Source organism: Sus scrofa, chromosome 1 (genome assembly GCF_000003025.6).
Source record: "Sus scrofa isolate TJ Tabasco breed Duroc chromosome 1, Sscrofa11.1, whole genome shotgun sequence".
NCBI classification, from domain to species: Eukaryota; Metazoa; Chordata; class Mammalia; order Artiodactyla; family Suidae; genus Sus; species Sus scrofa.
The window spans coordinates 231318207-231390295 of record NC_010443.5 but is presented as its reverse complement, the minus strand read 5'-3'; positions in this window follow the sequence as shown (position 1 = coordinate 231390295).

Below are 72089 nucleotides of genomic sequence, written 5' to 3'. Positions count from 1 at the left end.
GTAATGGATAGAAATCCATTTTCAATCATTTTTTCAGTTTATTACTCATCTGATTATATCATTGTTTTGTCCACACTACTATTTTTGCAGCATATGTTTACATTATTAAGATGAAGTTTAATTCATTTGTCTCTGTAAATTAGGCCCCAAGCAATAAATAAACCACTGTAGTTATTTTGGCAGAGAACTTAATAAAAGAAATTGGTTCAAGGGGTATAAGAAGAGTAAAAGGGAAAAGGAGGAGTTCCCATCGTGGTGCAGAGGAAACAAATCCAACTAGGAAACATGAGGTTGTGGGTTCAATCCCTGGCCTCCCTCAGTGGGTTAAGGATCTGATGTCGCCATGAGCTGTGGTGTAGTTTGCAGACATTGCTCGGATCTGGCGTTGCTGCGGTGTAAGCTGTCAGCAATAGCTCTGATTAGACCCCCAGTCTGGGAACCTCCATATGCCATAGGTGCGGCCTTAGAAAAAGAAAAAAAGGGAAAAAAAGGAACACTGTGATCTCAGATAGTAACTTCAGCAAAGCATCTTCCCTCTTGGGTCCAAGGATCAAAGGAAGGAAGAGAGGCATAACAGACCAAGACACCTGGGGAAGCTGGGGACCTGGGACACTGGCCTCTGAGGAGATGGCCTGCATGTTCCTAAGGTGGCACCTGAGGAGGGGGTGCCACTGGCTGGCAGTGCTGCCAACATGATGCTGAGGGGTGTGACCATGCTGGTTTGGGAGTGTGGAAAGAAATGATTCCAGTGAACCAGTGGCTACTGGTACCCACTGGAGTGAAAGCAGAAAAACCAAGAAACAGATTGGAAGGAACAAGTTCTCACCCTCTGCTCCTGCCTTTCCAGCTGGCAGAGCCTAACAGGGTGCAGAGTGACCAAGGCAGAAATGTGTGTGGGGGGGGAAATCCCCACATCCCAGAGCAGAATGTAGCGTGAGGCCAGAAACAATAGCATAATACTCAGTAGTGTCTCTGCAGAAATAGTTTTAAACCACTTGCTCATTTTGTAAGGGTTATTTTACTTCAAATGAGGTAACATAATTCAGAGCATCACACAACCAGGCTACATAGTTTGCATGATGTCACAATGTATTAGAAGTAAAAGGCCTATGAGCAGCACAGAATACATCCCTGGGCAGGAAACTCCCACCTGATATGTATGACATGTGACCATCCAACAAAGAGGCCAAGAAAGGAGGAGCCAATGCAAGTCTGGATAATGGCTATAAGCAAAGATGAATGAACTTAAATATAGGTATAAATTGAAGTTCTAATTCTTTTTTACCACACACATTGGATGGTCATGTAAAAATGACTGCCCTTCCTACTGGAAAACATTGGTCTAGGCCAGGGCTGGAAAACAAATGGCCCATGACCCAAATCTTATCAGCTGACTGTTTTTTTAAATAAAGTTTTATTAGAACACAACCCTGCCTATTCATTTGCACATTGACTATGACTGCTTTCACACTACAACAGCAAACTTGAGTAGCTGCTCTGGAGACCATATGTCCTACAAAGCCCAAAATATTTGCTCTTTGGCCTTTTGCTGAGTAAGTCTGTTGATCCTTGGTCTAAACAGCAATGTCCAACAGAATGTCCGGAACGATGCAAATATTCTGTATCTGCACTTTCTATTGTGGGAGTTACCAGTCACATGTGGCTACTGAGAACATAAAATGTAGCTAGCACAACTGAGCAACTAAATATTTGATTTTTTTGCCTTTTTTTTTAGGGGGGTGGGGACACACCACCTGCAGCATATGGAGGTTCCCAGTCCAGGGGTCTAATCAGAGCTATAGCTGCTGGCCTACATTACAGCCACAGCAATGCCAGATCCGAGCAGCATGTGCAACCTACACCACAGCTCACAGCAACGCCAGATCCTTAACCCACTGAACGAGGCCAGGGATCGAACCCGAAACTTCATGGTTCCTAGTCAGATTCATTTCTGCTGCACCACAACGGGAACTCCTAAATATTTAATTTTGATTTTAACATCCACATGTGATGAGTGGCTACTGCATTGGAGACCCAAGAACAATAAACAGAAATAGGAAAAATGCCTCCTCTTACGCCATCTAGAACTGATCTTTTTACTCTTCCTCAGTCTTGGAAGAGGTATGTTGGAGTATGCTAGCATTTCTGCACCCCTGAGGTAGACTTTCCACATATACTTCACTATCTAGTTCTTGTCTCCTTTCTAGCACAGGGAAGATTATGCAAAGTTAAGGGTAGCCACCTGCCTGGTCCTGGAAAATGAAATGTGAGCAGAAATGATGCCAGGCCAACATACGTATGTGCAAGGGCTCAACCCTCCAGTTCAGGTAAATCTCCACATGCTGTGTTACGAAGCTGCCATCAGAAGGCAGTGGTGGTACCTTTCTCCACCTGAGCCTCTGACTGACAACTGTACAGAGGAAGTTACTTTTCCACTCCCAATGGACTTGTAGCTTGAAGGTTTAGGAATTTCTTTCTCTTGAAGAACTGACATTTGGTGGTTATTTTTCACCCCAGTAATAACCCAGCCCCAACACAATGCCCTAATATAGCATTCAAATGGCCTCAGAAAACCCTCCCTGCCCTCCTTGCCTAAAGTCAGCCAAATAAAGCGAGAGCTGTATTACACGGCCAGGAAAGCAAGGCTGCAGAGAGGATGTTCCATGAGCTCTCAGTTTATAAATAGTGAGTTCTTGGAGCTCTGTGCCATTGTGATTTGGAGCTGGCCTGTCACCTGATGCAATAGGTGACTTTTAATGGCCTATTCTTCCTCTTCCAGGTCCCTGCTTCCTTTGTGCTGGTGTACAAAGGGAGGGTTAGCTTTGGAGTCAGGCAGATCTAAATTGGAGTCCTGACTTCCACTGAGCAGCTACATGACTCTGGATGAATCGCTTGGTTTCCTTCAGCCTCGATATCCACTTGTTTGAAATGTTGCATAATTATAGCACATTTTCCTGATTGTCACAAGCATTGGCAATAATTTATGTCTGTTCCTGTCCCTCTCACCCCTGAAAACATTCCACGTGCTCTCCAGGCACTGCCCCTTTGCCTCTGCTCCTCCTTTCACCAAGATTCCCTCTGCATTCCATGGCACCCTTTCTCACGAAGAAGTCCTCCTTATTCAGCAACACTTTTTCTTGCCATATTAGTTGACCATAATGCCTCTGTCTTCTGAACTCTGTCTCTCAACCCTTGGTAGCTTCTACTCATCAACCAAAATCCAACTCAATGTCACCTTCTCAATGAAAATGTCCCCATCTGAGGCAATGTTCACCCTTCTCCTCCTCCCACCCCATCCCTGCTCTGAGTCCCACTGTACCCAGCATGGCTTCCAGGATCACATCAGCCACAACTGCACTGTGGTTTGCATTCACTCTCTCAACAGCTCATTCATGGCAGAGCTGTAGCTTTCTCATTCTCATCTCTATATCCTTGATCTTAGTCTGCTCTGTACTCATAGAATTCCTGGCATATAGGAGGCCATCAATAATCATAAGTAGGGAGTTCCCATCATGGCTCAGTAGTTAACGAATCCAACTAAGAACCATGAGGTTTTGAGTTCGATCCCTGGCCTCGCTCAGTGGGTTAAGGATCTGGCATTGCCGTGAGCTGTGGTGTAGATTGCAGATATGGCTCAGATCACGCGTTGCTGTGGCTCTGGCGTAGGCCAGTGGCTACAGCTCCGATTCGACCCCTAGCCTGGGAACCTCCATATGCCTCAGAAGCTGCCCAAGAAATGGCAAAAAGACAAAAAAATAAAATTAAATTAATTTTAAAAATAATCATAAGTAGCAAGGGGGTGGGGGAATGGGGAAGAAGAAAAAAAGAGGGAGAAGGGGAAAGGAGGAGAAAAAGAAGGAGAAAGAGAAAAAGGAAAAGTTAGGCTGCTCTAACTTCCATCAAACAGAAAAAAAGCTGGAAGTACAGTTTCCCCTTCCAAGAAAAGAGTGGCTTCCTTTTAAAGCATTAGTTCATAGTCTTTCTCACTGAGTCATGTAGGATTCTTAAATGATCTTTTAAGTTGACAGGTAATCTATAAAAGGAAAGAGTTCATTGCAGGTTGATGAAACGGAGGCAGCTTCTTTTCTTCCTCTTCACTCTCATGCACACATTTTCATAAGTATTTATATTTCATCAATCAGTTACCTATAAAAGGCAATCCAAGAGGTGAAAAAGAATATATTTGGTTACCCACATTACTAATGCCACTGAAGAAGGAAGTGGCAGAGATCTAATAGCTGAGGCCCAGCCCTAGTGGAAAGCTTTCATAAAAAGCATGTCAGACCTTCTTTATTACATCCATACTCTCTCTTTGGGGGAAAAAATGGTCCTAGCAACACACTATAATAAAACATTCAAAATTTTTTTTAAATAGAAAAAAAAACCCTTTGACATGTAGCTTAAAAATGGAAGGAGAATCTTATAAGCATTTTGGAGGGGCACAAAAGGTTGTAGCCAGAAATCTTCAATTTCTCCTTGCTGCTGTCCCAGATATGCTGCCAGTCCAACTCCATGGCAGGTACAAGGGGAAGGTTATTTCTCCCAGTAAAGGACATGGGAGTAAGGACAAGGAAGGGGAAGAAACTAATATTGGTTATGAAACTCCAGGAAAATCAGTGCTGAATTATTTATTGTCTAAGTTTAAATGTTCCCTCGCTGTTTTTAGTTGTCAGGAAGTCTAAAAAGAAAATCATAAAATTTCCTCCTTCCAGCCAAGAGGAGTGCCTCTCTGAAAAAGTGGCCCTGGGAGGTGAAGCCCCAGAAGTCTCCACGGTATGGCACAGAGCTCAGGTTTATTTGGGGTGGAAGTTTAGATAAGAAGTATTTCCAGGTGGGCAAAAAAGTCAGCACTACCCAATTGCTCTAGGACAAGAAGGGCCAACAGAAAATGATCTGTCATCCGCTGCAGTCCTTCCATGATTTTTCAGAGGCCAGATGTCTCTCAGTTTGGAAGATGGTCAGCAATTGTGTGCTGTCAACAACACTCTTTCCATTTGAAATAAAGAAAGAGACCAAAGTTCAAGAGACAGAGGTCAAACTGAGCCCATTCAGCATCTCCAGAAGATTTCTATTTCTTTAAGCAATTACACAGATTGGGTCTCAGCCTAACCCAGTGATGTTTTCCTGAACTACTGAAGGTTATTGTGTGCTGATGGGTGGGATTTGGCACAGTGAGGGGAGAGAGAAGCCAAATCCTGGTGACCATAATGCATTGACTCAGGGGCCCAAGAGAGAGAGACTGTGACCCCACTCATCAGGGAACAACTGGATGGATGGTCAAACAGAACACAGCATGGCAGGTTTTCACCTCCAAGAAATCAGCTGCTGTCATTCTTGGAAGGCTTAAGAATATTATTCTGGAAGTTCCATGTGCAAGCCCTGTGCCTGCTACAGTGAGATCCTCAGACACCATGAGGTATGCTAGAGAATCATGGGGGCAATTATTCTAATATTCCAGTACTCTCCACAGGGAGGACAAATTGTTGCATGAAAGTAAAATCAAGTGTGCAGTCACCTGAAGGTTAAAAAAAATTGGTTAGGGAAGTTCCCATCATGGCTCAGTGGAAACAAACCCAACCAAGAACCATGAGGGTGCGGGTTTGATCCCTGGCCTCACTCAGCGGGTCAAGGATCCGGCATTGCCATGAGCTGTGGTGTAGGTTGAAGATGCGGCTCGGATGTGGTATGGCTGTGGCATAGGCAGGCAACTAGAGCTCTGATTAGACCCCTAGCCTGGGTACCTCCATATGATACAGGTGCAGCCCTAAAAAGACAAAAAGACCAAAATTCAACTCCTCTCTCCCAAAATACAGTTAAGATATAGAGTTGAAATCTGATAACATTTTGCTATCTTCTAGCCGCTGTGCTCTGGCCTTACGATTCGGATAACCACCTATTCTGATTGAGCTGGCACAGTTGGGTTTCTGTCTATTGTCCCAACATAATTATTAACAGCCTCCTCTTTCATTCTCCAAAGTGACCTAGTTTGGACAATTATATGGTCATACTACTTTTCAAGGGTTTTGGGCTTTGTTACTTCTTATTTGAAAGCAGGGGAGTTTCTCTGTAAATAGAAAAAGCCCAATATAATTCTATATGTTGTACAAAAGCACAAAGAGGTTTAGCCTCACAACTGGACAGCAGAACAATGCATCACATGACACTGGGCTTACACTAATAAAATTATCTCCAGCGCCTTTACCAGCGAAATATCTCCCTTTAGCTCTCTCAGGTCACGTGGTGCTTTTTAATTTGACATAATTGATGTGATCTTGGAATACCAACCTCAGACTTACAGTAAGAAGAGAGAAATGCTGCTGACAAAGCTCACATCTGCAGTGTGTGCGTGTTAACGGCAAGTGTTGTTTTTCCCTCCACTTAAGTCTTCCTTTGAACATCTTCCATGTTTCATGTTATGCCTTCAAAATTGCTCAAGACAGCTGGGCCTGTTGCCTGTTTCGTGTTAATTAATTTTTGTATTTAGGCCTCTGCTGTTATTACCACTTGTTCACTGGTGACTGGCATTATCATAATATTTGTTTATCTCTCTTAATAAGCTAAATCCTAAGATTCTGAAGTGCCACCAACACAGCAGTATAGAGCTTCTGAAGGAAATGAAAAGAGAATATTAGAAAATCACCATAGGAAATTGTGTTCCCAAAAACTACTTATGGGAATAGATTCCCGGGATAGAATTGAAAGAAAAGAGGACATGTTCCAATGAGGCACTTCCTTGACTTGGAAATTGGCAAGTGAGGGTCAGGGAGTTCAATGAAGGTCAAGTAACGGGATGCTGGGCCACTGGTCTATAGGGGAAACTTGGCTTTTGGAGATGGCCTGAGAAAGGACCAAGTACAGATGCACTGGATTCTCTGACAACAATCCAGCACTCAGGAGCAACGAGATCCCACAACACCTCCCCTGGGTGACAGGACCATGTCATGGAGACAGCCTAAGAAGGAGATGCACTCCAGAGTGAGCCCTCCAACCCTTTCTCCCCAGTGGCCACTTCCACCAGACTGTCATCACAGCATCTTGCTCAACCTTGTGCACATGAGGTCCTCTCTCCTAGGACGTGTCATCCTAAAAATTCCCACTGTAGACAGGAGTAATGATAGACTCAAATGATTATCTACTCAATAAAAAAAGAAATGTGTTTGCAATAAAAAGCTTGTTTTTCATACTTTGAATGCCAAAGAAGTACCATCCTGCTTCAAGATCTAGTCTTTTCCTTGCGCAAGATACCCTTGAATTAGGAGAAGGGGAAAATGTAGGATCCACTGGCATAATGTGAGCCAACCCAGAAAACAACCCATGAATCATATAAAAACATAAAAACATCAATCTCGGCTCTAAAAAGGTACTGGTGGTGAAAACCTCCTGATTTATCATTTACCATTCCTTCATCTACAAGCAGGTCATCTGCTTTATATGTGCCTTGATGGGAGAGACATCAGGATGCATGGGAGGTATGTTAGACCTTATAGGAGTCCTTTTTGGACATAATATTTGCATATTAAATACTAATTAGTTTTTAGTATGGTTTTAGTATGTTTTCTGAGGTTGATTTTATTCTAAAAAAGAGAACACGGCCGACAAGAGGGTTGTCACTCATGGAAAAATCTTCATTTTTTTCATTTCTATAGAGACTTGTAACTTTCACCTTTTAAAGAATTTACAGATTTTTGATTCTTTTACAGTACTGAAAAGCTTCATCCACACATGTCATTTCTTCCAGAATAATCATTTTTTTCCTCTTTCTAGGCACTTTTATAAATAGGCAATCACACAGACTTCATAGGTACTATTATAAATTGAGAAAATAAAGCCAGATCAGTTAACTTCTCTGAGAGCAACGTGAATTTGAATCTAGAGTCAAACTCTTAACTACAGCACCAATTGCAGTAGCCAGGGAAGGGCTGTATCCATCAGAAAGAGGTTACATCAAAGTCCAACATACCAGAAGCAACTGATACGTAAGAGCAGCACCAAATGCAAGTAGATTCAATTAAGCAAACATTTATTAAGCACTTGCCTACAATGCCAGACATTGTGCCATGTGTCAGTATCAACAGAAAACAGACTTATTAGACCAGAGGTATTTGGGGGAGGAGAGACTAAATATATTTCAGAAAGGGAGGAGAACGATGGGAGCCATCCTGGCAGGTCAGAGAGGGACCGGTACAAAGGAGAACTAGAGACATTTAGTATTTTGTTAAAAACCTATTTTTCCATGGTTTATCCCTTTGCTTTGGGCTACAGCATACTTAGCACAAGTTGATCAGTACTAATAATATAGGGGAGACAAAGTTCGGAATTTCCATCTAACTCACAAGTAATTAAAGGTACTGATAAAAATACAATGTGCTTGAGAGTTCCTGCTTGTTGTGGCTCAGCTGGTTAAGAAACTGATGAGTATCCATGAGAATGCAAATTCAATCCCTGGCCTCGCTCAATGGGTTAATGATCCAGTGTTGCTACAAGCTGCAGCATAGGTCATAGATATGGCTTAGACTTGGCATTGCTGTGGCTGTGGTAGAGGCCTGCAGCTGCAGCTGCAGCTGATTTGACCCCTAGGCTGGGAGCTTCCATATGGCTGCAGGTGCAGCCTTAAAAATAAAATTAAAAGAAAAATACAACGTGATCCATATCTGAATTGATATCCACTGCCTCCCTAGCCTCTCACAAGGCTCTGCTTCCTTTTCAGGGGTTCTGAAGAGAGATGTTTCCCTGTTAGCCTTTTCAGTCAAGTTTCATAGACATTTATCAACTCTGGAGTTTCCAAGTCTAGATGTCTGTCATTTAACCTTCATCCTCCTTGAATTTCCATCCTGATAGGCTTGGATTAAACCACAGACTGATAAATGAGCACTGCTTTGGCAACACAAAAGAGCAGTCATTAAGGAACCTCTGAAAGTATGAATCAAAGCCAGGGATCTTCTGGGATCCCCCCCACCCCACCCCTGCCTCTTGTTCATGGATTGCCTGTAGTGATACGTTTTTATTATTTGTATTTATTTCCTTTTTTCCCCCTTCAGTTTCCAAACGGTTTTCATCATCATTTCCTGCTGGTTTCTCTAAAAGAATAAAACTTCGTCCTAACAGCAGACAGCTCTGTGTTTATGGCACTAATGTGGCTAGCAAAAGCATTTTATCAATTTGAATGTAATCCAGGACCAGGAAACAGGGGAGGAAAAGGTTAAGTAACAAGGCCCCTGATGTGAATAGCATGTTTCACTCATAAAGACTTAGGATAATTAGAGAGGCATTTTTTTCCCCCTAAGGCAACTGTTTTGCTAAACTGGAGCTTGTAAAAGGGGGCATTCCTTCTGTTTATTTAGCTTTAGTTTTCTGATTCTTAAAGCACCATCTACAACACATGGTGTTTGGTTTTCTTTTTGGTTCAGGAACCTACACACTATCTTAATCCTTCTCTGAATGTTTTTCTTTTTTTTTTTTTTTTTTTGTCTTTTGTCTTTTTGTTGTTGTTGTTGTTGCTATTTCTTGGGCCGCTCCCTCGGCATATGGAGGTTCCCAGGCTAGGGGTTGAATCAGAGCTGTAGCCACTGGCCTACGCCAGAGCCACAGCAACTGGGATCCGAGCCGCGTCTGCAACCTACACCACAGCTCACGGCAACGCCAGATCGTTAACCCACTGAGCAAGGGCAGGGACCGAACCCGCAACCTCATGGTTCCTAGTCGGATTCGTTAACCACTGCGCCATGACGGGAACTCCTCTGAATGTTTTTCTTCTCCACCAAACCAAAAGAAACCAAAGAGCAAAAAAGAAGAGGAAAGAAGAAAAAAAAAATTAGGGCTTGCCAAAGGTAATAGTGGTATCAGATGTGACAAGTCAACATCAGAAAAGACTGTCATGGGCCAATGAAGAAAACAGGGCCATGTGTGTTATGGTCAAGGCTATGCATTGCCCAGTTGCTAAGTTTCTCTGTCCACCCCTGAAATAAGTCTTTGGAGTCAAAGGAATGCTTTATTTGCTGATTGATATTAGTAGCAATCCAAATGTCATCTGCCTAAATTTGTTTGAGCTTTCAGGAGTCCCTTATTGTTTAAGATGTTTGCAAGACTGCCTTAACTCCCCATTTTATATAACGTGGAAAATGAATCACCTCCTGAAGACTCTGGGAGCTATAGCATGGAGTGTGGGGAGGCTTCCATTCACCCCATTAAGGAGAGGAATCAAGATGGCAGAGGGGTAAGACGTGGCACTCACCTCCCACAAACACATAAAAAAAAAACTAGCTACAACCTATTCGGTTCTCACTTCCACTTCCACTGAATTCTCAGGCCAACTACTCCTGCTGGCCCTTTGCCCAGCTAGCCCTTGTTCTCAAAGTCTTGCTAACACATAACCATTTGGGGAGCAACAAAAGAGGATAATAAAGCCTTGTTCATGGGACTATTGAAAGAGAGGCCATAGCTTAAAAATCAGCTACATGAGGCATTCCCATCGTGGTGCAGTGGTTAATGAATCCGACTAGCAACCATGAGGTTGTGGGTTCAATCCCTGGCCTTGTGGGTTAAAGATCCGGCATTGCCATGAGCTGGGGTGTAGGTCGCAGATGCAGCTCGGATCCCACGTTGCTGTGGCTCTGGCGTAAGCTGGTGGCTACAGCTCCAATTAGACCCCTAACTGGGAACCTCCATATGCCACGGAAGTAGCCCTAGAAAAGGCAAAAAGACAAAAAAAAAAAAAATCAGCTACATGAGGGCTCAGAAACAGTCATCAATGGTGCTATACAGGCGTATGTGTCTTTTTTTTTTTATTTTTTGCTTTTATTAGGGTATAGTTAATTTACAGTGCTGTGTTAATTTCTGCTGTACAGTGTAGTAACCCAGTATATATGTGTGTATGTGTATATATATTATATATATATATATATACACACATATATACATATATTTTTTTCTCACATTATCCTCCATAGTGGTCTATCCCAAGAGACCAGATATAGCTATACAGTAGGACTCCCTGCTTATCCATTCTAAATGTAACAGTCTGCATCTACCAACCCCAAACTCCTGTCCATCTCACTTCCTCCTCCTTCCCCCCAGCAACCACAAGTCTGTCCTCTATGTCCTTGAGTCTGTTTCTATTTTGTAGATAGGTTTATTTGTGCCTTTTTTTTTTTTTTTTTTTTTTTTTTTTGCCTTTTAGGAGCACATCTGTGGCATATGGAAGTTCCCAGGCTAGGGGTCGAGTCAAATCTACTGGCCTATACCAGAGTCACAGCAATGTAGGATCCAAGCCATGTCTTCGACCTATACCACAGCCCACAGTAATGCTGGATCCCCTACCACTGAACGAGGCCAGGGAGCAAGGCCAGTGATCAAACCTGCATACTCATGTATACTAGTTAGATTCATTTCCCCTGTGCCAAAGCAGGAACTCCCATTTGTGCCATATCCTAGATTCTATGTATAAGTTATACCATATACATAGTATTTGTCTTTCTTTTTCTAACTTACTTCACTTAGTATAAGAATCACTAGTTGCACCCATAGTGCTATAAATCTCAGTATTTTGTTCTTTTTATGGCTGAGTAGTATTCCATTCTATAGATGCACCACATGGGCCTATGTGTCTTCAATGTGCTTCACACCTAAGCTGGCTGCAGTGATGACAGCCAAGGTCCCCTTCACAACATTAACTAATAAGGAAAGAAAGGAGGATGACATGTGCTGAGGATGGGGGGAGGGGCACTTGTTCAGCAAACACTTATCAACCTTGTGCTACATTCTAGTTATCACCACACTAGACCCAGGGTCTTACAAAGTAATGTAAGCAAGTAGGCAAATGAGCCCCGTAACCAAAGACAATACCAAGAAATAATCACTAAGGAGATGAATACTGAAAAGACTCATCCTCTAAAGAATTCCTCTTAGCCTTAGGTTTAGGGTTCCCGACAGCCTGAATTCCTTCATAGAGCTCAGATCGCAGGTTGACAATGGCAAAGGCGGCTTGAAGACAAAAGAGCCAGTGCCACGGGACAGGCAAACGGTCATGGTGTGTGAAGTCTGACCTCCACCAGTGAACAAGAAACTGTCACTGGAACAGGGAGAAAGAGAATTACAAAGAAGTCACAGAAGGTGGTGCTTCTCTAAGACCAGAGGATCCCACTGTCCCAAGAAGCTCTTGGTCACACATGGAAGGGCCCAGCATTGCAGGCCGTGGTGGCTGGTCCCTGAGATAGCACCCCCCCAGAACATTTAACATCAGCAAGCAATCCTGCCCTTCAGTACCTCAAAGAAATAAGGAACTCATCTCTGATTGCTGTGCATCCCATACACAGGCTCCAGGTTCACTGCTGATAGTGAAGAGCAGATGCTCTTACCGTGATCTGGTGGGGGTTTTGTTTGCTCTCTAAGCCCAACACATCCAAAATGCATCTGTCACCTGCTTTAACTGAAAAGCAAAAAGAGGTGAATGAAACCACATTCCTCGTCATGAGGGTCGTTCACTATTCCTGAAATAAATACTTGGTAGGACCAATACACAGTAAATCATCAAAACTATACCAAAAGCCACAGAAAAAGAAAAACTGTTATTACAAAGATTAATTCAAGAGTCCTAATGATCCCTATTTTTCTTCTCCAAGGAAAGATTAAGAACCAAGATGCAGCTTCACAAATGAAACCCTCATTGGGAGGAAGAATTAGGCCTCATTACTGAATCAGACATCTGGAATGATAGTGAATAACAGAATATAGGTACCTGGGGGAAAATACAGAGTGATATGAATGTCATGAGAATCACATGCTGGCCAAAGTTTACAGCCCCTGAAATCAGATCCAAATCCCATCTCTATCACCTTTTGTGTGTGACCTTGGGTGGCTTTATAAGCTTCAGTTTCCTCATCAGGAAGATGACTATAACAACATCAACTTCTGAGTTGTAAAAGATTTAAATGAGATAAGGTGCCAAGTGTCTGGTTTAGAACAGAAGCTTGAAATCATTGGAAAACTTTCTTCTGAAGTCCCAAGACCCTAGCCCAGCCAACACAAGTTCACAGGTTTTAAAGACATGATTTAAAGACACATTTAATTATTCTGTGAAACTTTTTCTAGAATACTGTCTTTATTTCATATGGAAGTCCCCAGGCTAGGGGTCGAATCAGAGCTGCAGCTGCAGGCCTACACCACAGCCACAGCGACATTGGATCTGAGCTGCATCTGTGACCTATGCCATAACTCACAGCATCATCTGATCCTTAACCCAGTGATCAAGGCCAGAGATTGAACCCACATCCTCACAGACAGTATGTTGGGTTCTCAACCTACCAAGCCACAACAGGAACTCCCCTGGAATATTCTCAAGTTTTTATAGACACTTATGTTTTCTAGTCTGTGGCTGCATCTTTCTTAACTATCAAAAACTATTTTCAGGTCACCCTCCAAACATATTATTTTCTCCCCCCCCCCACTACCCAACTTTTTCTGAGGGTTGCATTTGGTCAGACTGTATTTTTCAACATCATCAAGAAAATGGGTTAGCAGGCCTTTCATCCTGTGCTAGACTGCTGAAAAAAACAACTCTAAGATGATTTCTGCCCATGATTCAGGATCTGGTGCAGCCTTGGTCCTTCCCTCTGGTTTCAGACAGGACTCCTTCCAGGCAGCAATACCTGACCCCCGTAGGAACAACCCAGCCTGTGTGCAGAGAATTAAGGTATGCACTGTTGCTACCCAATCTATTTTCCCCTTTTCCATTTCACGGAACAAGGTAGAACTGGCTTCTATTTCTTCTGGTTTGAACTTTCTGGTGTTGCGTACAGTCAATGTCTATCCACTAGCTCATCCAACACCCCCATCACTGCCCTTCTTATCACACCATCCAGAAGACCAGACTTAAACCACTTCCTCACTTCACTTCCTCCTTCCTGCCATTCTTCCTTCTTGCCCTCCTGCTCTCATTTTTCTCCCCTCTGTCTTTCAATCAGAAAAAGAAAAGCTACAGGATCTGAGAATCAAGCTATCCTACAGTCACCAGAGGTGAAGTACAGGTAAAGTAGGCATAGGCCAGTAGGTGACAATGCCAGTCCCTACATTCAATCCAACAATTACGGAATGCCTCTCATGTGCCAGCCCTTGCTGTGTGCGGGGAACACAAAGATAATTTAACACATGGTCCCTGTCCCCATGGGGTTGTCTAGATCAGTGGAAAAAATAACATAGTGAACTACGTGACTCCTATTTTACGATAATGATACTGCATTACTCTGGGACGCAGGATATAATAGGGCTATGTAGTAAGTGCTTTGGGCGAGGAAGGTTTCCTTTTGCTGGGGAAAGTCATCAGCGAAAGCTATCCTTCATTCAGGATTTTATCATCTCATGAAGAAAAGTTGTAGAAACCTCCTAACCACCGCCCTCCCCCCCACCAGAGGTTTCCTCACCTGACTCTAATAATCCTCCAGAATCATCTTTGTGAAACACAATTTAAGCCACACCCTTCTTAAAATCATTTAAGGGCTTGCCATCACGCTCAAATCAAACTCCAGACGGCTTGGCCACTGGCTTTCAGGACGCACACTCCTCTGCCCATACTTCACGGCCTCCTCTCCACAACTACTGTTAAACTCTCCCATGCTTCCTCCCATCTTTACACTTTTGCATAAGTTAATTCCTCTTACCAGAAGGTTCCACATCCCCTCCATCCCCCATCCCTTCTATACCTGGTCAAATTCTACTTTTTCTTTGAAACTGACCTGAAACATTAGCTTTTCTGTGAACTTTCTCTGATACCCACCCACCTATGCCCCACCCAAGGAACCAGTGCCTCTGACAGAAGATGTCAGATGGGAGTTCCTGCCCTGGCTCAGTGGTTAACGAATCCCACTAGGAACCATGAGGTTGCAGGTTGGATCCCTGGCCTTGCTCAGTGGGTTAAGGATCCGGCATTGCCATGAGCTGAAAGGTAGGTCACAGACACAGCTCGGATCCTGTGTTGCTGTGGCTGTGGCATAGGCCCGTGGCTGCAGCTCCGATTAGACCCCTAGTCTGGGAACCTCAATATGTCACAGGTGCAGCCCTAGAAAAGCCAAAAAGACAAAAAAATAATGTTGGATGGCTCCACAAACACCCATTCTGAACACTACTAGCATCTCGGTCAGGGTACAGACAGCCAACTGCACATTCAGGTTGGGTCCTTTGAGAAGATCTTTACCAATAGACTAGTTTCAAAGGAGTGGCAACAGAGAAAGCCTAATGGACCCTGAAATACATGCTGCAGGCAGGGGGATGAGGGCATCATAAGCCTGAAAGGAGAAGGAGCCAGCAGTTACCTGCCAAGGAGGAGACGACCACCTGACAGAGCCTGCCAATGCTGCCTGCCTGCTGCAGACATACCAGGTGGAAGCCAAAGAAACAGATACCCCCAAGACCCCGTCCTTGCTCCCCTCCTTCCCTCTGTCTGTCCAGTGATGCCCACTGACCAAACCCAAGAGCGAGGGAGCCCACTGGCCTCTCACCTGTCAGACTCCTGGGGTAGAGAGCACGGCTTAGGAGAACATGAGAAGCCATGTTCTCATTTCCTCTGTTCCCTGGCAGCTGGTGGGAGGAAGGGGCAGGGGAAGGGGGGCATCTGACACAGTTGGAACTTCTGAGATGTCAGTGGAAATCTACCCTGGAGCTTGTAAAGATGGTTTTCCTGTCACGAAACAAGCTACCTCTTTACCACTGGCATCTGTCTCTTCTCCTTGGTTCTGGAAGCTGATGTATGGCTTTCATCTCAAAATACTGAAGGAGAGTCCAAGAAAACCACAGACATACCAGCCTTCATGCCACTGAGGTGTTAAACCCACGGCTGCCTACTTCCAGACTTTCTGTTATGAGAGAAATACACAAGTCTATTTAAGCCACTGGTAATGGTGTTTTCATCACCTGGGAAGGAAAGCCTCCCTAAATGACATGGCTGCCTTGGGTGTGGTTCCTCAAGCAGGCCCCACAGGAATTCTCTGAGGAGGCATGTCCCCTCCCTACAATTTGAGTTCCAGGGGGTCAAGGCTGGCTCGCAGCAGGCAACGAACCACTGCATGAGAAGCGCGAAGTGAATCGATGCGTCAGGGAATCTAAGCACAACTGGATGCCATCTTGGTACTCCTTCCAAGCTCGGTTTTGCTCCATTTTTCCCTGAGGAATTCCCCTCTTAAATGTCTTGCTCCCTGTGTTTTTTTATCTTCCGTTTTCCCTCGTTATGTCTATCATGTATCAAGCAGACTCGAATTGCATAAATTGTTTGCGTTCTGTTTAATACCCGTTTTTAAAAATGGTCCTCACTCTAAAAGAGATGGGCTGATTAATGCACTCCAAATATCTTGCACTACACAGCCAATTCCTTTATCCTTGTCCTATTCATAATGTATAACCCTACTTTCTTCAAATGTGCATGAAAGGATCCGTTCCCCACCAGCATTATTTGTAACTGCAGAGCTTGAGGTGGTACTGGATGTCAAAAATGAAAAATGGCTAAATTCAAAATTGCTTCTCCCTTTGTTTTAAAGGTGACCTGCAAAGAGGTTTTTTTTTTTTTTAATGAACTAATTGTAAGATTATATGCTGAATGCCCCAAATGCAGAGAGTGAGAGAAGAACACTCAGCACATACCTGCTACAAAATATTGTATTGTGGTATTGTCTCAGAGTCTCTACAAGCCCAGACTGCTGACACGCACACTCCCCACAGCCCCACCAAGGAGACTGACTCAGATGCAGCTAAGCTTCTGAATTGGGATAATGAGGCCTGCAGGACAATGGTGAGCTGGTCTAGGCATGGCCAGGCAGTTTGGTTACCTGCTAAATGACCTTGGCCAAGCTGTCCTATTAGCACAGCAGCTCAATATCCCCACCTCCCTGCAAAAGGCCAGCAGGCCTTTCCCTTCATGTCCTCCCACTGAGGAACTGATCACCACGACTCCATGTTGGACACACGCCTTTCATTAAGAGGCAGGTGTTCCCGTTGTGGCTCAGCAGTAACGGACTTGACTAGTACCCATGAGGACATGGGTTCGATCCCTGGCCTCCTTCAGTGGGTTAAGCATCTAGCATTGCCACAAGCTGCAGTGTAGATCACAGACATGGCTTGGATCCCACAATGCTATGGCTGTGGTGTAGGCTGGCATCTGCAGCTCCAATTCAACCCCTAGCCTAGGAACTTCATATGCCAAGGGTGGGCCCTAAAAAGACAAAAAATAAATTAAAAAATAAAGACAGAGCTGCAAATTATTCTTAACACATGTCTTTTGTTTGACTGGAAAAATCTGGGGTGGGAGGGAAGGCAGTGAACCTATTCCTATTTCCCTATGTCATATGCCCTGCTTCCTCCAATCCCCAGCATAGCCTGAGACCAGGATGTCATTGGGAACATCTCTATTCTTATCCTTCACAGAGACAGAAAGACAGTCCCTCTGAGTGACTTGGGCACTTCAGGGACCAGTAACCTTTGTCAGATTATCTACAACTGTATCCAGGAACAAAATGATGCCAAATAAGGAGTGGGGGTTCACGGTGAAAGGTGCTATGAGAGACAGAGAGGAGCACAGAGAGGACCCCCTCCTGCCAAAGACAGAGCCCTGTCATTGACTTGAAATTCCACCTTTAGTAGGAATTTATTCTTATTATTTACTTTCTCTTCAGTTACCTGTCACCTTTTGCATATAACCCTTCGAGGGCAGCACATTCAAGTATTCATTGTCCACTCTCACACCTAAGAACAAGCTGTTCCAATCACATTCCAACAAGGTGGCTACTTGAGTGGTGGAACAGCAAGCAGTGCAATGGTGCTACAGAAGCAAAAGACATGAGGAAAGCAGGGTGAGCTGCACTGCAACACAAAGGCACCAAAATGATGGATTTCTGGCATTGGTCAATGACCCATTCATTCCTTCATCAAATAGTTATTAGGTGCCTGCTCTATCACGGACTGGGCTCAGAGTGAGTGACACAATAGGAAGGGAGTTTCCAGTCACCAAGAAGACCAACTTGGCCTACTTGGTGGAGTCCCTCTCAAGCCAGCACTCCTGACTGATACATTTGTGGGAGGAGGAAAGCCCTGGCTTCCACTCCAGAAGTTGCAATATATCCAAGCTGACCTCTTGAGAAGCAGGCAACACCCTGACCCTCTGAACACAGCTCCTCTCTCCTCCCAACTCCCAAATCCAGTGGTTTCCAGAGACCCTAAAGATTCTGAGCATCCTTTTCATAAAGCAGTGTTTCTGTCCTGTGCCTGCTGACATGGCAGCAGGGTGGGGCTGGCAAAGACCCTGAAGAGGGAACACTACTCATCAGGAAAAATACCAGGGCTAAATCGCAACAAGTGCTGCAAGTGAATTTATCAGCACTCCTCCAACACACAGGAAAATAAACAATCTGGAGGACCATGCTAAATGATCCTGCAGCAACCCCATCTTTACCCTTTGAATTCTCTGTGATCCCCTGAACTTGACATAGACCCCAGGGACTCAATTCCATCCTGCCCTCCTCAGTCCCTCCCCTGTGGCTTACTAGACCCAGGGCTCTTTCAGACTCTATTTCATTCAAGCATTGACTCTCCAGATGGGAAAGATTGGTATTTGGGTTCTTTTTGTGGTTTTGTTTTCTTCTCGAGTAACAGAAACAGAAGCCCAGACTTTGCCCTCGAGTGAAACTATTTGGGTCTTGTCATGTGCACACAGGGAACTAGCCACTTCAAGAGATGAAAGCATCAGCAACTTGCACCTCTGAATTCAAAAATGCCAAGCTGGTACCTTTGTGTCTAATGAACACAAGACACTGAATTCTGTGCCTCGGGAGCTTAAGACAGATTAAGCTACTGCTTAGGTCTTACCTGGGCAGAATCCACCTGCAGAATGAACTACAAGCACAAGCCATCCACAGTCAGGTAATTCCCATCAGAAACCTAATGAGAAAATAAGTCAGAAGCCACCAATGGCTTTTGCCCAAAAAAAAAATGAATAATGTGGAGACTCCTTGGCTGTGAGAAGAACAGAAGAAATTAATTGCTGGAGCTTTCACAGCACGAAGGAAGCCAAGAATTATCCCCTGGATCCGCACTTATAATTTACAACAGCTGCCTCCTTCAGACAGGCCAAAGTGACTCTCGGCAGAGCACAAAGCACAGCTGATCGCAGCAGTGAATCTGGAGCCTGGTCAACACTCAGCCACGACTCAGAAGATGCTTTTCTCTAGCTCCTGCAACACCCAGCCCACTTCCCAGACCACAGCCTCACCCTCTGTGGCTGGCACTTACCTTGCAATGATACAAAGCCCCACTCGCCATATTATTGTCATAATAACTCTTTTAAAATTCCACTGGGCGATGGCTGAACCACAGCTATTTATTGCTATTTTCCAGCTACTGGATACTAGATTGTCACCAATGCATCATGGGAAGAGCACTTTATGCGCTTTTGGGAATTCCTCACTGGATGGTGACGGTGGGGCAGGGGTGGAATTATCAGGAGGTGTCCTCGGGGTCAATGCCTACAAGTCAAGGCATTTAAAAAAGAAGGCAGGCAAACAAATTTTAAAAAGTAGGATAGAGGAGAAAATAAATTAGAGGAAGAGAACCAAAGAATACTAAGAACTGATATGCAAAAGATATATGAAAATAAATAACTGGGAGTTCTCTCATGGCTCAGTAGGTTAGGGACCCAGTGTTGTCACAGCAGTGGCTTGGGTCTCTGCTGTAGCTCAGGTTCAGTCCTGGCCCAGGAGCTTCTGCATGCGAAATAAATGAATAAATAAAGTAATTACTTAATAAACAAATGTTGTTAAGGGGGGAAGCTTACATAAGCAGAGATTTTGAAAGGCATGGTTTCTCCTAAAAGTAGGTACAGGTTTTGTATAAAGGAGATCATAACTTTTATGATACTCATCTAACCACTTACTTGCTTGTTCATACTGAAAACTAATGTTTCTATCCAAAGGACAGGCTCTAAAGGCTACAGGTAGACTGAACTTGTCCACCAAACCATTTCTACTCACTAATTTAGTCTCCAATGTTCAGAATCCTATCTGAGAAAGAATGGAAATTTACTGAGAGCAAGATTTCAACAATAAGACCAGGAGTGATAAATGGCAGATTTTGTAAAAATTCTTTTAAAGACTTGAAACCTTTACATTAAGAGTTCTGAAGAACTGGGCTGCAGTTTAGTTGTGGGTTCTTAGCAAAGAGAACGGAAGGGCCTCGTTACAGATAGGTCCAATTCTTGCGTCAAGTTCCTCTGAAGAAGCTAACACACTGTGATGATCTCACATCTGCCTGTAATTCCAAAATTAACCAGATTACTCACTTTGCTTAAAGGGCCAGCTACCGTTAAAGTTAATGTCCCTAAAACAGATGAGATATAAATTTTCATCAGTCATTTACACCTTTCTAAGAATTTGTTTATTAGGTCCTTTTGTAGGAATAAGCACTAAGGGGAAAAAGAATATGTGTGGTCAGTGGCTTCCTGGAGAGGGGAAGGGGCATATATTCAGAGTGAAACAGTCTGTTCCTCCAAGAGCACCATGTCCTTCCTGAGGCTACTTGTATTAACCTAAGGATTGAGACATTTTAGAAGGACGTAGGCCATGTTTTAGTGATCTTTCAGCACATCAAAACCAAGGGGGCAGGTGAGAACATGCTACACAGGATGACCAACTTTCCCAGGTCCGTGACCATATACCCCAGATAACCTCCCTTTTTGCCCCTGTATTGACCACATCTTAACACCACATATAGGAAGAAGATTCCAACTGGACAGGACAATGGGAACTCAGAGATACAGATATAAATTCATAGAGATATAAAGACACATATACAAACTGCCTATGTGATGCTGGTGAATAACTGAAAGACATACCCAACCTGACCCCAAGGAGAATTTATAGTCTGTTTCTGCTGTTGTTAATATTTATTCCTCCTACAGCCATCTCCTTATCAAATGTACTAGCAATGGAACCAGACATTCTTGCCTAACCCTCTCAGCTCAGTCTTTTTTTCTTGTGCTCAAGAAGACATGTAATCCCATAACCCACAGGCCAACAATGCCTTTATGATAGTTACTAGACACAGGAATGACACCTAGCCTTAGAGACCATCTCCAGGGCAGGATGGACTAGCAAAGCAGGGATTGTGCAGGATTCACCCAACAGCGACACCACGTGGCAGAAAGAGAAATGGCAATAGCAGGCTGTCCAGAGAGACTCCTATTCCTTCCACCTTATGGCATTGGGAGGGTGGGTGTCCAATGAAGACCAAGACTCCCTCACTCTGAACCGAGTCAGCCCCTATGGCCCTTGTACAGATTCACAAGAGAGTGAGACGCTGGACTTCCCATGGTTGATAAAAGAAGAAGGGGCTCCAGAATTTACTGGAAAGGATATAGTCTCACCCTCAAATTCATAGAAAAATCTTTTCTCCTTTCTGAAAGGGACATGAGATCAATAGAGCAACCCACAACATGACAAAAAATTTGCATAGCAAAGAAAAGCAAAACAGTGCCTTCCACAGATTCTATCAAGTCTCCTCCCAAGCCTGGACCCTATTCTTCAAACACCTTTCCCAGTATCACTCCCACCTTCAGTCCCCACCTTACTCCCTATTCCCCTCAAGCACTTCATCACTTCCTCCTGCTAAAATATTAACTGCTAATTAAGGTATCAACTGATAGTAATGACTTCACATGAACATACCTGGGGGCATGAGCATTTTTTTTTTAATGACTTAAAAAGAGAAAGGCCTCCATTCCATTGACACCTCTCAGGGGGCTGTCCTACGAGCAGTCCAGTCACCTTCTTCCATTCCACCTATGTAAGGAGTGGGATGAATAAAGGCTTGGCACTCCCACCTCTGAACACCACCATCTTCTGCATGAAAGGAATATGGCCTCAGGTTGCCTCGTGATGCATCATGCCTAGATCTTTTAAATGTAAATTGTTTAGAAGCATGTTTTTAGTTAACTCAGCTGTTGTGGTATCCTTTATTTAGGAATTTTTCAAATGGATAAAACCAGGGTCTCTGATCAACAAACGAATTGCCCAGGAGAGCTCAAAACCTTATAGAGAGACCACTCCATTGGTGTCTAGGTCCAAACAAGAGTCTTAAGTCTCACTCTGCAGTTTGCTTGGGAAGAGAGGAGGACATTATTGACTAGAGCAGAACCCACATTTTCCTATGAAAGAAAGCTCAGGATAGAGAATGATTTCAGAGAAATTAGGAGCAGCTCTTCTTCTTGAAAACTATTCAGATTTTTCCCTAAATATCCAGCACTTTACTCATTCCACCCACCAGATGCTCCAAGGAAGAAGAGTCTGATTTGTCTTCCCTTAGTCAAGATTCATTCAATGTTTTTTGAGTGAATGTATAAATTACATTAAATAAATGGAAAAAAAATGTCTGTGGTTCCAATAACCAATAATGGGGGGGTGGGGGGACTATTCACCAATTTAATCTTTAATATACACAAATTACATGTCAATTTAAGAGGACACCTGGAATAAGGACATATGAACTTGGTCAAGGGGTTATGGCCTTGGAACACTGCGATGAGAAAGATAACTGCATAATTTGAGAAAGAATTGTTATTATGCAAGTGTTTACAGAGGCATAAATAACAAATTTCTATACATTGTATTTTAGGATGTTGCAGACTACTTGATTCAGCATTGCACAAGTCAGAAGAATGAGTGTGCTCTGCATGAGAGCTGAAGATGGACTAAGGATCTGTTCTCCCACATATAAAATACTCCCCAATGTGTCTGTGCCTGAACTATGTGTAATGGCTTGAAGTATATCCCCGGAATTTTCTGTGTTGAAGTCTTAACCCCTGCCCAGTATTTCAGGATGTGACCTTATTTGGAAATACGAACACTGCAGATAATTGGTTAAAATAAGGTCATACAGGAGTAGAGTGAGCCCCTAATCCAATCTGCTGGGTGTCCTCATAAAAAATGGAAATTTGTGGAGTTCCCGTCATGGTGCAGCGGAAACAAATCTGACTAGGAACCATGAGGTTGCAGGTTTGATCCCTGGCCTCACTGAGCGGGTTAAGAATCCGGAGTTGCTGTGAGCTGTGGTGTAGGTCACAGACGTGGCTCAGATCTGGCATCGCTGTGGCTCTGGCATAGGTTGTCAGCTACAGCTCCGATTCGAGCCCTAGCCTGGGAACCTCCATATGCCGTGGGTGCGGCCCTAAAATGGCAAAAAGACCAAAGAAAAAAAGGAAATTTGGACACAGGCACATACCCTGGGAGAACACCATGGAAGACCCAGGTAGAGATCAGGGTTATGCAGCAGAAGCCAGGGAATGCCAAGGTTGCCAGCAACCCCCAGAAACCAGGTCCAAGGTGTGGAACAGATGCTCCCTCAAAACCCTAAACAGAAGTCAACCCTGATAACATCCTGATCTCTAGTTCAAGCCTCCAGACCTAGAAAAAAATACATTTCTGCTGTTTTAGGCCACCCAATACCTGGCTCTTAGTTACAAAAGCCCCAGTAAACTAATACACTGTGCAACCCATTGTCCTTTGCCTAACTCTTCTCTTACCTCCCCCACCTCTCAATGAAATGGTCCCAGGGATGTAAGAGGAGCCCCCCAGAATGGCAACCTGGGTATCTGAGGCCATCATACAATCAAGCTCCCTTCTCCCACGGAGGGCCAAGGGTCCACCATGTTATATTTTCCGTGAGCTTCTTTAGAGACCTCAGAACATTCACTACATTCACTCCTGCTTCAAGCTCTGCCTGTGTGCTCAGAATTTAACCAGCTGGGCACCTTCAACACAAGCGCCAGCACCTCTCTGTCTGAGAGGTGGTCTCATTTTACTGTTTCCGGACTTGAAGAATTAAGAGTCCTTCAGGAAAGTGTAATTGATAAAGCGTCCAAACTTGGGTACCTCCTGAAGAACAAGGGCAGACGATGGGATTGTGCCTGTGCAAAGAAGGGTGGCAGACGGAGCATATCCACAGTTGGGATGGATCAATGCACACATCTGAGCTAACATCACTATTCCAGCCACAGCCTAAGCAGATGACCTACATCTTCTTATCTAAGATCAGACATCCCAATGAAAGGTACCCAGCCCTCCAACAACACTCTTGCCTCATATACCCCCAATAAAGAACCTACCAGAAAAAAGGCCCTTCAGCCACCTGTCAACTTACTTGACCACATAAGTATCAGTCAGTTACACAATTCATTGAACATTCTGGAGGACCTCTGTGCACCAGGCATGGTTGGAGGTACTGAAAATACAGCAGTGAATAAGAAACAAACCCCCAGCTCCTTGTAGAATGTATTCTAATAGAGAAAGAGAGAGAGACCAAGCAAAGATGTAGAAATAGAAACAGAATGTGTTAGTGATAAGTGCTTAGAACATGGAGGAGGAATGGGGATGCCTAGCAGAAGTTATTTTGAAGAGTTGTGTTTGTTTTGCAATTTTAGGTGGCGTGCTGGAGGAAGCCCTTACTGAGAAGGTGACATTTGAGTCATGAACTGGAGACTGTGAGGGAGGAAGCCACTGGGATACCTAGGGGAGGGAGCTTTCAGGCCAAGGTGACAACAAAGGCAAAAGGTTAGGTGGATGTGAAAAGGGTAACACTATGCAAATGCAAATTAACACCATTATTAGAGAGCTAGGTAAAAAGTCTCTATTCAGCAAAACCTTTTGATACAGAGAAAATAGAAAAAGAAAATAGTTTAACATCCGCTAAACACATACCATTGTTCCTTTGCTCACTCTGCATAGGTGTCTTAGCCCTCCAAAATCAAACACAAGAAGTTCCTGTTGTGGCACAGTGGTAATGAAACCAACTAGTATCCATGAGGACACAGGTTTGACCCCTGACCCTACTCAGTAGGCTAAGGATCCAGTGTTGCTGTGAGCTGTGGTGTAGGTCATAGACGCAGCTTGGATCTTGTGTGGCTGTGGCTGTGGTGTAGGCCGGCAGCTGCAGATCCAATTAGACCCCTAGTCTGGGAACTTCCATAGGCCCTGGGTGCAGCCCTAAAAAGATAAAACGAATAAACACAAGTATCCAAATTACACAAAGGAACAAATTTTCTGAGTAACCTTGATAGTAGGGTTGTTTGTTATCACAGCAAAGGTCAGCCTGACTGATACTGACACAAGGATGCAGAGAAAGACAAAAATGGTGCTTGCTACAGTAGAAAGAGGTGAAGAAAATAGGGTTTCTTTTCCAAGTTAAAAAAAAAAAATGAACTGACCTTTAACTACCTATAAATATACCAAGTAAACTTACTCTGAAGTATCCTTAATTATAGATCTAGAGCTGAAGGGTGGATTTCAAATCAATGCAAAACACACACACACACACACACAACAACAAGAAAACAATAAAAGCACTGTGTAAGAGTCTGACCAGCTCAATCCTCACTCTCTGCCAGAGATGCTGCAGAAGGGTTGCCAGCACCTTAGAGGAAAGTCCTTCTTTACTGTAGGATTCACAACTCCCAAATCAGCCCATCCTCCTTAGCAGTTCCTTGCGACCTATTATATCCAGCTTTGAGAGTGTTGTGGTTAAAATCCACCTACATTCAGTCCATGGTGCCAGGATTAGTGGGTCTGTTTTCATTTTTATTCCCTATTTAACTCTTGGCTGTCATCATTAGATGTCATTTGATACTGAGGAAAAAAAAAAAAAAAAAAAAAAACTTTGTGCTTGTCTCATCTTAGGCAGTTATCAGAGTGTAGCCTTAACAGTCAGACCAAAGACAGACAGTAGAGAGTGAAGATTAACAGCATTCAGTGGTGGCCAAGGACCCCCAACTGCATTCATTTTTAAAGTACATTTAAAAATAACTCCCATGGGACCCTTCCTGAGAAGTCACTAATAAGCAGGAGATGAAGATGTCTTCAGTGTATGTTAACAGTACAAATGAGCCCTATCAGGAGAGAAAGCGCACAACCCTTTGTGAGAACTCTGCCCTCTTGTTTGCTTTACATGAAGGTGTGGTTATGACGGTGTTAACAATGGACTTTGCCAGTTGCTTCAGCTGATTAAGAAATGCTTCTGGAGTTCCCGTCGTGGCGCAGTGGTTAACGAATCCGACTAGGAACCATGAGGTTGCGGGTTCGGTCCCTGCCCTTGCTCAGTGGGTTAACGATCCGGCGTTGCCGTGAACTGTGGTGTAGGTTGCAGACGCGGCTCGGATCCCACGTTGCTGTGGCTCTGGCGTAGGCCGGTGGCTACAGCTCCGATTCAACCCCTAGCCTGGGAACCTCCATATGCCGCGGGAGCGGCCCAAGAAATAGCAGCAACAACAACAACAAAAAAGACAAAAGACAAAAAAAAAAAAAAAAAGAAATGCTTCTTTAGGAGTTCCCGTCGTGGCTCAGTGGTTAATGAATCCGACTAGGAACCATGAGGTTGCAGGTTCGATCCCTTCCTTGATCCGGCATTGCCGTGACCCATGGTGTATGTCGCAGACACGGCTCGGATCCTGCGTTGCTGTGGCTCTGACGCAGGCCAGTAGCTACAGCTCTGATTAGACCCCTAGCCTAGGAACCTCATATGCTGCAGGAGAGGCCCTAGAAAAGGCAAAAAGACAAAAAAAAAAAAAGAAAAGAAAAAGAAATGCTTCTTTAATAAAAAAAAGATTAATAGACCTCACTAATCAAATAATCATGCATTTACTCATTTCCTGCCCAAGCCGGAGCAAAATTCACCTGTCCCTTCAAAGACGTTAGGTTTATCCATTCCCTTGACCACATTTTCATACATTAGATTTTCAGCAGACACTGGTCCTGTACATGGTGGGCCCTCAATCAACGTAAAACAACAATATCTGCACACCTCTTAGGGAGGCTCCACAATATTAAAAGTTTTTCATTACTTTCCTCACATTTTCTCTTCCATTCTGCAAAGCCTACCCTATGGGTGTATTTCTTTGGCCCCCTCGAAACGTCTTTATGCCATATCCTTCTATTCTTGGACTAAAACTCATCTGTGTTTATTTCTCAAGCTCTTGCACTTAGATATTTTATTACAACTTCTTCATACCCTTTCCCATTCCCAAACCTAATCCTTTTCTTCTTTACCCTGAGGGCCTCTGCCAATATAACTGCAGGTGAAGCAAATGAAAACAGTAGCTTTTGCCCCAGGCTTCAGGCTTCCTCCACAAAAATTAAAACATAAAAACATTACATGGATATTAATATTATATTCCCTGTCCTGCAAACCTTTTATAACATTCCATGGTCTGTCAGTCAATGATGTTTGTTGAGTGTCCACTCTGAAAAGTTCGTTGGTGCCCTTCAGAGGAGAGACAAAGGAAGAAAGGGCATTTTTTTTTTTTTAGTTTTAGCTTTTTTTTTTTTTTTACACTAGTCAAAGTTCCATATTGTTCTTCATTTCCCTCTACTTGGAATTCCTCTACCATAGCATCTGCCCCTCAACCACTGGAGCAACACTTGCCCTATTTTATCCTTCTCAGGCACCCATTCTCTTGGTTTCCCAGAGAACTCTTCACAGCACCTGTCAATTATCCAATCAACAATCATCTACACTCCATTAAATCCAAAGAAGATCATAAAAGAGGTAGTGAACCAAAGTCTGTGAACCCCATTGATGTGCCCGGAGTTGCTGTAAATACTTCACCCTCCATACATCATCTATTCCTCAAGAGCCACTCTGCAAGGCAGCAAATGTTCCCAACTTACAGAGCTTGTAAGGCATCAGAATGGTTAAGTAACTTGCCCTGAGTGTTGTGAAAGTGGCGCAGAGAGTAAACTCAGAGGTAGCTGGTTCGGAAAAGCACCCACAGAAAATTAATTTTTTTTTTTTTTTTTGCAATTCGGCCAAAGAAAACTGAACATCCCTCTGAAAATTCTGAGTGGGGATTAAGAAACAGAGACTATGCTACAGACCAGTGCCCTTAGAGCATGTGCTTGCTGACACCACTCTAAGTGGCAGTAGCAGAAGTCATCTGGTACAAAGAAAAGGGTTTATATGTAGACATAGGAAGTAGCATCGAACATCAAAATGGAACACAAATTGGCAAGGGCTTGAGGAATCACAGCAGATAGATTTCAGCAAAGAAGCCGAAGGATGTCCTGGGAATTATCTGGTAAGGGCCCAGCCCACTACAAGGGAGGGGCTCCAGGAGCAGTGACAATAGCTGTGGCAACACTGTCCTGGAAGGCAGGTCTTCTCATTCCCACATTATTGCTCATCTTGATGCCTCAAAATTCACAGCATCAGCCACAGCTATAAATGCTTCCATGAGAGATAAGAGGGTTGAAAGATGTCTGGTGCTTTTGCTGTTAAGGCAATCTTGAGGCAGAAGTATAATGTCTACTAGCCATCTGACTCAAAGTCCAGATGGTCCAAGTCAAAGCCACACATAGCTACCTTATGACATCAGGAACTAGCACCAAAACAGACTAAGTAATTTGGAAGATGTTCACACAGCAACTCAAAAATTAGTAGCTCTCACAATTGCTGCTCAAACCCTCCACTTCCACATTTATAAAATGTTGTCCACTCACATGCTAACAGGGACAGGCAAGACACATGAGTGAGTGGCAGCAGGAAATGCTATAACCTTTGGAAAATGGGTGTCAAATAACTCACCTAAAGAGAGGAGCCACTATCTAGTGAAGACAACTGTCAACAAGTGAGAACAGATGTCCCATGTCACCAGATTTTCCCATCCTTCCATATAACCTGGAAATACACAGCTGAAGCGTATTCACTGGAGTTTTTAACTTGACAACTAATACAACATTCTTAATGGTCAAAACTGACCTGGGAGCTATTTCATGTGGCCCACAGGCTACAAATGTGGACCATCTGCAAAGCTCTCCTTCAGAGAATTGTCTTGGTTCAGTCATTGAGTCCAGTCTCTTTGTTCTCAATACAAGGAGTCCCATTCCCTGAACTGCAGTCAGGAACTCATGAGCTATGTAAAGGCAAAGAAGCGCCTGTCAGTCCTAAGATGTGCCCTCTTCCCTCCCTGTATCTCATTTGTCAGTGTTCAGTTGTCCCCACTTGAGCAGTTCAAGTACATCCATATGCTCTCTTCCGCCCATAATTCAAAAGTCCTCCAGTTCAGTTTGTTGGTAGAAGTACTCAATGCCTAAAAGATTTGTGACATCTCTTTTGGACGGCTACTTAAGCTCCTGTAGCCACCAAATAAAAACACATACCATCAGTATCATGACCAAACATTTACTAGGTACCCTTCACCAAGCTAGCTGCCATACATAACCTGCCATCCAGGCCACCTCCCCATGTACGCAGTGCTGTATAGTGATGACCAGTACATTGTCTGAGTCAGTCTGCCTGTTTAAACGCAATTCCTTGACTTATGAGCTGTGTGACTTTGTACAAGTCATTCTGCTTCTCTGTATCTCAATAACTTCAACTATAAAAAGATGATTATGGAGTTCCCATCGTGGCGCAGTGGCTAACGAATCTGACTATGAACCATGAGGTTGCAGGTTCGTTCCCTGCCCTCACTCAGTGGGTTAAAGATCCGGTGTTGCTGTGAGCTGTGGTGTAGGTCACAGACGCTCGGATCCCGTGTTGCTGTGGCTCTGGCACAGTGGCTACAGCTCCGATTCGACCCCTAGCCTGGGAACCTCCATATGCCACAGGAGCAGCTCAAGAAAAGGCCAAAAAAAAAAAAAAAAAGATTATAAGAGTTCCCATTGTGGCTCAGTGGTAACAAACCCAAGTAGTATCCATGAGTATGTGGGTTGATCTCTGGCCCTGCTCAGTGGGTTAAGGAGGATCCCACATTGCCACGAGCTGTGGTATAGGTCATAGACATGGCTCAGATCTGGTGTTGCTGTGGATGCGGCATGGGCTGGCAGCTGTAGCTCCACTTTGACTGCTAGCCTGAGAACTTCCACATGCTGCACTTGCAGCCCTAACAAAAAAGAAAGAAAAACATGATTATAACCACACCTACATCAAAAGTGGGGGTTAAGGACTGAATAAGTTATTGTATATAGAGAACCCACAAAATGGCGCCTCCATATAACATGTCTAATATGGGTTTGCTGGTATAATAATCCAAGAGAACTAATTGGCGTGATTAGTATGAATACCACCAAAATGGGTGCAGATAAACAGAGAGGCAGAATTCAAAGGCAAAACAAAGGCTCTGAGCTGCCTGACTGAATCCTACTATCTCCCACCCTCAATCACTCATGACTCCCCACAAGGTCACGGAAAGAAAGAAATGCACATAGGACCAAGCAAGGTAGCACTGTATTACTGGCTGGGCTGCATTTATCAGGCCACTGAGGCCAAAGTGGGTGTGGCCTGGGGCTCAGGCTGGGGTCCCAACGTGGACCTCTGGAGAATGAGGCTATGATAAGTACGGAGGAGGATAGTTACACAGGTAGTTGTAGAAGTGTCAATAATGGACCACAGGTAGAGAGAGAAACCTAGGGGACTTTGGGAGACCATTTTAAGTAAATAATTTCTTGAAGGCCATCAGAATAGGCAGGCTTCCTTGACTAGTGGAGGCAGGAGATAAGCCTCAGGTCATTGGGTGGTAGATGGGATGAGGCCTGCATTCAGGTTCAGGCCAAGGGCAGGAGTTTAAGGACAACCCTTCTGCTGATTTGAATAAGCACCATGACAGTCCTAGTTTGACTTTTAGGGTCAAATACTCTCTTACCAGATACCAAAGAGGAACTATTACTGGAAGAAAGAGGAAGAAGCAGTCTTTTCCCACCTCCACTACACTTGGATTATAAAACTGTAGCCCACCTAATCCTCAGGGCAGAGCCTCCTTCCTGCCAGTTAGCATCCCTCACAAGCATCCTACCTTAACAAATATATTTCTTGCCAATCATTTTGTCTCTCATTGAATTCCTTCTGCACGGAGGCACAAAGAACCTGAACCTCAGTAAGTCCAGACAAGGGTGAGTGATTCTAATTTAAAAACGGTGGGTTCAAGTCCCAATCTGCATTTAGGATGGGTTCGAGTCCTGGCACATGGGTTCAAGTCCCACTGTGACCCAGCCCCTATAGCTACAAGTGGTCTAGAATTCAACTATATCAAAGGCAACTGTGCTTCCTTTCCCTCAAATCAACATTTTTCTTTTCTTTTTAGGGCCACACCCATAGCAGGTGGAAGTTCCCAGGCTAAGAATCAGATCAGAGCCACAGCTGCTGGCCAATGCCACAGCCACAGCAACTCGGGATCTGAGCCATGTCTGTGACCTACACTACAGCCACAGCAATGCCAGATCCATAACCCACTGAGACAGGCCAGGGTTCAAACACACATCCTCATGGATACTAGTCAGGTTTGTTACCACTGAGCCACAACGGGAATTCTCCCAAATCAACACTTAAACATCTGATGCAGCCCTGCCTGGGGAGAGGTGGAGCTCAAGGCCCATCCACCTACACACACACACACACACACACACACACACTTCTAGAGGCCACAGATAAACAAGAGTTCTCCCATTTCCATTGTACAGAAGGGAATTAGTATAAGCAACTACGTGTGGTCTATTCTGGATGGACAGCAACTTCCAGAACACTTTGGGGACAAGGGCAAGGAGGGGACAGATGTCAGGCCCTCTCATGTTCCCAGGTTCCTAGAGGAAAGATTAAGGGGAGTGCCAAGGCGGTCCCCTTGAGCTGTGGACACTTTAATGGCCCAGAATTTGATCATCACTGTCTCTTCCTCCCTGGAAATGAAGTGAACCTGAACCTGGTTCACTACCTGGAACCTGAGCCCTGCTTGGAGAAGAGGAAAGCAGGGAGGGGGGAGGCAGAGAGAGGAACCTTGAGCTTCTGCCAGAGGCCAAAACAATAAACACAATAGGAGTGACCCTGACATCTCTGTGGCCTTCAGGTTTCCTTACATGTAAAGTGAGGACTAGACCAGGGTAAGTTCCCTTCTGCTTTACACTTTAGCAACTCTAAGGCCATGAGCTCAGGGGCCACATCAAATGTCTGTTCAAGTATAAAACCATATGGCCATAGCCTTGGTCCTTAGAGAAGCCACCACAAACTGAAACACTGAACTTCACCCACCTAATTATATGCCTTCACTGTACCCTGCTCTTGTTCCTTGAAGAATGTCCACCCACGTGGGGAGCTTTCAGATGTGGAACTCTGTGTCAGGTAGAAAACCACTTCCAAAAACTAGCTCTCTGGGTACAGAAGATAAGGGCATCACACTGGTCAAGGGTACAGGGACTTCAGGCACTTCTGACTTGCTGAAAACAATTACCAATTACTCTGTGATTCTTCATGCTTGTTCTCAGCTCAAATTCCACCTGGACGTTCGAGAGTTAGCAGAGCATGTAAAGGGGGGTGTTTTTCACCTGCTCAGACATTTTTCAGATGCTTTTTGTAATTGGCTAACTCAAACATAGCTTTATTTTACACCTACCAACATGTTCTGATATTGATGGGAAAAGGAAGTTGACAGGAAAGGGAGATGTTACCTTCATTTGGGCTCTGACATGAAAGGCTGGGGAAGACCTGATGAGGGATTTGGCTTACCAACACAGATAGAGCCCCCTAAATGCAAGAGGCTGCTCAAAGGCAAAAAAATAAATAAATAAATAGAGCTTCATATGAGACATAAAAAGGACAGAATCAACAATTCAAATTCAATTTGACAATGCCAGTTTGCAACACAAGTACAGTTTTAGGTTATGCTAAATATTTCTTTGCAATGAAAAAAAAAATTGAGAGCTGGCTGTAATTTCTGACACACCATATTGCAATGCCATTATTTAGAAAACTAAACATGCATATACAATTTTTCAAACAAAGATGTTGTTGTTGTTGTTTTAAGTGCAAAGCCCACAGCAGTTCTATTTGTTCCAAACATTGGGTCTAATCCAGGGTGGGGAAAAATTACTTTTTCTACTGTAGGAAGTCTTACTTCCATGAGGCCTGGAACATGGCTTTTCAAAATTACAGTCTCTCCCTTTGGACCCCAAGGATATATGAGGATAGAGAACTTGCTATGGACCTTTGCTCACTTAAATTACAACATTTTAAAGAGCAGGGAAGGATTCTGGGATATCCTTAGAATCAACTCACTTTACCCTTCCATGTTAAGCACCAAAAATGGGAGCAAATAAAATATATAAAATGGAATGGATGTCAGAGGAAGAGTCTAAGGTGTTATAAATTGCTGTTAATAAGTAACATTTAGTGCATATTTACTGTGTGTAAGCCCTTGATCTGAGCACCTTTACGTATTAACTTGTTTAATCCATACAACAACCTATTATTATATAATAAATATTATTATACCCATTTTACAGCTGAGAAAACTGACAGCCAGAGCCATTAATTTTCTTCATAAGGGAGGAAGCTAAAAGACAAACCTGGGCAATGCGGCCCCATATTTTTTTGTCTTCTTAGAGCCACACCCTTGGCATATGGAGGTTCCCAGGCTGGGGTCAAATTGGAGCTGTAGCTGCTAGCCTAAGCCAGAGCCACAGCCAGGCCAGATCCTAGCTGGGCCTGTGACCTACATCACAGCTCCTGGTAATGCCAGATCCTTAACCTGCTGAGTGAGGCCAGGGATCGAACCCTCATCCTCATAGATACTAGTCAGGTTTATTAATTGCTGAGCCATGATGGGACATCTAGGATACATATTTAAGCATTACATTTTTAAGTTGTGTGCCCCCTACATGCAATGCCAAGACTTTGCTAGGTGCTTTAAATGTACCATCTCATTTAATCCTCAGAGCACTGTAGATTTCCATATTGCAATGCAGAGATGAGGCAAATATGGATCAAAAAGACTAAGTCACTAGACAAAAAGCACACAGTAGGCAAATAGGAGAACCAGGATTTGAACTCAGGCCTAACAGATTCCAAAATTTATATGAAACTGTAGGTCACATACCCTCTGTTGGGAGATAGGAATTCGTGAAAAACATAAGATATGGGCCCTGCATGCCCAAAGAGGACACCCTCCCTAGAGAGGAAGACAGCGAAGGAAAGAGAAGTTCAGTACCGTGGGATCATCACAAAGGGCCCCTATTTTGTAACCACTAGACTCAGATCCAAAGAGTTTAATAGCAGTGTCTTACACATCTTCATAACTGTCCCACTTAACCTATGCCCCGGATTCGAGTAGATCCACCATATTTGTTCAGGGGATCTGCCATAGCGCAGAAGCCATACCTGGGGATCTATTATCTTCTCTAACATATCTGGGGACAAAAAGGCACAGAACACACTCTCCCGACAAAGCCTGAGTTTTTCTAGACAAACTCAGTAGTTTAGAGAGATTAGAAGAGTTACTTAAATACAAAGAGCTCTGAGACAGAACTGGAGATGGAAGGAAACAAAGAGAAGAGAGGATACGGGGAGGCCACCAACTCGGCTACAGGAACCAAATATTTCATTGTTTCTAAATTTGGCCCTGGAAGTATAAGCAGAATGAGGGTGCTCATCTCTGTGAACGAACGCTGGGCCTTCTGACTTCCAGGTGTGAGTCACAGGGTGAGAAAGGAGTGAAAAACTTATATATTTGCTTGGGTGATTGATGGTGTGGGAAAAAATCCCATTTTTCACAAATTATGAGCCCTTTTTTATTGCTGGTAATGCACAGAAGATTAAAGTGAAGTCTATATTTCACAAATGGGAGGACCAAATGATTTAAAACCTTTGTTATAATGACCTACTTTGGAGTGAAGAATCAATTTCTTTTACAGCAAGAATCTGTTAATTTAGGGAAAGGGGGAGAGGAAGGAAGCCCATGGACTGAGCGTTAAGAGAAAATGAGGAAAAAGTGGAGAGAGAAACAGAGAAAATAGCTTGGGAAGGTGGGTAGTATTTTTCTTGCTCTGTTCTTATCTATCAAGCGATTTAGAGGTCACTTTGCATAGTGAGAAGTAGATCACCTTGGATTCCATTTTTAGTCACAGCTCTGCCCCTCAGGTGCTGTATTAGTTTCCTGTTGCTGCTGTAACAAATTAACACAAATATAGAGGCTTAAAACAACATCAACTATTACCCTACAGCCCCCAGGGTGTAGAGTATGATGCGGGTCTCAGTGGGATCAAATCAAGTCTCAGCAGAGCTGCATTCCCTCTGGAGGCTCTAGCAAAGAAACCATTTCACTGCCTTTTCCCTCTTCTTGGCCTCCTCCCGTATTCCTTGACTCATGGCTCCTTTCATCAATAAAGCCAGGGCTGGTCAGCAGTGTCTGTCCTCTATCACATCACTTTGACCCTGATTCTTCTTCTGCCTTCCTCATCCATGTTTAACGGCCTTTGTGAATACACTGGGCTCACCCAGATAATCCAGGATAATGTCCCTCTGCTTAGGTCAGCTGATTAATAACCTTAAACCCATCTGCAAATCTAATTCCCCTTTGCCATGTTACCTAACCAGTCAACAGGTCCTAGGGATTAGAACACAGACATTTTTTTTTTCTTCTTTGTATGGCCGCACTTGCAGCACATAAAAAGAGGTTCCTGGGCTAGAGATCGAATCGGAGCTGCACTGCGACCTATGCCACAGCAACAGCAACAAAGGATCCAAGCTGTATCTGCAACCTACACCACAGCTTATAGCAATGCCAGATCCTTAACCCACTGAGTGAGGCCAGTGATTGAACCCTCATCCTCAGAGAGATATTAGGTCCTTAACCTGCTAAGCCACAACAGGAACTCCAGGACACAGACATCTTTGGGGAGCCATTACTCTGCCTACCACAGGTAGCCTTGTCAACCCAGCTGCTAGGCCTTGGTTTCCTCATCTATCAAATGGAAGTGAACAAAATTGCTTCGTAGAATACCTGCAAAAATTCAGTGATGATACATCTCTAACTCATCAGCAAGTAAATAGTGCCTATCATTACCATTATTAGCTCTTAATGAACTTATGCCTACAAAGAAGGCAGCAGTGTCTATAAACCCTTTCCTAATAATCCAAGTAGTCATTTAACAGTATATGTGGACAACTCTACTTTAAGCTTTTTTCTTCCTTTGTTATTATACCAAGCTCCGGAATGTTGCTGGCAAGCCACCTACAACATAAGTACATCCACATGCTCCCACAGCCTGGCATGGGCCTGGCAGGAAATAACAAACTTGGTTCTCCACTTCAGCCAAGGGGCTTTTGCTGCCTTTGCTTTCTCTACAGAAATGACCTGCATGGAGTCAAGGGGTGCTGTGAAAATGGAAAAGAACTTAAAGTGGTGTCTTAAGTGATTTGGCTTCTCTTGTCACATGAAGCAGCAGGATCTCCCCCAGCAGGAGCCCCTTCACATATCAGTTGGTCCAAAGCCCTTCAGTGACCTGCAGGGTAAACGGCAGGGTCTTATGTTGCAAAGGTGGAAAGTTCTAAATCGTAGAGGAGACTACTAAGAGAGTTGCCAAGCACAGCCACCTTCCTCCTTTCAGTATTACAGTGAAGTGGCTCTCAGGTGTTGCTTAATTATCATCCCAACATCATAAGCAAGAGCCCTGTGGTGGAGTTAAACACCACTGGAAGTTCCACCAGGTGCCCACCTAATAACTAGACCCTTTATTTCACTCCTACTGGGCCCTGTCAGAAATTCAAGGGTGTTGTTCCAAGGAGTAGCCAGGTGCAAGATGCAGCTGAAAAGGAAGAAAGAGCTTTTGGAGGCCAACCAAGCTACAACTCATCAGGGATCCATAAGTGAGGGGTATCTCTATGGTTCCCATAAATCCGGTGACCCCTAAACAGAACTTCCAAGTCAAATTATTCTGTTACCCCAAAGCATGAATCTGATGACCAGTCGTTAGTATACACAAGCCCAGGACACCAGAGATCTTAATTCCCCCATGGCTTCTCCCGGCCAGGGAAGTATCTCTGCCTTTAGCTCCAACCACCAAGCCTTTTTGTACAGGTGAAGTGGCCTTCCTGTCAAACCCCTTCAGTTTGTTGAGAGAGAAGGAGTGCTTCAGCCATGTTCATCTGATTAAATAGAAGAGACCAGGAACTAAAACTACATCTTAATCTGTGGCTTCTTTTCTCCACCATACCAGCATGCCCATTCCAAGTAAAGAGGAGGAAGGGGAAGAAGGGAGATCCAGCAGAGGAAGAAGGTAAGGAAGAGAGAAAGAGGAAGAAGCAGCAGAAGCAACACAGCTACTACCACCAGCAGAAGCTGTTCAGGCCAGTATAATACATAGAACCATATGGGTGCTGCTTGTAAGTATTTGGTGTCATTTGCCTTTGGCAGAAATAAAACTTCGCATATTTCCATAATCACTGACAGTCTGTCATCTTGGAAAAAACTCCAAAATTACTGCACTCTGCCCCTGCCCTCTTACCTATTCTGGAAAATTCAGGGAACACAGCACCACTCCATAGCAGCTGCATCCAGCATCTTGGGAGTCTGAGAACTTCCCAGAGTGGCAAGATCAGTGATGGATGAAGGCAGAGCCCTTGAGTCAAGCACGCACACGCGCGCGCGCGTGCACACACACACACACACACACACACACTCATACACCCTCAGACAGCTGAGGCTGCACCCAGAAAAGTGAGAGGCAATGATTCCAGGGCAAGAAGAGGGGTGTTGGCCAACCAGCCATGCATCAGAAGACAAGTGTCTATCTCCCTCTGATGCACGCATGGAAGAATGAAGCAGACAGAAAACAACAAACTATCACCATGGCATAACTATGCAATCACTGGGAGCACTAATGGGGCTCCAAAAAGAACACAGGCATACACACGCGTACACACACACACACACACACACACACACACACACAGAGTCCTGTGAAATACAACCTTATGCTGCCTTATGAATTTTCATACTCCTCTGTGATCCATCACAGAAAATATTACATCCCAACTACCATCCATCAGCAGCAGCAGCACCACAGGCAGGCAAGGACCCAGCACTGAGGGGATGCACGGTCATCACTCCCTGAGGTGCCTCCCTGGCCCCTGCAGCTATCCACTGGGAGCTCACTAAGGGAAAAAAGCCCAGCAGCAGGCACTTAGTGGCCCTTGCTGCCTGGGGTGGGGGTGAACAAGACCCTATTTCCCAGTTTGTCAGGGAATTCACTGGCATCCCCCGGACAAAGCTGGGAACAAAGGGCAAGACTTTGGCAGTTTTCCACTAAGAAGTACATGACTGGTACCTCCAAACCTAGCAAGTCATTACATTCTTGCAACAATGACCTAACAAGAGAGGTTTATTTACTCACCTTGGACAGATTGGGGGCGGGGGAGACTCAGAAAGATGATTCTACTCAGTTTGTCTTAATGGTGAGATGATGTTACGCTTTCCTTATTTTCTCAAAAGGGTAGCTAAAGCTAAGGACAAGAAGGTATGGTCACTGCACCCCCTGACCCAAGAAGAGAGGCTGGACCCACTCCCACAGCTCATGTTCAGTGGTAGAGCCCACTGCACTTTTCAGCCTGTGTACACAGAGCTGGAAGCTGGTTGAGAAGCAGAATGGGTGGGAGAGGCCACAGCCCGAAGGGGAGGGCTGCAGGATGAGGAGGTGGAGGGTCCAGGCCTTGGGTAGAGATTTGCTGAGTCAAAGAATCTCATCAGCCCATCCCAGTGTAGCCATACCAGTAGGGTGCAGTTCAAGGATGCTTAAGAGGGTTGGCCACTTCATCTCTGGTGTCTGGAGCTTTTTTTTTTTTTTTTGGTCTTTTTAGGGCTGTACCTGTGGCATATGGAAGTTCCTAGGCTAGGGGTCAAATTGGAGCTGTAACCACCAGCCTACACCGCAGCCACAGCCACACCAGATCCTTTAACCCACTAATCGAGGCCAGAGATCAAACCTGAGTCCTGGATACTAGTTGGATTCATTACCGCTGAGCTGCAACAGGAACTCTGGGTGTCTGGAGCTTTACAAACTATGTTGTGCCTGCCGCCTCAAGGCCAAACATGCAGAGAATTGTGAAGGCAGTAGGGTTCCAGCTTGTTCTCCCTATCTCTACATGGCAAGGATGTGTGGGCCTCCCACAGGCCCAGTACCAGCTGAAAAGGGGACCTGGCTTTATGCATCCAGATTAGAACCTAAGAGGGCTTTCTGCCAGGGCAAGAAGCCTCCAACACTAAGAGGCTGGTGGGTGGGCAGTGGGGATGGGGAGTAGTCTACTGCAGGTAAAACTTGAGGGGAAATTTAAGGGAACAGCAGCAGAATATTCTGCACTGCAGGGGTCCCCATGGGGCACCTCTGAAGGACCCTCACATGGCAGGTAGGATATGATAGGTGCCATGCTAGTCAAAGGAAAACTGCAAACAGTACCAGACAGGTAGAGACTTTGGTCTCTTCCACCTTGCTCTTCCCATTCTAAATCTGGAGGATCCATGTGACAGGATGAGCTAAAGAATGAAGTAAGCAGGGGGATATAGGGAACCACACCCACCTCCCCATTGCAGGTCCAAACTCAGCTGGGTGCTGGTACAGATGAGGACAAAGAGAAATGCTTCCTGTCACATGTGAGCTTCAGGTTTTAAAATGGACTTGCCTGGACTTTTTACTTGCCTGAAAATGAGGTTTAATTGTCAAAATAAGCTCTGACAACTGAAAAGCATTGAAAAGCTTTAGGATCCTGGGGTGAGAAAGTGGAGTATAACCTAACATGATAGAACACAGTGTGAGAAACATAGGAAAATGTTGTTTTCCACCTTGGACCCTATTAAAGACAGCCCAGCCAGCAGGTGCATTACACTGAAAATCACAGAGATTTGCAAAGCCAGAATTTGAACTTTATTTTCCAACTCTGATGGCAGAGATCTTTCTAGTCCTGGGAAGATAAAAATCAAAGGTGCTTGAGGTAAACCTAGAGTGAATCAGATGTTTGGGAGTCATTTTTTCCCAAGGTTATAACCTTAAGAAAAAAGCACTTCAGGAATTAAGATCTGCTTAAGGAATTATACAGAGATCCGTAGTCCAAATCAGTCCATTTCCAAATAATTTTTTCCACTATTGGGTCAAAGTTGGTGGATGGAGAACACCCTAGCTGGCCAACTTAATGAGAGAAGTGCAGCTGCCCCTTCAACACTGAAGAGGTGAGAGAAGCCAACCCACCTCTTCTGTGTAGTTGAAAATCTGCATAGAATTTTATAGTTGTCACTCCACCACCAAGGTTTCACATTCTCAGATTCAACCACCGCAGTAGTACAGTAGGTATTTAGTGGAAAAAAAAACCCACGTCTAAGGGGACTCATGTAGTTGCAATACATATTATTCAAGGGTCAACTCTACAGAGATTCCCTCCTTCAGCAAACTAATTAGGCTCCTCTGAGCCTTCTAGATGAGGCTTCAGTCTTGGGCTGACTTTAGCAAGAATCCTGCTTTGTAAATTTAATGATAATCTTTCACCCTCATTGGACCCAACTCCTCATCCCCTGCCTCTGATATCTAAATCCTTGTCCTGCCATTAGCAAAGTCCTGTTAGTCCAGTTAAGCAATATCTCTTCTTATTTTCCATTGATTGACCCCCTCACTCTATCTTTAATTCCCCAGCTGTCTTTGCTATATCTAGAGTTAAGCTCAGTCTTGTCCCTCCCTCTCTCTCTCCAACCCCTCTCTCTCCTATTGCAATAGTCTTGAATAAAATCTGTCTTGCCATCTTTAATAAATGCCCAGTGAACTATTTCTCTTTAACGGTACCATCCTCAGTAGCCCTCCTGACTTAATGCAGGATGTAAGAACAGCTACCTCTACGACCAACCATGTATGTCCATGGTTTCTCCAAGTCTGTTTCCTGTTCACTGTTGCCAAGTATATTCTGAATTTTCTCATCCTTTTTAGTTGTTTGTATTAAAGAAAGAGAAGATAAAGACTTGAAAAACAAACCCCCAAAATGAAGAAAATATTACAAAGAAGCTGGGGGGGGGCAGTTAGAATGCATGACAAAAACAGGCCCTGCATTAAAGGCTAGTCAGGAAGGGGAGAGCAAGGACGGAGACGAGAAAGGAAGGTTTTGCCAAGTCAGGCTTACGGACTAAATGTTATAGCTTTATAAATTCCCAGAAGTGAGAAAAAGACCTCAGTATATATAATGCTTTTAAAAGTCACAGAAGGAAAAAGAAAATGAATTCAACTCACTTGCTTTTGGGACTGCCTTTAAAAAAAAAAAAAAGGCAGATAAATGCTGCTAACAGAGCTCTTTGCAATGTTTCAAAATGAATAAATAAAACCTTCCCTGCCAACTTTTTTTTATTATTATGTCTGTCTCTGACTTTTTAAATGCTTTCCTTAAAAATGTTTTCATGTTTCCTTTTCCCTGAACGTTTTACAGTTCGCCTTCTTAAATTTCACTGGAGACCTGCAAATCAAGTTGCATCTTGCTGATTTGATAGCTGCTTTTACACAGCCCAGCGGAAGGCAATGCCTTGGCATCACTCTTGCTGGGAAGAGAGTTTATTAGCAAGCCTTCCTCTGCTTGGCTGGCAGGAGAACATACTAGGAAGGCCAGGCTACACTAAGCTTGGCCCAGGGGCCAGCCAGCAGGTGTCTGGATCAGGCAGATCAGGCCACTCAGTGGTGACCTTCAGTCTCATAGCAACAACAAAGGAAATCACCTCTTTCTCCAAACATCATTAGAGGCCCTTGCTTCCCGCCCTGGTTGGGAGAGAGGAAGGCAAAGTGGGCAAAGGCAAGAGAAGAAAAATCCTTGTTTTGCAATCCCAGTAATTAGTCCTAGAGGATTTCTCCAACTGCTCCTCCTGGCAGGAAGACCGGGGAAAAGGAAGTCACCGGGCTTGCTACACTGGCCACTGCAGAGCCAGCTCCCTACTTGAAATTCAAATGAGAGTGGCTCTGACCTTTCCTGTCACATATTTTATTTCAGAGACAGTTTACAAGGCCTCTCCTCCATGCAGGTCATGTTTTAGTTTAAACAGAAATACTCTCGTAGGTGTTAGATGCAAGTTAATGATTACACTGAAATCATGCTAATTAGGCTCTGTTGTTACATGCTGCCCTTTGGGGGCTGCTGCTGTTGTCACATAAAGTATTTTGTAGAAAAATAATTGGTCTGAGATCCCTTCCTCCCTAACATACCCATCTCTCTCTCTCTCTTTCTTTTTTCTAAATCATTATCGATCTTTCAGCTCTTGATCAGAAAAATCATTCACCTCCCAGTCCCAGTGAAAGTTCTAGAAGGCATCAGGACTATCAACTGTACCCAGGAGAGAGATACCTATGGTCCAATCTTTGCTGTTTCATACCTGCATGACCGTGTCAGAGGGCAAGTAAGAACAAGGTTTCTATTAGGGCTCTTCCAAAGTATCCTTAAACTTTCATTTCATTCTGTTTCATTTGGGAGGATGCCGGGGTGGGTGGGTAGAAGGACAGCTGACCTATAAAGTTTTGTCGTCCCCCTGGGCTCTACATGGTGTGGGGAAAAAATAGATGAGAGTGGGTAACACTGGTTTCTCAGTATGGTTTATTTATCATTTATAAATATATACCATGCCAAGTTCAATCTTGATACTGCTAGGATAGCCAAGATTGATACTTTTTTCCTTCTCGACTTTCCTTGTTCCTTCTCCTTTACCTGGAATAACTGACCCAGCTGTCCTATAGAAGCAGCACTTGGATATTTAAAGGGATATATTTAACACTGGAAGAAGAAACAAAGTCAGAGACACAAGAAGGACTTATGGGTCACAACTAATCAGGTCTGTGCTGGGAATAGGCAACACTGATGAAGGTGATATGGACCATCAAGTGAAGAAAAAAAGACGTTTTTCCCGGAACCTCTGACAGAGAACAGGTTGGCTGAAGAGTTAGGAGCAGAAGAGGGCCTCAAATGAAGGAGGATGTATTCAAACTGGGTAGGGTATGGTAACCTAACACCCCAAGTAGCCTGAGAGGATGCTTAAGATCCTTGCCCATAACTGAGTTGGCTACCCTTTCGAAAGATTGGCTTGCAATCCTTAAAAAAAAAGAAATAACTATCTGAAAACAACATATCCCAGCCACTTTAAATCCATATCCAGGGTCATTAGAAAACTAAGAAAAATTAAAAAGAAATTTTTGCAGCAAAAAGCTCCTTCGGGCAGGATGACAAAAATGTACCCATTCTTTAAAAAAAAAAAAAAGTAAAGAATCAAAAATTATAAAAGCACTGCTACTGCTTACCTATCCTAAAAATTCAGTATCTCTAGGATTTGCTATCTGGTCCAACACTCTCTGCTAGTCCAAGTGTGGTCCAGGTGTAATCCAGCAGTACTGGCTTCACCTGGGAGTGTGTCAGAAATGCAGCCTCAGGCCCCACGCACTTTGGTAAAATCCCAGGTGATTCACATTAAGTGTGAGATGCTGGCTTTTTCGCATTGCTGCCTATGAGAATCCCAGGATTTTCTCACTCCCCATATAAGCAAAGAACTCCTTGACTCAGGAACTCACTTCCTCTGAAACCCATCTCCTGGCTGTACAGTGGGAAAAAAAATAAATTATAAAAAAAAAAACCCATCTCTTGTGTCTCTATATCCCAAGGAGAGACACCAGCTCCAACACAATGTTCCTAAGAAGTTAAAAAAGAATGAAACAGAAACATTAATTGCATTTTTCAAGAGAAAAAAAAAAGCAATCATGAAAACTTCTCTTCCTTAAGAAATATGCTGTCAAGTTTTGCCTTTATTTTCTTCTTGGCACTGAGGGATGGGTATTCAACGAGACTTGAATCCCTTCAAAGAAAGTCACAGAATCAGCACACTGCATGAGAGATCTCATGTTCTTTTTATCTTCTCTTAAGAGCTAATGTGAGTCGTCAATCCGCGAAAATCCTTGCTTTTATGAATAAACATTCCGCCAGCAAGCCTAAGAATTCAATTAATGTTCTGTGCGAGTTATGAGAGGGCTAGGTTCTCACTGATTTGATTTGCTTACACTTGTGAAGATATGGTTTTGGAGGTTTGTTTTTCTGATATGTTTTAGACAAAAATTTCTTCAAACAGCATATACAGAATAATACATTTTTATGTAAGTATAGATAGATAGGTGGATAAATAGGTAAGGAGATAGGCTGATAGATAGATAGATGGAAAAAGACACTTGCCCTCTCTTCTAAACAAGGAATCAAGTTTATTTCAAGATGCCCCCCATGAACCCTAGCTCCTCATCCCTTTCAAGGCCTCTAACTGCGAAGTATGTTGGTAACACTTTTGTCACTGCCTAAACAAGACATCAATAATTAAATTCCCATTTATAAAAAGAGGAAATTATTCATGCCATCAGCACTCCCCATCAATAACAGGAGGAAACCTAACTATCTCATTACCCCATCACACTGTGTGCAAACAGAACTGCCCTTTGTTGACAATAAATATTTGATAAGTGAGGAAACAGGAAGGATAAACCAAGGATGCAGGGAAGGCTGCTTGAGCTTTGCCAGGGATCTGGCCCCGGGGTGAGGGTTTGCCTCAGGGACCCTCTCTCAGATTGGCTTCTAGATGAGCCACGAGCTGACCATAGCTGAATGGAATGCGGGCCATCTGGCTGCTTTTGGACCATAAGGCCTTTCCTTATTCCTATCTAAAATCAAATGCAACAAACCACAGTTCCGCTTTTTCCTCCTTTGCTTGAAATTTTCAATAAACTCCTAGAGACATTTCTCAGTGAACATTTTCAAAGAAGCTTTCATATTTGAAACATTCTACTAAATCTCAGCATCCTAACTGGAAGTTTAGAAAGAAATGCAGTGATTAATGAGGTACAGGCAGTGATCAATGACCAGTGATCTCTGGACCCACTCGGCTTTTCCCACAGACCTGCTGGGGAGCCAGGAGAAAACAGCTTTGCCTTTCCCTGCTTCCATTTCCCCAACCCTAAGCTGAGCTGTCTGGAAGGTCCGTGTTCGCTTCCAGCTCTTAAAAATCAAAAGTTTCTTCTCATGGAAAGACTTTCTTCCATAAAACAAAACACCAGCAGTATCCACAGGGGATTTTTTCCAGGAACCCTGCAGATCCCCAAACCCAAGGATGCTCTGGTCCCTGATAGAAGACTAAGCAGTGCAGTCTATTTTTCTCAGCCCCAGATTTCACAAATGCCAGGTAGGAAAGGACAAGTGTACAAGAAAATCACAAATGACCAAAAAACGGAGCATATCATTTTCAATTTGGTATTCATTTTGCTGCTGATCTTGGAGAAATAATAACTCCAGTCCCTGTGTTTCTTCACTCTGTCACACAGCTATCGTGCTCATTATTTTCTTTTGCACAGTTCGTCTCTGCTCCAACCTACCATTTATTCTTTACCCTCTGGGTCCTTCTAGTATCTCTGGGCACTGACCTCCGCAGGCAGCGTCATCCACATACATTCCCTGGTTTTCCAGCTTCCTATTACAATGGGCCAATGGGAGGACTCCAGGAAGAATTCAGAAGGTGCTTCAGAGATGCTGGAATGTTTCTTCATCACTCGCTCCCTGTCTCTGCGACCTTTCTATGACAGCAGCCATGTTTTCCCCTAACTGCAGGTCCCACTGGACAGTCCCTTGCCCACAGTTTCACTTCTCACTGGGCTCTGGAAGTCTATTTCCTCTATTTCCCCCCTTTAGCCCTGAACACAGGGCGAGCTCCTCACTGCTGCTGGCCTCTGGCTTCTTTGGCTCTGCCCATGGTTCTGTAAGTAGCCCTTTCCAATAAAAGCCCCTATTGGAGCCATCTGAGTTCAGTGCCATCTTGTGCCAAAAATCTAAGCAACACACCCGGAAAATACTAAGTAACTAGTTTTTAAAAATCTAGGTGTTGTATTAGTGTGCAAAGACTTCCCTAACAATACACTACAGACTGGGTGACCTATTTTCTCACAGTTCTGGCCAGAAGTCCAGATCAAGACGCTAGCAGGGGAGGATTTCAAAGAGACACAGTTCAGCCCACAACAGGACTTGCAACTTAATTAAGCCTCAAAGAGCTTTCCCGTTTTGGCTCGGCGGGTTACAAACCCAACTAGTATCCGTAGGATGCAGGTTCTATCCCTGGCCTCATTCAGTGGGTTAAGGATCCGGCACTGCCATGAGCTCTGTGAAAGTCATAGATTCGGCTTGGATCCTGCATTGCCATGGCTGTGGCTGTGGCTGTGGTGTACGCTGGCAGCAATAGCTCCAATTCAACCCCTAGCCTGGGAACCTCTATATGCTGTGAGTGCAGCCCTGAAAAGCAAAACAAAAAAATCTACTAGCTTGCCCATTACGTCGAGTTTATGAGAATTTAACAATATTTTGGTCAATATCTCTTTGTAATTACGCACATTGGTACATTTAGAATGCATTCAGAAAAAACACTGATCAATATTCCTTTCAGGAACCATCAGATGTGGTGTATGGTTCTTGTCCAATGAGGACAGATCAACTTCCTAATTAGAGGGGGCCTTTAATGTGACTGAAATTTGTACAAAATTATAGCTCCATCCTCTAATCATCACATCATGGGTTCACCCTTATTTTATGGTGCATTGAGCTTTGCATCATTTTTATATTTTATTAAGTGGCAGTGATGGCTGGAATCTTAATTCTTCTTCAAACGCCCAAATGCCAGAATGTTTTATGAGAAATACAAAAGACATCTAACATGAGGTAAGAAGAATTGAATGATGAGAAGTGGAGATTAAGAAACTGGTACTTTTCACTCCAGGAGAAACACTTCTTGAGTCTTATGACTGTCTCCTGATGTCTTTCCACTGATGTCTTCATTTCAATTCCCTGTCACCTCACCCAGAGCATTGTAATAAGTGCTCTTTCCTTGAGATAAGGCTGGTAGGTTTTCTCTAGCTTTGCTTAATATCATGATGAAAAGTATGATTTTAGTTGAAGAACTGTGACGTATGTTTCACAGTTTACATAGCTCCTTTCCTATTTGGAACACTTCCTATTTCATAACATTCCTATAGCATTATTACAAACCCACAGAGACGGACAACCAGAATTATGGAGTGTTAAATAGCCTCCGATGTCCTCCCACTTCAGATGTTATATACTATACAACCAGAAATGAAGAGGAGTTAGGATAAGCTGAGAGGGAGGGAGCAGTGGGTGGGAAAGAGCAGCTGTTTTGATGGAAAGCAACAACAAAAAAATTATTTCTCCTGCTCCTGGATAGGAAAATACAAGGATAGATGTGACAGTGAACCCAATAGGATGTGAGCTCTCAAGTCAGGCCAGCTGGTTCCAAGGCTGGCTCTACCACTTGCTAGCTGTGTAAACGTGGGCCCATTTCCTAAGGTCTTTGTGCCTCAATTGCCTCTCTTGTAAAAACAGGATAACATGAACAGCTACTTCATAGGGTTGTGGTGTGGATTCAAACAGCTAAGGAGTTCATGTTGTGGCTTAGCATGTGAAGGAACAGAAGCTATCTCTGGGAGGATACGGGTTTGATCTCTGGCCTGGCTCAGCGAGTTAAGGATCTGGCCTTGCCACAAGCTGTGGCATAATTCACAGATGTGGCTTGGATCCAGCATTGCTGGGGCATAGGCTGGTAGCTGCAGCCTTGATTCAACCCCTAGCCTGGGAACTTCCATATGCCACAGGTGTGGCCGTAAAAAAGACAAAAAAAAAAAAAAAAAAAAAAAAAAAAGGCTAATTAATGTAAAGGACATAGGACTGGTCTGAATAAATACTGACCCATTGTTTTTAAAATCTTCAATTCTCCTTAGGTCAGAATTTTGCCACTAGTTAAGATTTTTCTCGAGTCAATATCTGATGTAAATGAAGCATGTTTGCTAGTCTCTTTAAAGGTAAGGGTAGTGGCCAGGTCTGGCCTTTCCTGGCTCTCACATTCAGTGCTCAGATGAGGGCATCAGATCCGCCAACTCTTTTGGCCACATATATTCTAGAACAAAAAGGAAGTTTAAGAATAGTATTGTCCATTTCAAATATTTTGTTAAAAAGACCAGCTCATGTTATGCTCTGGCTGGATTTTTTTTTTTTTTTTTTTTTTTTTTTTGGTCTTTTGTCCTTTTAGGGCTGCATCCGTAGCATATGGAGGTTCCCAGGCTAGGGGTCTAATCAGAGCTGTTTCTGCTGGCCTACACCAGAGCCACAGTAATGCAGGATCCAAGCCACATCTGCGACCTACACCACAGCTCAAGGCAATGCCGGATCCTTCACCCACTGAGTGAGGCCAGGGATCAAACCCAAAACCCCATGGTTCCTGGTCAGATTCATTTCCACTGTGCCACAGTGGGAACTCCTGGTTGGATTTCTTATAAAGGTCTACATGTCAGGCATGCAACTGGAGAGGGGTAACCCAACCGAGCACATGCAGCCCCCTCCTCATTACATATGCAGCTCTGGCCACAACCACCCACTTACTTTCAGAATCCTTATTGCAGAATTCTAAAGAAAAACCTTCTCCTGGGGAGAGACAAAGTGATCTAGAAAACCAAAAATACAAGATACTTGAAGACCAGAACCAAATCTTAACTTTTTCATGTTTCTCCCAGAAAACCTAGCCCTAGCCCTCACACAGAGTAAGTCTTAAAGTATTGACTGAAAATGCTGACTTAGCTTGATTTGCAATAACGTACCTACCTTCATCCCCTCCTCACCATCAGCAGGATTTGACATAAGGGCGAATGGAAAAAAATCATTAAAAAAAAAAAAACTCAGAATGAAAAATTTGAATTTCTTTTTATTTCAGAATGTTCCTCATATTCTTTATTAAATGTAAAGGTTAATATAAAAAGTATATATATATATAGGTTTTGCTGAAGGGTCACTGCATCCATACACAGATTCCTCAAAAGTCTTTCCACCCACATGCACCACCAGCTGCCCACTAGCACACATGAAATTACTTTGTCAAGTCGAAAAGCGTTTTTTTGGCTTCAAATTAAATGCAAACTTTGGATGGCTGCCAAATCCTATTTATCAATGTTACAAACAATATTTACCTATTGCTTCATTTCCCTAAACTGTTTTCCATCCTTAGGACATGTTGTTTGCATCTTAATTTAGCACTAATTTCTCTGTGCTGAAAACTTCTCCCGTGTGTTTTACCTTACTCCTGCTTCTGACAAAAGTAAACACTGACTAGGACAGCTCTGGCAACCTGCTAATACAATGGATTAGTGCGTTCTGCCTTCAGCAAAGTCTTTCTTTCCGCCCTTTAGGGATTACGTAGCTATCAGATGTAATTTTGATTCTTGCTACTTTAGTAATCATGCATGGGACTTCTTTAGGCATGTGAGACAGAAATCACTCTCTGACAACATGTTGGAACATGTCCCAGCTAAGGAGACACACACACACACACACACACACACACACACACACACACACACACACACACACACACAGTTGCCTCTAAGATGAAGAATGCTAAAAAGGAAGAGGGCTGAGGGAGAGAATCAACTCGGCCATTGAGGCCTAAACTGGGATGGGATTAATATTCTATGAAGCACTGCCCGAGTTTCTGTTTCCACATTTACAACTAAGGAAGCACTTGAGACAAGTGGAGATGACACTGTGATATTCAAATCAAATTAACTTTTCTCTCACACAGACAATAAACATGTTTTACTCAAGAGCCCACCTTAAAGTGGTCCCAGGTTTAGATTCAGGGCAGGCCTGGTGAACCACACTGAGCAGACAGTAAATAGGTCCACCTGGCTTGGATGGGGGAGGGAGAAGGTAAGACCATGGGACCCTGGTTTTTTCTTCCTCTAATACAACCTGTATGACAATGCCAGACATATCTTCCTGGGGCCCTGACTCTGTCTTACTCATCAGCTCAATGGGCTCGGCACCCTCTATTTGCTCAATCCCTAGATCTCTCACCACAGTGCTTAGAAGGCTCCAGAACCCTCTGTAGAGCTCACTCAAAGTCCCATTCCTCAGAAGGCTAGGGTGCTTGGGGCCCAACCATTCCTATTCCTAATAAGCTTCTTATGAGTCCAACACTGATGTAGTTCATCTTACATATGGGAAAACTAGCAACAACAGCAAACAGCTTGTCCCCAGCCACATGGCTAATGTTGATTAGCTAACAGTTGGCCCTGACTCTAAATTCTGGCCTTTACTCTACCTCCACTTTCCTCTTGATCTCCTGGTTGCAGTAATGGGGCCTCTACTTCTGACAGCACCCATGATCCATGCCTTGGCTCAACTTTTGAGGTCCTTCTTAATATAGTAGTTGCAACACAGTTCTCTCCAGTCCCATGCCCCCATTTCCCTGGGCACTCTTGACTTCAGGTGAGCAGCCTTCCTTGCTTTGTGCTCCTCTGGTGTCGTCATTATCATGTGCAACACCCTCTGCTCCCATCCCAATCAATTACCCCATCCATCCTTGAACTTTCTGCTCAATCCCCACTTCTTTCTCCAAGCCATCCGTGACTCCTCCACACTCCCAACTCACCTCTCTCCTCTCCACAGAAATCACACTTTAGTCCTATTACACAGCGTGACCACTAACCTCACATTTTTACATAGTGTCTGTGATGGTTAAATTTATGTTTCAACTTCACTGGGCCATAGGATACCCAGATAGCTGGTTAAACATTATTTCTGGGTGTGTCTGGGAAGATGTTTCCAGAGGAGACAAACTCAGTGAGCACATGGCTTTCTCTCCCCTTTGTGGGTAGCTGTCATCCAATTGCTTAAAGGCCTGAACAGAAGGAAAAGGCAGGGGACAGTTGAGTTTATGCTCTGCCTGACTGAATGAGCTGGAACTCTGATCTTCTGCCCTCGGCACTGGGGGTCCTCGAAGACCTCAGATTCAGACTAAAATCTACATCACTGGCTCGCTGCTCTTACTCATTCAAACTACAGCAACTTCCTTTCCTGGGTCTCCAGGTTGGAGACAAGAGATGGGGAGACATCTCAGCTTCCATAACGATGGAGCCAATTCCCTGCAGTAAATCCCCTTCTAGGTGTGTGTGTACTTATGTTCTAGATAGATATACATTCTAGATAGACGGATATTATATATACATATGTGTACATATATATACATGACTAATGCACTTCCTTTTGTTTCTTTCTAGTTTTTCCCAAAGTATACTTAATATTGAGCTTCCCAAAGGTAGGACCAATCCTTTATGTTCTTTCAGGATCTCTCACAGCACATAACCCAATATTGAATGTATAGCTGGAAATCAACAATTACTTCCTTATCACTTGTTATTATTCTGTTTTCATTACATTACCAATTGATATATGCTTGCACTGTTTCTAAGAAACAATCTCCTTCAAAAAAACTTTTTAATTAGCTTGAAAAATCTTGGCTGTGGGTGGTACAGGCTAATGTTGTTAAAGTATTGACCTTACAATATTTATATATATATATATTTTTTACCCTCCAGAATTATTTTTTAATTGACCATTATTTCAAAATTATGGCATTTCACATAAAATTTGAACTCCAAACTTGGAAAACTTTAAAAACCAAGAGTTCTAAAGCTTACATTCCTGCAGGTCGGAAACTGCCTTGGGATAAATAAAACCAGCTCCCTTCCTCAGTCAGGGTTTGTGGGGTCCCATCCATTATTTTCACCACCCTTCCTATAGCATCCCCAACAATGAGGGAGAGTGTCAGTAGTCACTTATCATCGTACTAGACTCTTGTTTTGGATCTATTTTTTTTTCTTTGTATGGCCACACCTGTAGCATAAGGAAGTTCCTAGGCTAGGGGTCAAATCAGAGCTATAGCTGCCAGCCTATGCCACAGCCACAGTAGTGCCAGATTTGAGCTACATTTGACCTACACCACAACTCACGGCAATGCAGGATCCTTAACCCACTGAGCGAGATCAGGGATTGGACCCGCGTCCTCATGGACACTATGTCGGGTTCTTAACAAGCTGAGCCATATGCTAACAAGCTCCTGCTGTTTTACATCTAATAGAGAAATGACAGCTGGGACTCTTGATCTATCAAAGGAGAGAAATTAAAAGATAGTCTAAAAAGTCTACTTGTTTCAAAAAAATGTTTTATATATATATATACATAGTGTACATATATATATTTGAGAAATATATATTTTTGAAAAAGCTATAATATACCTGTATGTTTAACATGCAAAGAAAGCATGTCCCTGTCTTTCCTTACACCCCACCCTCCTCATTCACTCACACTGAGTCTCATGCATAATCAAAGCTGGGATCCCTGATATAGGCCCTAAGTAAATGTTTGACCTAACTAAAGTTTATCAGTCAGGTAGACTAAGTTACATTGCAGAAAGGAAAAGCCGAATAACAACAAATGTTATTTTGTGTTCATCCTAGATGTCTATTTAGGGTCAGCTGAGGATTCTGCTCTAGGCTCCTCAGCTCTGACTGATAGAACCACCACCATCTTGACCACACCTGTCACAATGATTAACAGAAGAAGAGGCCTGAAAACGTCTTCCATTGGAAACTAAATGCTCCAGTGTGCAAAATGTCTCATATCACTTCTACTCACAACTAGTCATATACCCCCAACTCAACTATCAAGAAACACCAGCCTACCGTGTTCCTGAGGGGAGAGAGCTAAATAAGTGATGAAGAGCATTGATGACCACTCCCATGAAGCCAGCAGCACCTGACCTTGAGAATGCTAAACCACCCTTGGAGCATGTGAAACAGGTGGTGGCAGTCACTTTGTTGATGTTCTTCCTGGATCCTCACCTGGATGGCCACAGTCCAGCAGAGCTTCTAGTCAAAGCCATTGCACAAAGAAGAGTGCCACTTTCTTGCTAATATATGAGGATTGCTAGAGACGTATAAGAGAACTGAATAGTTCTTCAAAACTATGACTAATCCTGAGTGCCTGCATACCTTAGCCGTCATTGGTGCATCAGTAAGAATAATGCTTTCGCCTCTGATTTAAGCCACCCTGTTATACCTGGAGCAATGGCAAGACCACCAAGTCATTGGAGGAAAAACTTTATCAAGAGGGATGGAATCTGTTCATAAGGGAAGCAAAATGAGAGGAGATGCATAAGCTCATTGTGCAAAGACCATATCTAATTCAACATTTTGTGTGGCACCTTGCATATTATTGCTTTAAACTGTTAAACAACTTTAATAATATCCTTGAACCTGATTTTTCTCCGACAGGCACATCATAAAAGCCATCTTCAAAAGTGATGCTAGAAAAACTACACTTACTGCTTAGTGTTATTTCTGACAAGTATCAGTACACTACTTGTAATGTGTAAAAGTATTCATTTAATTTGCCTTTTCAATACCACAATGAAAAAAATCATAAGCAAAATATAACAATGCATCTTTGAAGCCTGTAATAAGGCCTGACCATTCAGAGTATCTATGTGAACATCTCTGTATCCATCTTCAGAAATAAGCAAACTCTCTGGAACATACTCAGCACGACTTGACTTGGGTTCTCTTTATTCACAGTATTGAAAACATCCACACACTCTTTTTATTATACGTGTTGACATTTCTCCCAGAGTCTCCTTGCGTGGGGCAGAAAACACTTTAATCAGAACTCAATTTATCATAGAGCATAATGAATGCTTTAAAAAAGCACAGATAAAGATAGCTTTACAAATAAGCCAGGACTTTCATAAATTGCTACCTGCTGCAAGCATACAATGAGGGTCCTGTCATAAAATCACAGTGAGATAATGACAGTTTTATTTAATAAAACCCAGTGACCAACTAAACACATGTATTAAGTATTATGCAATAAGAATGCCATTTTGTGTATTTCTTGCCAGCCACTATGTCAGAAATCGAGATGGTATTGCCAGTGAGCCCAGCTGGAAGATTCACAGCCAACAGCAGGCCATCTTGATATCTCCATTAACAAGTCCAATTTGGCTGTTTGGTCACTCTCAGCGTATGGCTCATGTAGTCAAGACATCTCAAGTTTCCAAAGAACTGGTTCATAAAAAACATCATTGTCACAAAAGCCAAGACAATGGCTTTCTGTGACATCTTTTAAAAGTAGAATACTAATGTATGTCCTAGTAAGACCTCACAAATAAAAATAGGACAAAATGTGGATGGGTACTTCAGGACCATGAAAAGTGCCACTTCTAATACCGTGAGAAGACATTTTTCAAAATCACATAAGACCAACAACAACAGCAGATAAAATCCCAGAATACAAAGAATATCCTGGGATCACCCTAAGATTGCAAAGGACTTGCTATTTCATTCAGATGGTCCCATTCCACCATCAGACAGCCACACCTGGCTTCTCAGAAAGCTTCAGCCTATGACATCCCAAACCAGTGAAACAGTCCCTGAAGATTCCAGAGGATGATACAGACAGAGAGGTTTTTAAGCTCAATGATTTGGAACCATCATGACGTGTGGGGCCCCACAAGTAAACCTACCGGGAGAAGGTGGGGAGGAAAGGGAGGCTGTGAGGCGCTGGAGTGTCCCCTGGCACAAAAAGTTGATGCCCAATTAGATTTAGAAAAAGTGACAAAGAGTTGATGCCCAATTAGGTTTAGAAAAAGCTCTTCTCTGTAAACCTCAATTACCTGTGATGCCTTATGACATTCAGCATTTACAAAGTATAATTACACAATAGTGTCTGACATTTAATGTCTATGGATAATTTAAAAGACTTCTACTTCAAAAAGGCTGCTCATGAGCAACAGTAATCACTTCAATTAGCTTGGCACCATTACAATGTAACAAGACCATTTGACTGCCTATTAGAACCAGCCAAGCTCTTCAAGTGTGTTAATTTAGCAGTCATTGCTAATTTCTGGGCTTTGCTGCATTTGCATAGGAAAACACAGCCCTTTAAGCAAGAGGGGAAGTTTCATTCCAGAACTGGCTTCCTATTCTTAGAGGGTCTTTTTATATTTTCACATAAAAAAATCAGGAACATATTCAAAATGTGGGCACCTCTAAATAGTGCTGGGTAAGATGAGACTCTTACCAAACTTAAGCAAAACGTTAGTTCTCCAAGTTTCATAGCATATATATGTATTCACATATAATTATATAATAAACATAAAATATATATCATAATGAACAGGTAGCATATAGTAGAATATTATGTTATAATACTTAATATACTATAATACCTAATATGTATAATATCCAATATATAATATATACATTGCAACATGTGTAAAGTAAACTAGACAAAACTGAAGCTGGAAGAAAGCCAAGACTTTTAACCTTTAATAAAATTTTCAGGAGTTCCCATCGTGGCACAGCAGAAACGAATCCAACTAGGAACCAGGAGGTTACGGGTTTGATCCCTGGCCTCGCTCAAGGGGTGTTGCCGTGGGCTATGGTGTAGGGTCGCAGACGCAGCTCAGATCCCACATTGCTGCGGTTCTGGAGTAGGCCAGCAGCTGTAGCTCCCATTCAACCCCTATCCTGGGAACCTCCATATGCCACAGGTGCGGCCCCAAAAAGCAAAAAATAAAAATTTTTAAATTTTAAAAATTAAAAAATAAATCTTCAGTGGAAAGCCAATCTGCTAGAACTGGAGTTATCAATGTACAGTCTCCTTCATTACTTGATTGCTATTTTTGTTATTGTTAGGCTTATTACTGAGCGCCTTGCATAAATGAATTGGGCTTTTTAAAAATCATATTCTTATACATAGATATAATTTGCTTCTTACCACAAAGAATCTTTTAGAGAAGAGGGAACTTACCTGCTGTGTTTCAAACACACATACCTAGAGATAAACAACACAAGCCTTTCAACTTAAACTTCAATAAAAATGTTATTTAATATGTTCTTGGCCTAGAACTATTAATACCAGAAGCTAGTGAGCAGAAAATCTCATAAAATAACTACTGAAGCTGTCTGGACTCCTGGGAAAGTGCTCTTTTGCGAGGATGCAATTATCTTTTCTAACTGGAGTTCTTCTGATTCCAATCTCTCTGAGGTCTGACCCTACCTATCACTTCTTAGCTATTTATTTAGGAAGGAATCTCATATTTCCGACATAATTTTTTATGTTGGAAACAGCTTCAAAGATTCCTCTATTTTGAAATGAAATATAATTCACATGTTGCATATTATATAAAATTCAAATTCATAAGGTATAAAATTCCATGGTTATAATATTCACAAAGTTGTGCAATCATCACCATCTAAATTACAGAGTTTTTTTAACCTAGCAAAGAAATCCCATAACAATTAGTAGTCACTACCACTCCCCTTCCCCTACAGCCTGACAATCACTAATCTACTTGATATCTCCACGGATTTACCTATTCTGGGCATTTCAAATAATGCAATCACATCATTGGTGTCCTTTTTCATCTGGCTTCTTTCACTTAACATTAGGTTTTCAGAGTCCATCCATCCATGTTGTACCATGTATCATTTTAACTATTGAGTCTATGTTATGGCTATACCACATTTTGTTTACACATTCATCAGTTGATGGAAACTTGCGTTGTATCCACTTTTCGGCTATTTTGGACAAAACCATTAATATTTGTTTACAAGTTCTTGTGTGAATGTGTGTTTTCTATTGGATATTACCACAGAGTAGAACTGCTGGGTCATATGGAAAATCTATTTTTAATCATTTAAGGAACTGGCCAAACTGTCAAAGTGATTTCACCATTTCATACTCCCACCAGCAACGCAGAAGAGTTCCAGATTCTCCACATCTTTTCCCATATCCTAGTGGGTATGAAATGGTACCTCACTGTGACACAAGATGCCCTTCCACTTACTGATGTTTTCTTCTATTTCTTCCAACAACATTTTGTAGTTTTCAGAGCACCCCATGTGCATGACTTCTCCAACTCAGCCTGGCAATTGGCAACTCTGCCTTAGCCTTCACTTCCTGCTTGCACAGAGCCTTGTCAAAGTCAGCCAAAGTGAGAGCTGAGGGCCTTCTTAGGGCTTCACTGTACCTGTGCAGAGCTCTTAGCATGCACACACTTTACACTTGCACAGTTTACACTTGCATGTAGGAATATGTCGGAGTTTTCCAAAACTCGGATGGACACCTCATTCCTCAACTTTTCCTTTTAAGCATTTGGGTATACCATTTTTTTGCCCTATTATCTATTCCCACTTCAGGCAGCCTCCAAACTGACCTCTAGATAGTTTTGACAAATGTCCTTGGAAACTGAATTTTATTACTAAATGAGCTCTGAGTCAGAACACATAAATGTAGCCTTGCAAGAGGGGTACTCCAGGGAACCTTCAAAAAACAATTCAGTAGAAACAAGGCTTTGAAAGAACTCCAACTCTCTCTATGCCCTCTGGTGGCTCGCAGGGTACAGGTTTTCACTGTGATTGTGGGCTGCTGGCTTTAAACACTTCAACAGAGCTCGAGTGGGAATGGGAAATGAGGCAAGTTAAATGCCACAAAGATGACTTTTTGCTGAGATTCAGCCAATTTCTTGAATAAACACTCCTCAGACTGCTGTGAGTTTTTGGTTAATTTCCAGAGTTCTGAAAAGTTGATTCTGCCAATTTCTTTCCAGTTTTCTCATGGAAAAATGACAGAAGAGAACTTGGGGAGATCTTTATTCTATCATTTTCACTGAAGTTATTCCAAACATTCTCCATTTCTAACAAAAATCAAAATTCTTCAATTTGATTCACTCTTTCCTCAAATTTTATCCTATTCAAACTTACTTTTTCTTCCTCATCTTCCTGCAGTTACACAAACTCTCCAAGTTGATTTCCTTCCTGTTCCCTGAATATGGGATGATCATTCCTGCCCAAAGCTTTTTTTCTATGCTCTCTTCACATGCACTGTCCTTTCCCCTCCCCTCTGACCACCAAAACCCCATCCATTCACTAAGCCCTGCTCATGTCCACCCTTAGTTTCTCTGAGAAATCCAATCCACACAGGTCTCCTACTCCACTCTTCTGATGCAACTTAGGTCCATACAATTATTGGGTATACTATTATCTGGTACACGGCTCTTTTTTCATGAATCACATAGTGTCTAAGAAACAAGATTTTAAGCTACTTGAAAATGAATCCATCTTACAAATCCATACTAAAATTATAATTACTCCACAGCAGACATTCAATAGAATTTAAGTGAATTGAATTACACAGAAGACAACTGGGTTACTTGGAAACTGGTTTATAGCTACCTTCACACTTTCTCTGTTCTACCCGCACTTTCTTAAAAGCAGTTTTTCTTCTGAATACAACTTAAATGCATTGGTATTCCTTCTCTGTAACAGAAGAAGGGGAGACTTTTAAGGAGCAGAATTGCTCCAACTGGCTCTTTTCTATGATGAACTTCAGAAAACAGTGACATTAGACAAAAACTCAAAAAAATTATGAATAAAGGGAGTTCCCATCATGGCTCAGCAGAAACAAATCTGACTAGCATCCATAAGGATGCAGATTTGATCCCTGGCCTTGCTCAGTGGGTTTAGGATCCAGCGTTGCCATGAGCTCTTGTGTAGGTCACAGATGCGGTTCAGATCCTGCATTGCTGTGGCTGTGGCATAGGCCGGTGGCTATAGCTCCAATTGGACCCCTAGCCTGGGAACTTCCTTATGTTGCAGGTGCAGCCCTTAGAAAAAAAAAAAAACAAACAAACAAAGAGTGAATCCATCTCAATTTTCCAGTTGAGATAGTTCCCAGATAAACATGACAAATGGATAAGCATTTTTCTTTAGGCTGATTTTACCAATCTGGCATATACTTTGTTTAATCGAGTTGACATTTTTTTCTTCTTAATTTCATTACATGTATCCAGGGGTTTACTAAGACACAGTAGATTCAAACCCATTTACTTACTTATCCATTCCACAATAACTAGTGTGTGTGTGTGTGTGTGTGTGTGTGTACTATGTGTGTATTTAATGCTCTGGGGAGCACCTAGTACATGGCAGTTAAAGAAATAATGAATGATCATTATCAATATCATCAATAAGAGCAATTAAAAGAAGTTTTCATCACTGAGATTCCCTGAGGCTGTCACATTCAAACCCCCAGATGTTCGACATCAAAAAGAGAACAGTCATTGTAAGGCAGTAATAGAGTGAGCTATGGTATAGTAACTGACAATAGATTATTATGCATATTAAGTGATTATAAAAAGGTAATTATGTTCCATAGACTGAATGTTCGTATCCTCCCACAATTCATATTTTGAAGTCCTAATCCCCAATGTGAGAGTATTTAGAGTGGAGCCTTTGACAGGGGATTAGGTCATGGGAGTGGAACCTTCATGAGTGGGACTGGAACCTTTATAAATGAGATCCCAAAGAGACTCCTTGCCCCTTCCACTGTGTGCAGACACAGCAAAAGATGACTATGAACACGGTCATGGGGTCTCACCAGAAAATGAATCTGCTAGCACCCTGATCTTGGACTTCCTAGCATTCAGAACTGTGAGAAATAAATGTATGTTGTTTATAAGACAGTCTCTGGTATTTTGATATAGTTGCCCAAGTGGACTGAGGCGTGTATATGTACACTGCACAAATAGTAATTAAATCTTTGCTCTTGGTGCACCCAAAAATGGGCTCTTGTGGTGAACAAAAGAGAAAGAAAAATAATAGACACTTAGGGCCACATATTAACAGCCTCACAAAATAAAACAGTGCTTTATAATAAACTTATTCAAGTTGCTCTTCCCAAGAGGTACCAAGACCACTTCTCTCAAGTCCCTTTTTATTAGATTTTTTAAAATATCCACCTGCTTTGGAAAGCTCCAACTCAAGTGCTTGAGATGAAACAGGGCATCAGTAATCTTCAACCATCCTTCAAGGCTTTATTTTCCTAGTTTGAATGATGGTTCAGACAAAACTTACTTTTACTTTGAATTGTCAAATATTTCATGAGAGTGTATTTTCCTGTATTGAAGCGCCAAGACTTCTTCCGTTGTGCCTTATAATAACTTCAGCCAACCTGACCTGGCCCCCTCTCTGACCTCATGTGCACCCATTCACCCTGACTCTAAGAGTAGTTACACTGCTTTTTGCTCTCTTGCCCCCACCGCCCCCCCAGACCTGTGCATGTTGTGCCCCCTTCACCTTGAAGGTTCCTCCTTTGAGTTGCTGCTCACACCCCCCCCATCTTAGGTCTCTGCTCCAGTCAGGAAGTCCTCCCCAGACTATCTATTCACATAGCAACTACTCAACCTCAGCACTTCACACCTCACACTTCACTGATGGATGGTTTTCCTTAGCAGTCACTGACTAAACACAATGTATCTTCTAAAAAATATTTTTATTCAAGTATAGTTGAATTACAATGCTCTGTCAATTTCTGCTGTAGAGCAAAGTGACCCAGTCATATTCATATATCTATATCCTTTTTCTGAGATTATCTTTCATCACGTTCTATCCCAAGTAATTGGGTATAGTTCCCTGTGCTATATAATAGGACCTCACTGCTTTTCCATTCTAAATGTAATAGTTTGCATCAACTAACCCCAAACTCCCAGTCCATCCCACTCCCTCTGCACTCCTCCTTGGTAACCACAAGTCTGTTCTCCATGTCTGTGAGTCTGTTTCTAGAACAGAACATAGAGCATAAATATGTTCATGTGTTTCACATTTTAGATTTCACATATAAGTGATATCATATGGTATTTCTCTTTTTTACTTACTTCACTTAGTTTAAGAATCTCTAGCTGCAGCCATGTTACTGTAAATGGCATTATTTCCTTCTTTTTTTATGGCTGATTCATATTTCATTAACACAGTGTATCTTAATTATTTGTTTATTGTATATGCCCTATAACTAGAATGCAAGGTACCAAGATGTCTCCCTTTTTTTTTTTTTTGGCTTTTTTTGGCTTTTTTAGGGCTCCACCTGTTGCATATGGAAATTCCCAGGCTAGGCGTCAAATCAGAGCTGCAGCTGCCCACCTACACTACAGCCACAGCAATGCCAAATCCAAGCTGCATCTGCAACCTACACCACAGCTCCACAGCTCACGGCAATACCAGATCCTTAACTCACTGAGCGAGGCCAGGGATAGAATCCTCATCCTCATGGACACTGGTTCGGTTCTGAACCCTCTGAGTCACAACAGGAACTCCCCTGGATCTCTTTTATTCACTGCTGTATCCCCAACATCTTGCACAGAGTAGTGCCTAAGAGATATTGGAACAAACATACACACAGCAAGACTTTAGATCTAGTACAGGAAAGCACACCCCAAGGGTACTTAAGATAAACTCCAGTACTTTAGGAGCTGGGTAGATAAAGCAAATGTGATGAGGGGGAAAAAAAAAAAGAAAGAAAGAAAAACAATAGGGGATAGTGAGGCTGGAGAATGAGGGCATGACAGACACTTCTGGCAACATGATGGGCAGGACTGACATGAAAAGATAAGGCATTCCCCACTCTGCACCATCTGTGGAGCTAGTCCAAGCCACAACAGTAAGGTGGCACTTTGGGTATCCACAGAGCTCTCAGAAAAGATGTGGGTCCTAGAGAAAAGGCCCAGCTTCTTTTTAAGGCCACCTCTGGGACAATTGCATGGCTTTGGATGTATTTTGACCAGAGTTAGAAACAATCACCTTGAAAATGCTGAGTCTTGACAGGCTGCTTGCCCTGTGAAGCAAAAATTAAAAGAGAAACAAGAAACCTCTGGCTGGCCTGGCAATTAGAAAAAGTAACTGTCAATTTAGATGTGTCAACTCTCCTTCAAGAATGAAAAGGGAACAAACACATTTCATTCAAAAATATGAGAGAGTTTCCTATTCATTGATATTCTCTGAGAGAAATATGAAAGGATGTACCTAAGGGAGGAGAAAACCGATCCCAAACATATGGAGGAAGATGTAAGAATCATCAATGAACAAATTTGTTGTTTTTTTTTTTTAAAGTTAGAAACTAAGCAGGAATTGATGGTAAAAATTATAATATTGACTAATGTGACGAGGTTTACTTAAAGTCAAACTAAACTAGATATAAATAACATAAAAGAATTCTGGGAAGATGCTGGAATTAAAACATTCTGAGATCTTACAGTTTGGAAGAGGAGAATAAAGATACTGATTAATTACAGGCTTGAGGTAAATTATGTGTGGCAATTTTCTCATCAAAAGAATAGAAATATGGAGTTCCCATTGTGGCTCAGCAGAAACGAATCCAACTAGGAACCATGAGGTTGCAGGTTCTATCCCTGGCCTCGCTCAGTAGGTTAAAGATCTGCTTTGCTGTAAGCTGTGGTGTAGGTTGCAGGTGTGGCTTGTATCCTGCATTGCTGTAGCTGTGGTGTAGGCCAGCAACTGTAGCTCAGATTTGACCCTGCCTCAGAAACTCCATATGCCACAGGTGAAGCCCTAAAAAGAAAAAAGAAAAGAATAGAAATACTAATGTAAGGGGAAAAAAAGGATTTTAAAATAAAGGTATTGCAAACTGAAAATACAAGATTATTAGATGGTAGAATAAACCCAAATGTTTCAGTAATTTCTATAAAGTAAACAGAATAAACTCATCAGTCCAAAAAAAGAAATTCTGAATTTTTTTTTTCTTTTTCTTTTTAGGGCCACACCTGCAGCACATGGAAGTTCCTGGCTAGGGGTCAAACTGGAGTTACAGCTGCAGGCCTACACTACATCCAGGGCAACACCAGATCAGAGCCTTAGCGCAAGGCTGGATTCTTGGCCCACTGAGCAAGTCCAGGATTCAAACCTGCATCCTCATGGACACTATGTTGAGATCTTAACCCACTGAGCTATAACAGGAACTCCCTGAGATTTAATTTTTAATACTGTTACTTCACATTGAAGTGGTTAGCTTTAGATGGGAGGGAAGAGGCTGCTGACAAGAATGGAAACTTTTTGAACATTCCAGCTGTGGCACAATGGGTTAAGAATCTGATTGCAGAGGCTCAGGTCACTGTGGATGCGTGGGTTCTGCTCCTGCCTGGTACATTGGGTTAAAGGATTCAGCATATGTTACAGCTACAGTTTGAATTCATTGCAATTGCAGCTCAGATTCCTTATCTGGGAACTTCCCTATGCTGCAGATGCAGCCATAAAATTTAAAAATACCAAAAAAAAAATAAAAGTGGAAACTTTTGAAGTGATGGAAATTTTCTATCTTCATCTGGGGAGGGGATACATAAGTATATACATAAAAATTCAGGAGCTTTATGCTTGAAATCTGCATATTTTCCTCAGTCTTTAAACAAACAATGTGACTGTTAAACATATATACAGATGGGAAGTTAAATATTAAACATACTTTCAATTATTTAAGTATCTGTTAATTTCAACTAGGATGATTTAAGTATTTTCAAGATAACACATTTTTCTGGATCTCCCTTGTACAATTTTTCTACCTCTCAGCAGCCAGAATTTGAAGGCATGTATGCAAAAAATATATTACTACTCTGAAATGGTACAAGGAAGTAAGTGGAAGTTACAAAGTATCAAGGGAGAGCTTGTTTTTGGTGGGAGGATCAAGGTAGCCTCCCTGGAGGAGGTGGTTTTGCAATCATGATATGAAGGGTGGCTGAGATATAGACCAAACAAATTGGTCAGGTAAAGTGAGAACATGCCAAGTGGAGGATCCCAAGGGGGGCAAGATTTAAGAAAAGAATGTTAAGGAAAGACTGGAGCTGAGTAGTATTCCATTGTGTATATATACCACATCTTCCGAATCCAATCATCTGTCGATGGACATTTGGGTTGTTTCCATGTCCTGGCTATTGTGAATAGTGCTGCAATGAACATGCGGGTGCATGTGTCTCTTTTAAGTAGAGTTTTGTCCAGATAGATGCCCAAGAGTGGGATTGCAGGGTCATATGGAAGTTCTATGTATAGATTAGAATAGATTTACAAGGAGATCCTGCTGAATAGCATTGAGAACTATGTCTAGATACTCATGTTGCAACAGAAGAAAGGGTGGGGGAAAAACTGTAATTGTAATGTATACATGTAAGGATAACCTGACCCCCTTGCTGAACAGTGGGAAAATAAATAAATAAATAAATAAATAAATTGTTTTGAGTTTACTCTGAAAAAAAAAAAAAAAAAAGACTGGAGCCAAAGGTTTTTGGGGGGGTTAGCTTTGTAAGGCTTTCTTTTATTCCTATTCCACAATTATCTCTTACTACCTATATGATAATCACTGAGAAAAGGAAGTAGTAGAACATAGAACCTCTTCTCAAGTAGGTTACAATTGGTCTTCATGATCTTGGATTCCATATTTGCAAATTCACCTACTCACTAAAATGCATCTCCAACTACAAAATCAATACTTGCAACACTTTCAATTATTAGAGAAATGCAAATCAAAACTATAATGAGGCATCAGCTTATACCAGGCAGAATGACCATCCTTAAAAAGTCTACAAATAACAAATGCTGGAGAGAGTGTGGAGAAAAGGGAATGCTCCTACACTGTTACTGTTGGTGGGAATGTACATTGGTGCAGCCACTATGGAGAACCATATGGAGGTTTCTTTAAAAAAAAAAAAAAAACTAAAAATAGAACTGCCATATGATCCAGCAATCTTACTCCTGGACATATATCTGGACAAAAATCTAATTTAAAAAAGATACACGCACCCATATGTTCATAGCAGCAATATTTATAACAGCCAAGACATGGAAGCAACCTAAACGTCCATCAATAGATGAATGAATAAAGGAAGTATATGTGTGTGTTCCATTGCATGCGTGTGTGTGTGTGTGTGTGTGTGTGTGTGTGTGTGTGTGTGTGTATTACTCAGCCATAAAAATGAATGAAATAACACAATTTGCAGGAACATGGATGGACATAATGATTATATTTAGTAAAATAAGCCAGAAAGAGAAAGACAAATACCATATGATATCACTTATATGTAGAATCTAAAATATGACACAAACTTACTTATGAAACAGAAACAGACTCACAGAGACAGAAAACAAACATACAGTTACCAAAGGGGAAAGGAAGTGGAGAGGGATAAATTAGGAGTTTGGGGTTAGCAGATACAAATTACAATACATAAAATATGTAAACAAGAAGGTCCTACTGTACATCACAAAGAACTATATTCAAGAGCCTGGTATAAAACATAATGGAAAAGAATATGAATATATATATATATCTGACTCACTTTGCTGTACACCAGAAACTAATATGACAGTGTAAATCAACAATAGTTCAATTTAAAAAATACTTGCAGCACTTTTACAGTCATCTGTGCACATGGGGGTGAAGTGGGTACAACTGGAGTCACTCATAACCATTCCCAGACAGAGCCAAACAAACCAATGCTCTGCTATCCTGTTTCATCTCTCATACTGTAAACACGCATCCTTTCTGCACTCTATTTAGTGCTACAGTTTTCATACTTTTGTGCTTTTCATGGGTGATTTCACTATTCTGACTTCTTTATTGAAATGTATGTGACATACTGTAAAAATTTAAGGTGTACATGTCAATTTGATATGTTTATACACAGCAATATGATTGCCATTGTAGCAATATACCAGCAAGGACCAAAGGGTTTGAGAGTGGGAAAGCAATGGTGTTCCCAGGAGAGGGCATTTCAAGAATAAAAGAACAAAGAACAAGACCTGTTAGGAGAACAGCCAGGATTTAGATGGGGAACACGAATGACAATGGGGAGCCCCCCAAGGTTTCTGAGTGTTTCAGAAATTTGGAATCTACAACAGAGCACAGCAGCTGAGAATGAGGTGAGGAGGCTGCCACAGCAAAATTCCTGCTGCTGACCTTGAACTTGGCAAGGAGCCTCTGCAGCAGTAGGCTGAGCCATCAGACGAAGCCACCTTCTTCGACTGTACAGAAGTAAAGAAGCCAGGTACCCACTTAACTAACAGTTAAGTTCACAGAACCCACCAGGGAAAAAGGCACTGCAGTCCTTGTAAACACACATGCAGGAGAAATTCTCTGAGGCCAAACATAAAACTAGAATGGACAGCCAGTGGGATAAGCAAGCCCCACTCATACCAGACACCGATCTCGGAAGTCAGAGCTCTGTGTCTAGGAACCTCACATTTTAGAAGCAGGAGTTAAAACTTGGGGCCTACCCCAGAAAGAGAATGAAACGAGGGCTCCCTGATGAAGCTGGACTCCCAAAGGGCCACAGCCACTGGGCCAAAGCTAACTAATGAACAAAGTCTGTATGGCAGAGGCACGCAGCTGAGGATGTGTGCTACAGGCCAGCCCTCACTCTCACTGTGTGATCAGAAGAATCAGAAAGTGAAAACTTAAAATGGATCTAAGGTGAGAGTGCCCATAGGTCTCTGGCAGAAGCACCTGTCAAACCAGCCTCAAGGAATTCCCTTCAGGTTCCAGTGAACATGAACTCACAGTTAAGTTCACAGAACTCACCAGGGAAAAAGGCACTGCAGACAAGAACCAACAGCAGCAGACCTGCAGAGACTTTAGATGTTAAAGTCCTCAAATATAGAAGGCATGGAATGTTTGATGTATGTAAAGTTCAGAATGTTCAAAGAAACAAAGAATTAAAACAAATGAGAATATTCTGGGTTAAGATGGTGAATTAAATTAACATCTGATTTTTGTTCCCTTCCCAAACCCAAACTATGCTGCAGAACCAAAAATCTAAGAAACAAGTAGCACCACCTACTTTTTGGAACTGGAGGCTCAGAGCTGGGGAAGAGAGGCCATAAAAGAGAAGGATCAGGTAAAATCTGTTAAAGAGAGAGAGCATTGAATTCTAACCACTAGATCACCACCTGTTTGAAAATCAGGTCCTAGATCTCCACCTCCTCCCCAAAACTAGCGGGTAATAGCTCCTCCCAAACAGTGACAAAGGTTTCCAAGTTTACTCTCTGTGTGAAACCAAGGCTCTGTCAACTGGGGGATGCCAGGCACAGGTGAGGGCCTGGATCCTGTAGCAATCATACATAGACTAGTTACCAGGCACATGTAATAGTGAGACCTTCAGCCTCATCCCACACCTCCCAGCACCACCCAGGAACACCAGCAGCCAGACCCTTAACTAACAAATAAGAGATCACAGTTATTTCTTTGGGAACCTAGCCTACCCAGAGAAAAACCCTCAAGAAAATGTTATCAGGATTTCCATGGCAAACGATTCACATGCTTTACTCTTGAGTGAAGTTCAAAGTCAAATTTCCCATTTCTCACAAGCTCAGAGCTTCTAAAATGCTGTTCAGTCATAAACCACGGGCATGCAATCAATGATTACCAGATAGTGAAGGAAAACTTTAAAATGGGAGAAATAGAGCAAAATAAACAACAAAAATAACCTAGAGGAAGTGTAGGCTTTGCAGGGAAAATAAATGTAAATTTTTAAATCTATCATTAATATCCTCAAAGAGATAAAAGAATTTATTGAATCCATGAAAGGAAAAGATACTCTAACAAGAAAACAAAAAAGCTCTCAGAAGAACTTTGCAGAACTTCATATACTGCAGGAGCAAGAGTTAATAAGTAAACTAGCCTTAGACTTAACTTTTTCATTGAATAATTTTTGAATTTACTTAATTTAATAAAACTAAAGTAAAGAGACTCACCCCCAATCCATAGATGTGAAGTCTATGGAAGATAAGAGAGGTGATAGAATAACCACGGGTCCTGAGTTGCCTCAGGCAGTTCCCAGGATATTGCAGTAAACACCCTGTTGACAGGTGCCCCTGTGCTAACCTGGCTGTCACCACAAGGCCCACCCAAAACTCAGCCACTGCCCCTTCAATGAACACAGAAGCTCTTCTTCCCTTGAGGGATAATGACTCTAATCACAGGATTTTGACTTTCATAATGGTGCCCTTTATATTATTAACTAAACAACTGAAAGTCATCATCTCAAATTATAAAAACCTCAAAAGAGATTAACAAACTCAAAACGTACTGACTCAAAAGAGTTAATATTAACCTGTGAAGAACAACTATCGCAGCTTGTCTTTATGCTCTCCTCAGATAGAAGCCATGTGCTCTGCAACCGTGACGGTATCACTGTCCTGTCACCATACTCTGCAAACCGTGTGCCCACCATCAAGGCCAAGATGTCCTGAATACATGCTCTGTCCAAAGTGTCTTCCTTGACCCAATAATGAAGGGGGAAAAAGGAAGGGATAAGAAGGGGAAAGTTAGGGGGTGTTGAAGATTTTAGAAAAGTTTTGCAGTTCTCATTTATTTTCTTAGGTAGAGAAAACTACTTTGAGTCTCTGATCAAAATAACCCTGCTCAGGTGACAGAAGAACTTATTACTGTTCCCAGTTTACAGATGGGAGAGCAGAGATTCAAACACTTGATGACTTTTCCCAAATCACACAGCTAATATACTAGAAAGCTAAAACCCACCACCAATTCTGAGCCTGGACACTGCTTTCCAACCTGCTACCCCTATCATAAGTTAAAAAACAAAAATGAGAGCATGAAAGAACTGGCTAAGAGTCATTGGAAAGACTATTCACAGTCCTTTCCAGCGATGCTACCAGCTTCACTGAGTTACGGGTCTTTAGGCAAATCAACAGAGCTCTGAGTCATCTGTTTCTCCATCCAACAATTATTAAAATATTAGCTAACATCTTTCTTTAAACATGGATGACATGGGGCAAATAGGAGGATATACTGCACAGAGTCTGTCAATTAAATTCATTAATTAGATGTTTATAATCCTATTTCAGTGTGGCAGGGACAATTTTGGAATTTGGATTTTGTTCCATTTGAATTTTACTCTGTGGGGGTATAAAAGGCTTTCAAATTTTTCTCTTCTATTTGATATATTTTTCACTCTATCAGAGAGTCTGCTCACCCTCTCTCAGGGTGAAGACCATTCTCAAAAGGGACACATAGCATACTGACATCCTAGGTCACACGCTACATCTTGAGGGAGAAGGAGGAATTTTTCTTGGGAAAGTTCAATAAATTTGCCCACTCACCAAGTCCATGCTAGAATTGCTTACACAATTCTTTCTGGTTCAGCATCTGTTCACCATAGGAAAAAATCAAACTGTTATCTTCTGAGGAAGCTGTGCAGCCGAGGCCAACAACATGAAAAGAATTTGTCTTGTGCCTTCCTTCAGGCAATCAACTTGAAAGGAGTCATTATAATTATCAGTCACTACAGCCAGTACTGGGATCTCTGAGCAATTTCCGAAGTCAACACTTACTCCTCTGTAATGGCACAAAATGGTGTTTCTCCCTGGGTGCATTGCCCTGTCATTATCATTTTCACTTCTTGGTCAAGACGGGAAATTTCCTCATCCCCTGTTTCTAGTAACAGGTCTGGCCAATTGTCATCTACCCTCCACTTCACCCTTCCCCAGTAAGTGACTGGTCCAGGATATGGGCATGGAATACCATAGTGATCCTGGCTGTATGAACACTCTCCAGATGACAACATCTTCCCATTTAAGTAGTTAAATGGGACCATTGCAGCCTGGAGATCCTGTGGCCAGGAGAGATGGCCGCTTAGAAGGTTGTTTATAGACAAGGAGAGTGAGCCAACACTCATGTAACTAGTCTACTCTCGCTCCTACAACAAAATGCCATCAATATCTGAAGCCACCCAACAACAGACATTTATTTCTCAGAGTTCCAGAGGTTGCAAAGTCAAAGACTGAGGCTTTTTTTCTTGGCTTGTAGGGAGCTGCCATTTTGCTGGGTGCTCACATAACCCCTTCTTCGTGCATGAGCAGAGAGAGAAAGAGAACGCCTTCATATCTCTTCCTAAAAATAGAACACAATCCTATCCATTCAAGACACTATCCTACTGACCTCATTTAACCTTAATTACCTCCTCTGAGGCCTTATCTCTAAACGCAGCCACCCCGGAATATGAGGTTTTCAGTGTATGAAGTTCAGGGGCACAGACACATTCGGTCAATAACAACACATAAAAGCAGATCCTAGCAAAAAGATGAGGAGCAGTTGCACAGCCAGGCTGTGTGTCCTCGGCTCTAGATCCCAAGGCCAAATTTCCTTCGGTTCATGTCTCACATCTGTGAGCTAGCCTGGTGTTTTTCCCAGCCATGAGTAGTGGTGTTCCTGTTAAGCCCATGCTATATTTGGTTGGGTTTCTCCTGATGGCAATTAGAATATCCTGCTTAATGCATGGGATATATTGACCATCAGAATGTAGAACCTCTGAGCATGGAACATTATCATGCTGGCTTCATTGAATTGACACCATATGACACCTGGAAGAGTGGGGTGGCTGGGAGAAATATCACCCAAGATCCTTCTTCACACAGAAGAGCAGTCCCAGGTGACGTTCAAACTCTCAACACCACTCTCCCCACAGGAGATGGAAAAACAGAACTTCTATAGCTTCTCTTTCCTCTTCTGAAGCATCACCTAGAGGAGTTTGGTTTTCAGAGTCAGGAGCACTTAAATTCTACTTCTTGTGGTTCTGGTAATTTACTCAGTATTTCTGAACCTCACCTTCATTAATTCAACTATGAGAACAACCTTATCTACTTCCCAAGGATGATGAGGGCCGAAACGAGAGACTGAGCATCAAGAGCCCCCACCCCACCCTTCAAACAGATATGCAGACTTCACCGATTCTGACGCCCACCCCTCAACACAAGAAGGAGCTTCAGCTGCTTCTTTGTTGCCTGGCCTGCACCTAAAAATTCTCCTGTGGGAAATCCCAGGCCTCCCAACATTCACAGGGTTCATGAGAGGAAGCTGGGCTGGCCTCAGAACAATAGGTTTCTTTATTTAGCTGGAGGATGCTGGGTCTCCACACACAACCTTTCACCCAAGTCTCTGTAAGCCGAGTCTAAATTCAATTACTGTGAAATTAACTAAGCATTAAACAAAAAATCCCAACCTGGTAGTCGTCACTGCTAATTAACTGGTTTCTGCTCACTGCTGCTGCCTGCCTTTCAGCAGTGGGCTGATGAGGAGAGCTGTCAAGTGCTTGCCTGTGGGGTGGGCTGGAGCTGCTACGACTTGATTTGAACTGACAAGGCACAGCCAGCTAATATCAGAGCCCTCTTTAGTCACGCCCTGTGACACTGTAGGGGAACTCAGAGAATGAGCAGGGCAGTGCAGAGACTGGCCAAGGCACAGAACAGAGGTAGCTTGGGATGAGGAGGGGTATCAAAATGAAGGGTGATAGACCTCCAAGAAAGTGGGGTACTGGGTGGTCAGTCAAGCGCAATTCAGCATTATGACAGTGTCAGCATGATACATTTATGATTTGTTGGTAATTATTGCAGGAACCCAGTGAATATTGATTGGATGGATGGAGAGATAGATGCCACAGAACGGGAGGGAACACCCTTCCATTTGCATCTCTTTTCTAGGCCCCTGGCAGGTGGGTCTTCATGGATACCCTTGTCCTAGGCCCCTGCAAATGGTTGAGCTTCACCAGCCTGCTCTGTACCCATCTGTTCAGCTCTGACAATCCTCTTCGAAGGGCTCTGGGATTCGGGACACCTGAATTCGAGTTCCAATTTTGATCTTCACCTTGGGCAAATGCTTTCTGCTCTCTCAATCTCAGGACTCAAGTCTATAAAACAGAGATCTGGGACATTCCCATTGTAGCTCAGAGAGTTAAGAACCTGACTAGTATCCATAAGGATGTGCATTCGATCCCTGGCCTTGCTCAGTGGGTGAGGGATCCGGCATTGCTGTGAGCTGTGGTATAGATCATAGACATGGGCTTGGGTCCTGTGTTGCTATGGCCATGCCTGTGGTATATGCCAGCAGCTGTAGCTCCAATTCAACCTAGCCTGGGAACTTCCATATGCTGCAGGTACAGCCCTAAAAAGCAAAAAATAAGTTTTCAGTTAAAAAATAAATAAAATGGAGATCTGGATGATCCCTTTGTAGTTCCCAGCTCCAACAATGATTCTTAGACTCAAACACCTCCGTCTTCCAGGATTATTGCCTAGTTGGTGCTGAAACACCTCCAGTGCTCATTTTTTTTTAAAGAACTTCTTAAATTCCATCTCCTCTCCTCCAAGGAGCCAATCTGCTTAAATCCTAGTAAGAAAGGTATTTATTACCAAACTCTGAACATCCCTGTCTGAAGTTCCCAACCCTTTGTCCCATACAAAGTAGGGGGACCATATTTACACATTGAATACGTGGGTTATGGGTCTGTCTCTGCTTGTCAGATAGAGCAAGGCAATGGCCACATCTGCATAATTTACTAAGTACAGTAGCCATGTGTAACAGGACACAAGCGAAAAGCAAGAGGCCTGGTGCAGGCAATGTTCTACAGATGGGACTCTGCTAATTTGGGCTGTAGGGTGAATCCACTTATCATCTGCGTCCACCCTGTCCAAATTAATTATCTCTAACTATACCCACAAGACTCTTTCGAGCTTCCTAAGGATAGATCCAAGGATCCATTAAGAAGAACCAAA